A 72089-nucleotide genomic window follows, 5' to 3' on the forward strand; every position below is an offset into this window, starting at 1 on the left:
TTACCTAAGTACTTTGTTAATTTCACTAGTATGGGATGTCTTCTTGTCTGAAGTGATCACCATATCGTGATCTCAGTGAATTTCTAGCTATTTGCATACTTTCCACAGACAACATAGTCATGAGGAGCTGATCCACTCTACAATAAAAGGGTTATGCCCAAACCTGTTCCTGAAGCTGCTGAGATAGAGTATGCTTATGCCTCTAAGAGCAATGTGATACTTATTGTCATTTTTCTTCAAATCTTCCATCTGAAGAAACTCAACTGTCTAACATAGCTGTAAATGCTTCTGTTTTTATTCCTGATGTTGCATCTTCAAGTGAGATCTTCTATATGTTGTATGGTATATAAATAATTATGCATAAAGCCAACAAGGACACTGAAGTGTTACATTTTCATTATGCATTTTTCTTCATTTCTAGACACAGCCTTAAAATCTGTTACACCACATGCTGAGTTTCTGAAGTATTTTGCCTGGGCAGCACTCAAAACTTCATAAATGTCTGTAAATGTGCTAGAAATTGAATCTCAGATCTGATTGATCTAGACACATTTGCATTGTCTTTGAAGAAATGGGTTCCCGTAGATAAGTAATGATATTCTGAAAAATAAAATTAGCCATTCAGTTTTACAGCTGTGAAGATGAGAGTTCAACAGTACACACAAGCACACAAGATGACAGGGAAACCTACCGAGTCTATTCAGCAGCAGCAAGCAAGCAGAGTTAAAAAGTAAAGGAGTGGCAAATTATTATATTCATATTAAAACCACGATAAGGCACTAACGTTTCCCTCACAATTTGTTCTAGAAGATTATTAACCTGCTTTAATAAGAATGCACTTTACGAATTCAATTAGTAATACTGTGGGAGTTCATGTACACATAATAGAGGCTTTTTAATGATATAGTGGATGTGAGAATTGTTCCCGCTAGGCCAAAATTTAGATTATCCAGTCGTAGGTCTCCATCTTGGACTAGCGTTACATGATTGAGTGGATATAATTTCATTCCTACCAAAAGAGAGAGGTTCATCCCCCTTTCCACTCCAACTGTCTATTCCTTTCCTAACTGTACAGTGACCTCCTGCCTCCCATGTCTGTGCTTGCGTATGCATTTCATCCTGTGATGCATCAGTTTAATTCACAATCTAACAAAAAATGAACTAGAATAAAGATCAAAGTGTTTTGCTGGGCGAATGAGTTTGATCTGTCTGTGAAGGTCTGATGAATACCAAAGTGGTCAGGAGCGAGAGGAGGAAGATAACAACACCCTTTTCTTCCTCCTCCTCACCAAATAGATTTGTTAGTTGCTTTTTGATAGCACAACATCCCACAACAGGTGCTTCGTCTAAGAATGGTCTGAAGTGTTTCAGAGAATGCTAATTAGATGTCTGGGTTCTTTACACAGCCAATACAGAGAGATGCAGCATGTGTACACAGTCGGGGGGTGGTCTGGACCAGACTTCTGACCTGTGCAGTATTGGCACAAGTGTTTTCTGCCCAGCATAGCAATACAGATTCAGCTTCTCTATGTTCTAACTGCAAAGGCAATTAAAAAAAAATCCAATGCAGATAGAATGTAATTTGTCTGTGTGTGATAAATGCTGTTAGGCTACTTCTGCAAATTCCAAGTACTTCGCCAGACTGTTGAGTCCTGAAGGTTGGTGATTGTGTAACAAGGAAAAGACAGATATGCACGACTAGAAAAAGTTATCCCTGAAAACAGAAGGAAAAGGCTGTAGAAAGAAGTTTAAGAATTGCAATTCAGTCCTTTCTGTTGTTTTTTAATGATCATGGTAAACTCATGATTTAGTGTTACCAGCACTTTTTATATGACTATATGGCCATATATCTGTGCGCCATGTGTTGGCTAATTTTCAGCTACCTGCCAACAGTAAATTTTGTAAAACCCTTAAGAGACTGTCGATATTTTTGCAATTATTTAGTTGTTCATAATAGTTTTCATAGAGAGAACTGAACATTTCTAAGGCTGAAAGCAAAATTCCATGTTTGTTTTTTCAGTGGCAGTGCAGGTTTAAGCAATTTCTGCTCTCAGCCCTTCCTGCCTGTCTCCACACCACCACATCCATGGTGCCAACACTGCTGTTTGTGCAGTCTGTGGTGAAAATGGGAACCATCTGACAAATTCTGGGGTGGCAGAGAGGAATCAAAATCAAAAGGAAACTTATAACAATGTGTGAATTAAGATGTATAAGAGACTGATCTTGCACTGGGATATCTACAAGGTCTATGGCAGCTTTCTTAAGCTGACCTCAGCGGGCCTGAGGTCTAGGGAAGATTTTACAGTTTCTTATGAAATTTCAAAATGTGTCTCAAGAACTCTCTTATTTCTCTAAATCAAAAGCTCTTTCTTTATCTAGTGAACTTACTTTTAGCCATTTGCTGCTTGTAAGACTTTTTATGGAATAATCTTAAACTCATCTGAAAATCAATGTTCTTGAGGAGTATAGACAGATCCTTAAGTGCCAACTCTCCATCCCTCTTTTGCTTTTCCCTCAGGAAGCCAGTTGAATTGTAGCTAGATCATGTTTATATATATGCATATATATATGTACAGGTTTAGGCAAGGTGTACATATGTTGCTTACAACATTTTCGGAAGACATTATTTTTTATTCAGGTAAGGTTATGTCTTTTATGTTTTATGCTTCCCAGGGAGAGCAGAACATTAATAACAACATCCATGTTATTAAACACTTTTTTTATTCAAAGTATTTTATACTTGGACTGAGCTGAACACCCAATTTCCATAAAGACCCAAAGACACTGATGTCTCATCTGTCTGATTTGGCAGTTTGTCCAGTGCCTCAGTTTCTCCTTTTTTGAGAACAAGGGGTTCTGTCACAGTTAAGTCCCACACCAAATGCTGCCCATTTATAGATCTATAATTTTGGAACCCTTCACTGTCCAGATGCACTGCCTATGGGAGGCTGGGTATCTCGTTTCCATTCATGGGACCAGGCAGTAAAATGCATACCATTTAGGTGCTTTGAGTTTATGGCTAATTTCAAGTCTGCAAGTAATCACTGGGACTATTCATATCCTTGACGCTAGGCAAATGCTCAGGAGATATACTACAATGTTATATCACAGGAACACAGCAGCCTGCAACTTGGAGCTTTTAGTCCAAAACTCCTTCTTCTTCACCTCGTATCCTCATACACTGAGTTTTCTGTGCTTTTAAGTAATTATTTTTCTCCTTAAAGCTTAAATTCATGGCACAATTTACCTGCTATTTTGCCCTGATAGTTTTGTCTTCAAATCAGACAGCTAAAATAAAATAATTTTGGAAGGCTGTATTACATTAACATCTTTCCCCAGAACATCTCAAAGTGCTTTATGAAAATAACCAAGCTTTTCAGTATGTCAAAGGCACTTGAGTACTTAAAGGGAAATTGATTTTGACACAGCCCAAGTCTTTCTTCCCAGCCCAGCATTCTCTTGTCCTGATTCATTCCTCCTCTCTCCCTCTCGTCATATGCTAACAAAACTTCAACCATCCTTGGCTTCATACCTCTTTTTAACAGCTCTATCTAATTGTAGACTATTTCTTCTACAGGTTTGATTACACCATACTTCACACAGCCATCAAAACCAGTTTTCTTCCTTAAGTCCTTTTCTTTTTGCATACCTCTTTTTCTTTCCAGTCACCTACTACCTATTCAATTTACACTTTGTCATTAAGTGAGACTTATTTCCTCAGTATCTTTTTCCTTCTTTTAATGAGCTCCAATTCAGTTCCACCTCCTTTCAACACTCTTTTAAATTTTTTCTTAATTTCTTATTCTTTGAATTGCAAACCTGACTCCTCCTTTGCATGTATTTCCTTTTTTCTTGAATCAAATACCTGAAAACCAACTAGACTTGCTTTGAAGAAAATCTTTTTTTAGGAGAGTATCTCTTATCCTGAACTTCTAGGGATGGAAAACATACTCTTCTTTTTCCACCAGTTGACTTTGGATTGGACATGAGACATCCAGAGGACATCTCAAAAGCAGAAAAGATAAGGGACTGAATAAAAAGGGAGAATGTCTACATCTGTTTTTTTACAGCATGGGAGCTCTCATTGCCATTCTGTGTACTTTGTTGGGAAGATATCAACAACAGACACATATTGATGCTGATTTGAGACAAGAGTGACTTAGGTAATATTTTCCACTCATTTAGTACTAAGTAATGATGAATATAGTACAGATGAAAGACATGATGGTTCTGCCAGAGCTAGTGAGAAATGCTGTACACCCTTTTAACCAAAAGGGTTAAACAGCTACCCGAGGCATGTTTTAGTAGCCGTACTACCTTTAAAACACTGCTAGATATCAAAGTACTTGCTTTCCTCAGAAGAAAAGTGGCAGGCTTGTCACTCCTTCAGCTGCTGTCCCTTCTCTGTGCTCCTTGCTGCTCCTTCAGCTCTCATCTACCTCATTGGCAACTTTCAGCATTTACTGACGATAGTAGTGAGAAGCACTGAAGTCCTTAATAGTGTTATTAATTTTAGTAGTAATACTGTAGTCTGAGATTCTCTGATTCTACTAATTAATTTGCCAACTAATTAATTCACTGATTTAAGGAATGAGACTAGCAAATAAGAGGATATTTGAAAAAAGGCATGTTAGGAAATCAATGGTTTCAAAATATTCAATCAAGAAGCTGCTGCTTGCTCTCAAGACCCAAAAGTGTACTACTTGGCACTGGGATACTGACAGCGTGTTGTTGCTTTTAGAAGCATTAAGGATTTGTTGCATCTCTCTTGGATATAAAACGCCCACATTCTATTAAAGCAGCTGAAGATACAGAAAACTGGTAATGTTCTGAGTCTTGGTGAGACCATGATCATTCTGAAGAGCTCTTTGTCTTGGTAGAGAGTAAAAATACTGCATTCTCCCTGTTTAAAAGCTCCTGAACATGACGTTTTACCAACACACATGAGATATGAGCACCATCCAGTGGCAAAGGAAGTAAATCACATTTTGCATTTCCAATTTTTTCCTCTTTTTTTTTCTCAAACTACAGAATCTCACTAGGCACTTCAATGTTTATATTAAATTTCCTGCATTTCTTAAAACTGGCATAACTCATTTCTGCTAATTTCTCAAAGATGTTGTAGCAGTAGGAAGATTTTTTTTGCATACACTGACTGCATCTCAGCTGAACAGCGTGTGTTATTCTTTCATGGTGGTCAACACAGTTCAGCATTTTCAGGGTATCTAAAACTCACTTGCAAATACATCCTTCTTTTCTCTGCTGCTATCACAGATATAACAGATTCCTCCCTAGTGTGATAAGATCACTGTTCACCCTACACCAGCATGAGGATTCATCAACTAACATGTATCTGCTGCGCTTTTTTTTTTTTATTCTCTTTCATTCTTGTATCTTTTCTTCCTCTGTTCTCCTTTTTTCTTCTCTTTATGACAATGTACAGTATTGATCAAATTTTGAGACATCAGAAAAGACTAAAAACAGGCATCAAGACTGTATAATCTCTGCCCTGCACTTCACTGAACCTCCATTGAATACGGAGGTAATGACATGGCCTTTGTGCCATACCGATGCTGACTGATCCTGTTATCTTTCTTTGGGAAAATCAGATCTCACAAAGCATATTGGTTTCAGAAACCTTAGGCCTTCTGCAATAAATTATATTGGAAATCTATTTTCACTTTCCACACAGATGATTTTGTTCTTAGGCTATTTCTGATTGTGTAAGACACAAATGGGATTTTCTTTAATTTTAAGCATGACTGCCTTTTGCAATGATCTTTTCCTTAAAAAAAATATGCAAATTAATTGTGGTTATGACTGACATGACGCATATTCTGGCTTTTAAGTAGATAAATAATATGAAACCTCTCTCTCCTGCCCTCTTCTCTTCTTTTACTTCTTTTTATCCATAAGGACAGCAAGTAGCAACTTGCTCCCAATGTTCAAGTATGAAAGCAGCGTGAATTCCCATGGGTTTAACAACTGTACATAAAATGTCATACTTTGTTTCAGCAGTTCCTTCATTAATATCCAACGACTTGGATTTCACTCTTTATAGTAATTAGTGTTTTTAAAACTCACATCTAGCTATTTTTTCTGGACCAGTCCCACTTCTTTAGGCAGGACAAGCAGTGCTTTCATTTTTAGTCCATCTGACTAAACCAGGTTAAAGAAACTTCTGCACTTCAGGGTGTTCGATCATGGTTAAGATCAAATTATGAAGTAAACATCTAGCAGTACACAGGACATACATTCTGGGCTTTCTCCAGCCTGAAAAATTTCATGAAGCTGAGGTGAGACATACTAATCGGCGTTATTAGGATGCAACTGATTGAGCAGCAGTGGTTTAAATGAGTGGAAAATCTAAGTAATAGAAGTGTTCAAGGAGAGGCAAAAGGGCAGAAACAAGACATGTTCCCCAGCAGAACAATCTTCAGCAGCCTGTTTAAATAACATTAGACAGAAGTAGCTATTTCATTTCAACAGTAAGATCTTGCTCACATTCTTTTTTGCACATCTTGTATAGACACTTGGCCATCACTTCACATCTAAAACTAGGGTCTATATAACTAAAAGCATGTGTCACTACAGAGAAGTAGCCTGTAACAACAGATTTCTGAACTCTGAACTGGGCACAGAAAGGATACACTTTAGAAGCCCAATGCGATACAGTGGTGGAATTCCGCTACTGTTCTGCCCCAGCAAGAATATTTTGTACATGCTTGCTGTGCCTCCAATGGCAATCCACTGTACACATACTAATATCGCCAATTGAGCAGTTATGAGTGAGCTACCTGCTTAAATTATGCCAGCTCTCTCCCATACGTTGTAATACATACATTTTAGAAAGCTACTATTTTAAGTGCACACTTTAACAAATGTAAGACAAGCCTCATAATTAAATACAGCTTCTTCTCAGCTAATGCTACTTGTTCAACTTTCTCATAATGGGAAGTTACTTCAAAAGCTCCCAGGTTAGAAATGGAAGATTAACTTGGGTTCTTGTCTAAAGACAAAAGAGTTATTCCTAAGGAATTTTATCAAATTTAATTTATCAAATTAAACTTTATAAAGCAAAGTTTACCTTTGCTAAGGTATTTTGATTTAAGATTCTATTATTTTTCATTTGTTTGCCATAGTACAGTTCTGAGTATGTCAGTGTGGAAAAGCTCTTTAAGCACAGCTTCCAAGACTTTCATTTACCTCAAATGAATTAATCTGGTTCTTTGTCTGATGCTGGGACAATGTAACTAGGTTCTACCCTTCGTTTATTAGAGGTAGTGAAGTCAGAATTTACACCTAACTTTAAAGCTCTTCAAGGTAAGGAATACATCATGTACTAGCTTCCAGAGCATCATGCCACATTACTGTGCTACATCAACTAATTTATTCACCAAAAAAGTCCTTGTCCAACAGTTTATTAAGATGACTGATTTAGTATTTTTGGGGTTTAGGTACTTTTAGCATCTCCATTCAACCGGTAAATGTTAGTGTTTCAGATAGTCCAGCTGAGGGAAAAGCAGGCTGTGTTATAATAAGTGTATTCAGAAATCACATACATAACTTACCAATCTCTTTATTCATAGGTTAAAATGTAATGCCATACAGTTCTTAACAATTACTGACTGAAAAAAATCATCTGCATAAAACAGAAGCAAAACTGAAGGAGACTAATGAAAAAAGCCATCTTGCTTCAACTTTTGAAATGATTACATACAGAATAATATACATATTTACATTACAAGTATATTATATAAATATAATATATATGTAATCTGGTAACCACAATAAATATCAAGAAGGTCTTTTTTAGGCACACAGCATAGAAAAAAATGCAGAATCTGCACAATCCTTAAGATTCTTGGAGTGACTCACTCTAACATTGTTTTCACACTGAAAAAGCAAATATTTTACATAAAATATACAGCCACAGTTTATGCAGTCCCCAGTGAACAGGGAATCTTTCCTCACCTTCCTGTAAGTCTACACCTTGATTTTCTAATACTATTGCTCTATACAGCTATTACATAAGAAAATAGTTTGCAGGTTTGTTTTTCACTCGGCTAATAGCCTAAGTAATTATCGGTGCTAACAAAATAGGTACAGCATATCTACATAAGGTATATACAAGTGTTTACACAAACACGGGTTTGGTGAACTACCTCTGAGCTCACTTTTAATACTAGGGAGTTAACCTGAAAGCAGAAAAAAAAAAAAAAAAAAGGAAGATTTTCAGTAATATTACATCAGAAATATTTTATCGCTTGAACGAGATCTGGGCTTCAGAGATAGAAAGCTTTAAATTTAGAAATCAATTAAAAAAATTCAGATTCTTGGCTATACTGGCAGATGTAGGCTGCCACTGATTTTCAGTATGTTCCCTTCAGTGCAAACGAAAATCCAGAGAATTAATCCAAAGGGAGTTTTCTCAACCTGTACGTACAATCACAACATTTTAAAGACTGCTGCTATGGAGCACCTGAGATCACACCCTCATAAGTGAAGCTGACCACTTCTCGTAGGAGAGCCATGATCAGTGAGAGAGGAGAAACAAACAGCATTTTTTTTTTCTGCAGTTACAAATCAGATTCTGGCATATCAGGCATATCTGCCATGAGATACCCAATACCATAACGTCCATTTGGAGCAGTGTCCAGAGTTGGTGATCCAGACTGTTTTCGATATATGTTTTTGCCAAAATTTGGAGATGGCACTTCACTTGGACTCTTCCCATGAATCAGACTTGTATTATCTCCCTCCATATTAACAGGTTCCTTTATTATCCGGCCTCTTTTGTACGATACAGATGCCAAACTACCAGAGCTGTCATCGATAAGATTACAACGGCGCACCATGAAGACTATTGGGACTGGCAGTACAGCCAACACCATCAGAGATATACAGACAATCATTCCCCACGTTGGATAGCTGTGGAACTCTTCCATAGCCTGAGCAACCCAAGAGAAAAAAGAAACACTATTAATACATGTTTACTTAAAAAAGAGTGAAGCTGCAGTCCACGCCAAGGCCAGCAGTTTTCAAACACATACTCATCTTTTGGCACCTTGCACCTACAACGCAGGCACCGCTACAGATCTCAAATTTGAAGTGTCATGAAGATGTAGGACTGCTATCTTACCACCACTGAGTAGGACCAAAACACTGTCCCACTGTTTCCAAGATGCTCAGAGCACTCTAGCGGAACACAAATCAAGATTTTCACATTAGGCTTTCTGCTACATTTGTCTATAGTTGTTTCCTGATCCTTTAAAGCAGGGGTCCTCAAACTTCTTAAACAGGGAGCCAGCGCGCGGATGCAGTGGCAGGCAGTCATCTGCGGCTGCTTGGTTTCCCCCCCAATCCCCGGCGGGGGGTGGGGTGGTTCTCTAAATACCGGGGGCCGGATTGAGGACCCTGGGGGGCCGTATCTGGCCTGCGGGCCATAGTTTGAGGACCCCTGGTTTAAAGGATGTTCAGAACAGGCAAATATGCAGTGGTATCTGTAACTGTGCCTGGAAGTAAGTCCTTGTTCTGTTGGCTAATAGCTGGTCTAGACAGGGACTGTCTCAGATCACCCTGTGGAATTGTTCCACTTTGTATAAACTTCATGTAAGCTACTAACACATTTACTGGGGCAGCGATTGCACCCCGCACCCCACACCTCTACTGCATCCATGAATCACTGGCCAACAGACTCAGTTTGCCTGATTTTATACATGGAAAGGAATGGTATGTTTGGCATTCCAAGGTATTTCTCTTTCTAATTTTTGAGGGCAAGAATCAAACATAATGAGCATTTTTCTGAGAATCTGGAGAAAGTAGTAGTGGTTGTCTGGTCAGAGGCGGAATCTACCTATAGTAAAGACAGCCTCTTGTATTTACACTTCACCTGTCTTTGCTGCGATTTCCCCCCACTGCTTAATTCAGACAACTGTCCATTCAGAAGGATCGCCGAGATCCATTTCTCTGACATTTTACTCTCCCTATATTTTGTATGACAAGCCTGTAGAAACAGCTGAGGGCTGATGAGCCTACAAGCTAGCAGAACTCTTATAAGCTACCTTGACTGAATCTCTTTTTGGAGCTAACACGCAGCACTCACTCTGCTGTTCACACAGACAAGTTTTTTTACAAATCAAAACATTATTACCAGAGACAGGTTTTAATGCAGCTGTTACCTACAATGTGATATGTGTTCCTAAAGGGAAAATTTATGACATGGCTAAATATCAATATTTAATTCCACATAACACTGATGTGATATCTGAAATTATTTATTCAGTGTTATCACCCAACCATGTTCTACAGTAAAATAAGATTAAATGAAAGGTAACATCTCCCAACCTTAAGAACTTCTTCAACATACATCAACAAAGTTACAGAAAGCCTGAAGGTTTGTGTTAAGCAGTTACATTTTAAAGCTGAAATACTCTAAAATTAAAAAATGGTTGGGTTTACATTAGTGTTACTTGAGATAAAACCACCGTGTCATTCTTTATGCTGATTTTGAATTTCTAATTGCAATTTTTTTCTTTTCACGTATTTCTGAAATACTTCAGATATGATCATTATGATAGTGATGGCATCTGTTATATACATACCGTATCTTCAATCCAAGCATTGTAGCCAGGAGGACTTAATCCCATTTGGACAATGCTAGCTACAAGCAAGCATAACAATACTAAAGGTGAAACATACTTCCACATGTAGTAATAATACTGGCTTGGAGAAAAACCAAGCATATCCTTCAGATCCTCCATAAATCTGTGAAGGGAGTAAAAAATTATTGTTAGTGCATACATTGATATTTCAAGTACTGTAATTGATACATAGCACCTAATTTGAGGGAGCAGACACTGAAAAAATGCATGTATAGAAATGGAGTTTAGATTATTTGATGGGATGATAAACAGATTGTATTACTAGTTCAGAACAGATGAACAGAAGGAATCGCTACACAGCATGGTGACTTTGTAAACTGCTTGCTGGACTGTGCTGGAAAGATATTTAATCTTGCCTTTCTTTTGTAAGATTCTTTTTTATATTGTCTTATATTGTCTATTGGGTTGTTTACTAAGGCATGTGTCATTGCTTTTGAGGACACATACAACCAGCACATCTTACAGATTCTGCAAAATTAACTTGAACCCACATGTGTGCTGCAGTTTAAAAAAACAACTTAGTGCATAAGCTGTGGTGTGCATCATGTAAGTTACTGAAATAAAACTTTGTGAAGTTTTAGATGTGCCTCCTTGTGCCTCAAAATTGCAAGTTACAATATGAACAAAACTCCTATTATTGTGCTCTTGACAGATGAGTATATGGTTCCAGAGCCAGTAGAAAAAGAGAGAATATTTTTAGAACTAATTCTTTTGGAGCATGCACAAGCACTGATTCTGTTTTAACTCTATTCTGTTCCAACTCCCATTTGAATATGCAACTCAAAAAAGCTCTTCATAGCAATAAATATGTTTTCAAAGCAGTTACACATGTGAAGCTACTGTCATATAAACACTCAAATATTTTTTTGAACTGCATAGTTTGGGTGTTCTATCTCTTGTTTACACTGCAGTGAAAAGACATTGTTAAAAAGAGCTGAATTTACAAATGGATTGTGCCCTCTACAGATAGCTTTTTCTTCCTGGGTTCTCCATTTATTTATCCAATTAAAATGAAGATAACAGATTTATGTTCAAAGTCTTTCATCATCTTCATCCCACTTATCCTCTTTTAAAAACTACCAAGCTCTTTAGTACTGCCTGCAGCATAGCAAATTTTACTCCTTGGCTACAGGGCTACAGATATCTTTTTTTCTATCCTTTGGCTGTAATCTCTTTGGATGCAATGTTTTTTTGTTTCTGGTCAAAGACAATGTGGCTAGGAAGACATATATATGTATCTTCATCTATGAGGAGGACCCCTTGGTGCTATTGCAGCCAATGACAATCTGAAGTTGTTGATTCTGGTAGTTTCTGCGAATAAGAACGCTAGGCTCCTGAAGAAGGGGGTATTCTGGACAAATATACATTAGAGGAAATACTAGGAATACTCCAGAGGGAGGTTCAGGTGGCCATTATGAATGAGAAATCTGGCAGCTAACTTTTCACTATACCCTGTCAGAAGCCCTTCTGAAAACATGGATCGACTGCACTCTGATTCAGAAGTGAATTATTACTACATTTTAGCTACATCTAAACACCAACTTCTTCACACACATGCCAAAAGTCAGCAACTTACCTATCTCACTTCACACTGGGAACTCTAGCTGACAGAACATTACCAACCTGATAACCAGATCATCTCCTTTATCTTTTGTTTACATGTGTAAAAACATCTACAGCATGTTTTCATGTCTGTGATCAATTATAGGATTACACATGTGGCCGGCCCAAGTGGGAATTCCCCCTTAATGAACAAGTAGACCAGAACTACTTGCATAGACCAGAAACAATGTCTGGAAACAGTAAAATTAAGTTTTCTTATTACAGTTTTATTTCGTTATGGTGAGGGACTGGCTGATCAATCAGATCGAACAAGTGAAAAGTCAAATGAAAACCCACCCACTCTATGTCACCCTTTGTACATGAAAAGGGATCACAGATGTTTAAATTACTTCAATATGATAATATAGCATACTCTGTTTTATCTGTGGATAGCTTGAGTTATTTTTTATACAAACTCTTCTATTCCTTAAGTGTGGCACACATTGATGATCTTGCTTAGTGAACATATTCTGGTTATTTCAGTCAGAAGCAAACAAAAAAAAAATTAGAGGGACTTGATGGCCTTTTCTCTTCAGCCATCACAGACAGAAGGTCACTTAACATCACTGTCAGCTGTGCTGGCCCTGGTCTTTGCTATAATTTCCTCTATTTCCTCTCTCACAACTAATGCAAATGACAATTCATTGTTAAAACACCCTCAACTAAATCGAATGCATAAACTGAGATTTTCTTACTGTTACTGCCATTAGAGTTTGCTTTGTTCCTTTCTCAGGCTGCCTGGAATACTGCAGAACTGTTCAGAATACTCATTCTCATCTGCTGCTTAGACCATGGTTATTATTTCTTGAAATCTTTCTACTGCTGTCTTATTTCTAACTCTCTTAATTTTGTCTCTTTTACTGTGTTCTCTCTTTGGATGTGTTGCAATCGCTCCTTGGGTTTCACTGCACTCTCCTGCTACAGTATATCTTGCTCCAAACCTGTTCTTATAAACAGACTGGATTCACATCCAGATTGACCCACTTCCTACTTATTTGCATTTATGTGTATATCACAAATACTTCACACAATATAATTAAAATAGTAGTAATTATTGTAATGAATACTGTTGTTATGGACAGAGAGATCATTTCTTTCACTTACTTGTCTATTCCATAAATTCGGGTGACTGCGATATTCTCCAAAATGACCACAATAAGCAGGGGCAGAGTAGCTGAGTAATCATCAAACATTGTCACAAAATAATTTCCAGACCGCTGCACAAAGATCAAGCCAATAAAAAATGCTACCAAACAGCAGATGACTGGAATAAAGGACAAAAGTAACAGCTATAGTTACAACCATATCCTACAGACAAATAGGAAATAGAGAGTTCAAACCAGCACAGATATACTTTGAACACATTATTTCATATAATCAAAGTTGGTAACATTTTACTTTTTAGGGGGTCCCAATTTTAAGAGTATTAGGAAACCTAACTATTCTCTGCATAACAGAAAAGTTATGTAATTAAAATTACTGGAATTGCCGTATTACAGCAGTCCTGATTAAGCAGCAGAGATTAATCAAGTGACTATTTCTTATTAAACATTTAACTTAATGTGAATATAAGGCTAAAATAAATACAACTTCTAAATTGAACATCATACAACATGTTACTTGGTCATTAGATCACTTTTTGGACTTTAAGAGTTAAAAGAACCCAAGTTTCAGACTATGATTGTAAAAAATACAAAGGCTGAACAGACTTCCCCTAAAAGAACATTCATGGCATAAAGTTCCACTAGAAGCTATCTAAATGTATTTGTCCACTAAGCAACAACATTTCTTCCCCTTCTTTTGTTTAGGGACAACTTGAAACAGATTTCTTGAATACCTGATCCCACATAATGAATCTCAATGTAATTTTTTCCCTACTAAATTCATCAAGAATAGGACTGAAAGCCTAAGTAGACATAAAATAAGTCAAAATTTCAATAAATTGTGAAATTTGCTGGAGGTTGGACACCAGTAAGACTGATTCTCCCAGCTAAAGTGCCCTTTCCCCCCACCCTGCCCCACTGGGAACTTAGGCCAAAATATAAAATATCCACACAGAATATACCCATTGCATAAATCCCAGAAAATCAATTAGTATTGATTATAGTAGTGGAAAATAAACAATGACACTTTTTTAAATACTGTGGTAGAAAACCAATCATTTTCTTCAACCTTGTAGGAACTATGACTTTCAGAGAATAGAAACTCATATAATTAGAGATCTAATCACTACAAAATAATGCAAACTCCTAACACAAGACAGAAAGACATAGATAAAACCTCCTTGAACCAAGTCTCATTTTTCACACTGAATTTTATTACTGACCCTGAGAAAAGAATCAGACCACCAGAATCATGTGTAAGCAAATTTAGAAATCCTTGCTATTCTTATATTTTCCCATTGTGTCTCACATTACACCCCAAAAATATGCATCTTTAGTTGTAAATTAAGGCTCTGGTAGGTATACACATCATAACTCAGAACATACACAGGTTGGAAAAGACAGATTGGAAACACTTGAATACAAAATTTAAGCATATGAGTTTGTTTCCCTGAACTTGAGATGGACTGAACTGGAACAATAGTGCAAAAAGTTGCAAATGCACTCACATTTCAAGATTTGTGGGTTTTAAGCACAAATTCTAGTGCAGACATAACTGTTGTTAAGTCCCACTGATACTGCATGAAGTATAACCCAGGGATTTCAGTTTTATAATTTATAAAAACACCACATCAAGTTGTAACCCTTTAAATACAACTGAGCTTAGCAAAAAGCATGCACGTATACCACTCAAAAAAATTACAAGAGAAAGGTAGTTCTTGAATATTCCTTTATCTTAAGCAGTGGTTTTTGTCAAACACAGTGTGCTGGTTTCAGCTGGGATGGAGTTAATTATCTTCTTAGGAGCTAGCATGGTGCTGTGTTGTGAGACTTTTCAGCTCCTCAGGCCCTGCCAGTGAGAGGGCTGGAGGGGCACAAGGGACTGGGAGGGGGCACAGCCAGGAGAGCTGACCCAAACTAGCCAGAGATATTCCACACCATGGGACACCATGGTTGGTATATACACCTGGGGGTTGGCCAGGGCAGGCAGACTGTTGCTTGGGGACTGGCTGGGCATCGGTCAGCGGGTGACGAGCAGCTGCATTGTGCACCACGTGTTTCTTCCTCTACCTCTGGCTTTTATTCTTTCCCTCCCCATTTTCATTATAACTGTTACTGTGATCATTGTTATTATTGCTCTTTCATTTTTATGCTATTTCAATTATTAAATTGTTCTTATCTCAACCCTCAAGGGTTACATTCCTTTCCAACTCTCCTCCCCATCCCTCTGGGTGAGGGGGGAGTGAGCAAGCGGCTGTGTGGTACTTCATTACCAGCCAAGGTTAAACCACAACATGCAGTAACAAGGAATTACCGTTAAATGCTCTATTATTTCACAGTATCTACTATATAACATAGTATTTACATATATCCTTAGAAAGAACAGCTAATTTTTATGCATCACACTAAGGATTTAAAAGCGGATAGAAAAAACCAACAACACACCACCAAACAAGTTCTCAATAGGTTAGGACTTCTGAAAAATCAGTTGATTTATCTTTATGAAGAATTTTATCCTTGCATTTGCAAAGCAAAAATGTTTTCTGTTAAATACTAGTAAGAAAAGCAGTCAGGAATGCAGCAGAGAAGTGCTGTGTCAAGGGTTAACTCTTATAAAACATACTATTATTTCCTTCATAGAGTTATGTAAGGATAAAGCAGATTATTATATTTTGTTTTCTATCCCTCTTGTCACAGGTATTGATACAAAATCTGTATTTGTGCATACACTTCAAGTCCCTTGCTGCTGTCCTGAAGATTTTCAGAAACTCAACTTCCACATTTTATGTTGACGTTCTATCTCAAAAAGATAAATTGCTACAGTATCATCAGAGCTACACGAACAGGCTACACCTCATAACTTTGGACATTTAAATAATAACAAAAAAACCAACCCAACAACTAGACTTATAATAACAAAAAAAAAAACCAAAAAAACAACAACTAGACTTATAAGACCCTTTCCACATTCAACAGGGGAAAAATATGTTCTGCTAGAGAATAACTGTACTGATTTTTAACATAATAAACACTTTCTCATAAATTAAGATTTCACTTGGCCTACTCGGGAATAATTTGTAGTAATTTGCAATGTATTTTCATTCTTTCCTTTTCCTTCGTTTCCCTGATGTGTGATACAGAAATGGCAAGTATTCTGGAAGAGCTCAGGACACACAGAAACTTGTGACAGAAATCCTCCATTAAAATATAAGTTCTAGGGTGTTCCTCCTCTTCTAACATTCAGGAAAAGGTTTTATTTGCAGGTATTAATTTGCCTGCGCATGGAAGGACAGAATAGAGTGATCTACTGCTTTGTAAAATGTCAGCACTGAGAACTTCCTTGTCAAAGAACAAGACTTCATACTTTTGGGGAAGAAAAAAAATTAGCTTACTGTTCTAGTGAGAAAAGAAAGTTTGTGCAACTCACCAGTAAGAATTTCTTTCCTGACTTTGAAGGTATCAACAATCGGTGTAATGATGCCTTCAATGGTTCCAAACATACTTCCAAGGCCCAAATTTACTAACATGAGGAAGAACATGACTGACCAGAAGGGAGAAGCAGGGAAGTGGGTCATTGCTTCTGTAAAGGCAATAAAAGCTAAACCAGTTCCTTGAACTGCCTGTCAGGGAGAAAAAAAATCCACACTATTATTCATGGACAGTATTTTTTATTTTATTTTTTTTAGTAGTGTGACAGTCTGACTTTGTGTTCATTTAGTGACATTGATTAAATCTTGAAGGCAGAATGGGGAGCTGCTACCTTCCAAACCTGCAAACTTAACACTATTTGCTGAAACACTGGATTTGGCCAAGAACCTCTTAAGCTGATTGATATTAACAAAACACTTCTTGAACAGAATCATAGAATACCAGGTTGGAAGGGACGTCAAGGACCATCTGACCCAACCTTTCCCGGCAATAGCACAGTCTAGATAAGATGGCCCAGTATCTTGTCCAGCCAGCTCTTAAAAGTGTGCAAAGCTGGGGAATCCACCACTTCCCTGGGGAAGATTATTCCAAAGGCTGATTGTTCTCATTGTAAAAAATTTTCTTCTTGTGTCGAATCAAAACTTCTTTCTCTCTTTCTTTGATAATTTTGCATGAGAGCTATTATACAGGACTGCTACAAAATACACTCTCTTTTCTCCAGTAAGGATATAAAGGACTTCATTTTCATACTATTTGTTTCAAATTTAAATGGCAGGAATACAATAGGAATTTTTAATGTATAAGTCACTGATTTGACATTTTAGCTTCAGATGCTGCTGCAACTATACAGATATCAGCATTTAAAACTGGAAGTCCCTCTGAAAAAGCTAGAAAAATATCTTCTTTTACAGATATGGCTTACTGTAAAAATTGCAAAACAGGATTATATTCATTAAACAATTATCTAATAAGGAAAAAATAACTTTTTTACTTTCTAGTAAAGTAGTATTTATATTTAATAATTGTATCTTAACACTGGAAGACATCATCGTTTGAGACATTGAATAGGTACACCTCTGTTTAGTCTTTGGAAAAAATCCTCACGCTCAACTTTTCTAAAAAGACCAGAACTTTAAAAACTTATCACCTCCTAAGGACAGCGATATAATGATCAAATTACAGATCAGTGAAAACTATATTAAGCCATCAGACCCAAAAGTCCTCAGGTCTCATGTAAACTTGAATGCAACCCTGCTCAGAACCACATTTTCACAAGGATCTACAGATGGGCTGCTCATAGGTACACTGTAGTGATGCTCTGCCTAAGTACACTTCACAGTTTATATCAGGTTGAAAATTATGGATCTGTTCATAATCTCTGTATTTAGGACTTATTACACTCACCTTGTTAAGTTCATCTTCAATTTGACAAGATTTCAGACCAAGAGAATCAAACTCTTCTTCTTTAACTTTCTGAATAATGTCATAAACTAAATTGTAATCTTCTGCTGTAATGCTTGAGAAATTGATATGATGTGGGATCATATCCTGGCTCAGATTGCCTATTTTCAAAAGTTTCAAAATCTTCTCTGAATTTCTGTAAAACACAATAAAACAGAGAAATCAAACTCAATGATCTGTTAATTCATAAATGAAATATACAATAAAAATAATAAAAAAAAGAAATGGATATTCATACTGGATAACACATTTTTCATTTATGATATTGGCTTTGAAGCCCAGAACTGCAAACACCACCAAAGTTGCCAGCACAGAAGTGAAAAAATTGATGAAGGACACCAGTACAGCATCAAAATGGCAGTTGTTGTCTCTCTTGTTGTAGCTTGAAAAGGCAATGACTCCACCAAATCCAAGCCCTAAGGCAAAGAACACCTGAGTAGCAGCTTCTCTCCAGACCTTGGGCTCCAGCATTATTTCAAGCTGTTTGAAATTAGACATAATATATGTCAGCTACAAAATGCATTTCTATTATATGTAAAGACAACAGAAAAAAAATAACAGGAAGACAACCTACATTAAAAAATGCTACTACTCCATTACAAATTCATTTTATCTTCATGAAAATACAAGCTGAATGTGACACCTAAAGTTGAGCAAACTTATGGGCAAGAATTTCTTCTTATTTTAGATGATATAATCCTTAAAGATAAACATGCTATACAGTCTGCTCCCAACAATGAGACACCATTGGAGCTATACGATAATTGAGATAGCAGCTAGTTATACAGGGAAATAAAAAGTAACATCCATCTTTCGCTTCCCCCCCCCGATATTTACTGTATTTTTTTTTTGAGTGCAGAATTAAGATGTATTTTAGGACAATCAACCCTCTTACAAATGCAATAAGTATGTTTAAAGTTGGTTTGTTGTTACTTTTAAAATAGCGAACATAAATACATATGTTTATACAGAATTCCTTTACGTGCAAACATGTAAAGCAAAGTGCAACCTATGAAATAAACGCTGGCCACCACAGTCTGTACAGCCCATGAGTCAAATCTCCCTTAAGCCAGATGCCTTGAAATTTACCCAAATTAAATGGGCCATGTATTTGAGGGACAACTAAGCCTTTTATCAAAAAAATCAAACTCTATTGCTCATTCAGACGACCATACTTCAAAAAATATCTTTTTGTAACAAAGTTATGAGTCATAATTTGTCCATCTCAGATCTAGACAATCAATCATAAAAACCAAGTACATGTGAAATTTAAACATCAGGTTTTCCCAGGTTGATTCTGGGCCTCCATTCATTTAACAGTGAAAAAGACCTTACATTTGTGCATGCAGTTTTAAAACTTATTTTTTCTAAACCCTAGGCTTATCGAAAACAGTAAAACTAAAAAGCATCAGCATAGATACCAGCATCATTAGACTGATTGTCTTAGTTTGAGGAAAAAAGTCTGCTATAGTTACAATAAAGTTATGAAAAATTTTCCAGTTTCCCATAAAGGTGTAATATCTATTATAGACAGGTACCAGATACATTCTTTGTTCCTTTATATGTAGCTAAAAGCCAACATTTTTTTTAAAAAGTGTTTATGAGAAAACACTTGTTCCTGACTTGTACCTATAATAAAAATTCTAATGCACGAATAAGCTACTGCACATAGCTCGAGATGTTCGCATCACAGCCATGCCACATCTTTTCCACTAGAGGGAGCTCGAGAATTAGTCTTAATTTTAGCAAAGCTGTAAGTGGTGCAAGTACCAGAACACTTCTCACTTTCTGCAATACGTTATTTGTTATCATCGGAGTTGGTACGTTCTCAGATACACACTGCCTAGCATTTCAAAATAAACTTATAAATTTTGGGGACTCTGTGTTTAATCTTCACACAGTCCTACAGTTTCATTGCAATAGTTGACTTCAGTGGGCTTTTCATATACCTTCAGGTTTTTCATTAAGGTTATTGATTAGAATTTCTGCTTTGTTCATCAGCCACACCAAACACAGAAATATGCCCCTTCTTCATTAGCCATGTGCTCCTGTAGCAGCACCAATGTGTGCCATTCCTCTGCTGTGCTGACACAACTCTTCGCTGGGAATGTGTGATCATCGGTGGTCAGAATGTGGTCATTTTCTCAACTAATCAAGGCTGAGAAGATGTCTCCCCATCCCCTCTCATGACTATCTACCTGGATCATTTTCAGCCTAGATCAGTTTAGCAATCCCTTTTACAGTCTGCCTGCCCAAATAAACTGTTTCCATTCACTCCACTGTGTTAACAACAGGTGGGGGAGTCTGAATTCCTTCAGGTAGTTTCACACAAACCTACAGGCCAAATTAGTGCTCAAGTACATTAACAACCAGAGATTATAATGAAAATATTTTTGCAGGTTTATATTCACATATACTGTCTCTGACATACAGGCTTCCTAACTTCAAATTTAAAGCACAACTTAAACTTCAAAACGCAGAACTGGAAACCAGCAGAAGAAATTAAAAACCATTTTTCTTTCAAGATAGCTTATCTGAACACTTGAAACAATTGTATAATTAAGTTAATGTAACTACAAAGTAAGCATCAGCTGCAACTTATTTTAGGTCTAACTCAAGAAAAATGAAATAGTGAAGAGCGAAAAGGCATTTGTATTCAAGGGGAGTTTTGGCATTTACTTCCCCTCGGTATCTCATGGTACTTTCCTAGTTAAAGAAAGCATTAACACTGTGGTTGAGAAACCAAATTATAACTTCAAGGGGATCCCATCTCTGCCATAGAGTTTCTCTTCATCAGTAAGCATTACATTGCTCTGTTCCTCAGATTTCCCAAATCTGCTGCATGCAAGTTCCTGCAGAACCACAGCTCTCTAAAGGGGTGGAAATGAGTGAAGTGGAGCATAACTGCGTATCACAATGCAAGAAGTAACAATGTGATAGCTAACAAAGGTCATTTTTATAAGACGACAGTTCTCCACAGAATCAAAACACCTGGAATCAAAACAATTGACAACACCCTGTCATCTGGCATTAGCCACTATGTGCACTGATTTTGATCACCTTATTGGCTTTCATTTTTGAAACATCAGTCCTGTTCTGCTCAACTGTATTTTGAAATGGACTTGTTGGGAAGTCCATTTCATAATATAATATAAAACCCAGCATTACACATTCCCGAGTATGGCTCTCAGACATGCCGGTCCTGTACAGTTACAAGCATTTCAGATGGGTGGAGGCAGAATTTAGATCTCCAGGCTAAACAATCATAGAATAGAACAATGGTTCATAATATCCCTCCTCACCTCCGTAGTTATAAAATCTAAAGTTCTGTTAAGACACTCCCTGTAACGAAGTTGACAGTAATAAAAATTGTATTTTTTTTAATTAAAAAATACATTTTTATTAAAAAAAAAAATCTGGGCACGACAACCATAAGAAACAGGATAAGGAAAGCTGAGTGGGGAGTACTTACAGTACTTCAGTATTAAAGACAGGTCTCCTGTACTTCAGGCTGCTATGCAAACATCACCGATTTATTTCTAAGGAGGAACAAATCTGTCCTCTTCCAAAAAGGATGAGTTAATTATGTAAAGCCATGACAACATTCCAGGTAAGGCATTTCACTGTGACATGCCAGAATGCATTTCAATCCTAAAGTATGGCAAGATTTAAGATTCACTTCTCTTTTCAGTATTTGGAGCTCTCTAAACATCCCAAATCTTGTAAACAGCACCTTCAGTTACTTAGCTTTATAAAGGCATCTAACCCTGGGAACCTTTCACCTAAGGGAGGTAACTACACAGACCCCCGGAACACTTAAGAGATTTTAGACCCTGGGGCTTGATATCATGCCACCAAGGTCAATAATAATTTTGCAACTTAACCAAACAGAAATATGGCCAAATGTTCTACGAAAACAATAAGCTTAAATGACAGCATTCATAAATGGTCAAATTGCCACTGAAACTTCAACACACTGCAAACAGAATTAAGCACATACCTTAGGTGTGAACATGTGACGAATGCCATCCACTGACCCATTAAGGAGCAGTCCTCTGATCAGAAAGCATAGAAGTACCACATAAGGAAAAAGGGAACTAAAATACATGATCTGAAAAACATTAATAAGAAATTTCACATAATATTCATGGACTTATAGTTTCAATAGTTTCATTCACTACTCAGTACCTTTTGGATATATGACTGAATTGAAAATCACATGCTCTAAGGAATATGCTGAACACTTCCCATTCCCCATGTCTCTGCAGAAGAAAGCACAATCACATGACTGTAAAATAAATCGAGTACTGTATTAAAACAATACAGTTGTCCTTGTTTTGACTAACTGATAACAAACTGCTGGGCTTCCAGGGAAATTCAAATGAGTTCAATGAGATGACAACGAGGACAGCAGTAGACTGTTTTAGAAATGCTTCACTTTACAAATGCCCTTTAATTCAAGTACATAGTATAGTAAAGATACGCAGCATGAATATAAACTCATCTTACATTCTCCATCACTGAAAAACAAATCTATTCTGTACTTCAAAGTTTAGTAAAATTATTCTCACTAAACTTGCTAGTTGTTTCTTTACCTTAAATACCCTGAGGAAGTCACAGAAATTTCCACCCCAGTGCCAAACTTGTTAATAGCAAAGAATTTTGCTATTAGAACAGATTATTTTTCATCTGAAAATCCCACTGAGATCAACAGAGCTGGCAAATCATTCACTAACCAATCCAGCTGGCTGCATGGAAAGGAACAAGACAAGGTGACTGTACTCAGATGTAAAGAGTTGGTTAGTCATTAGTCAAAAGAAACAATTCCAAATCCTGAAAAGCAGCTGTGTTAATGACAGAAGCATGCATATCAATGAAAGTGGAAATTTGAGGACCTGGGTGCACCACTATCATACTGTGAGTATGCATGGAAACCTAATTCTTTAGACATTCAGAAACACACAGACGTATGCAGTACAGTAAAGATGAGGTGCAGTTACTTCAACAGTTATGTTGATGAGAACAGAAATGATTCTTCAGCTCTCAATTCCTGTAAATTACTACAGTTCACACTAAAATTACTACAGTTTTAAAGCTTAACTACTAACATTCCTCTACTTGAGATTATACAAATACTAGGGCGAGTCACAGCTGCTAACCTGCTCCTACAGACTTCATGAGAGTAAACAGAGGGTGTGATGCACAAAAATGTCATAAAATGTTTCAAAGTAAACACCGTCATTTAGGTAAACAGTATACTCACTTTGCCTGAAGACTGAATGCCTTTGATCATGGCTAGGCATACCATGACCCAGGCAGCCAGCAAGCAGATAGTCATCTTCCAATTTAAACCCCCACTCTCTGACAAAGAGCTGGAAATATTCAGCGCTTCTCTGTACCAGTAATAAGTGGTTGCAGAACTTTTTTCACACTCTGGCTCCACAACTGTCAAGAGATGTTAGCAAGTAAAGAATGGGTTCAGGACTTAAGTATTTTCCCAACATTTTGTAACAATGTTCTACCAATTCTCAGTGTTTCAATTGTGCCATCATCATTTCCTGAGAAATTAAAGTGGCAGAGTCTTAAGACATTGTCTAACAGAAAAAGTAACGTTTCAGTGAAAGATTCTGGGTATGTCTTTTTAAAAAAACCTTTTGCAACAACGTATCCCTCTGCATACCGCCAATCCGAGTACCAAGCAGAATCTATTTTTCACTGAAGTACTACATAGTAGGCAGGCCTAGATGAAGACATGCATTGCATTTATTACACATCAGATTAGATTACCTACATATGGTACTGTGACTTACATACTATAAAAAGTATTTCTCTGAAAATGAACACAATTTTGAAAAAATACGGAAAACAAATTCTCAGTTATGTCTGCTTTGATATTACACTCAAATCAACAGGCACATAACTACTATTATAAATATAAATGATAAAATAACAACATGATGATACCAAAGTGATGAGAAAGCTGTGTAGGAACCATTCTATGTTAAATAAAAATTGCTGTGTATTCCAGAAGTGATTTTTTGATACCATAATTCTGCTTTACTTATAATACCAAAGATTTTAAGAAATTGTGTCTCTAGACATATAGCACATAGAAAAAAAATCTTCAAAGAAAATATTTACTTAACATTTGAATAAATTACTTATATCTGACAATCAATCACATCTCTAGACTAGGTCCTGAGTCAGAGTTATTAAGGAAAAATATACTGATTTTAAGAAACTTAACACAGGTGTCGGGTCTTCACTGAAATAAACTGTCAAAAACGATAGGATGTTATCAGTTACAACACTTTTCCTTGTTTCAGCTTAGTTCAGATGACCTCTGCTGAAGTTAAGCTGACATATTATATCTTAATATTTAGACAGGATAAGAGTATGTAAACAACCACTGTGGCTCAATTAATGGACAATAGCTTGTGGAATACAGTCGATTTGACTGTGCGCCAACATTCACAAATACTGGTTATTTCAAACAACTGAAGCAAGCAACTCCGGCATAGACAATATAAAAACTTCGTAAAACTTTTCAAACATCCTTGGTTATGTTGTTTATTAAAGGGGTAAAAAACCACCACAAAAGGTACTTAAAGAAAATTTAGGATCTGAAATAAAAAGAAATTAAAAGAAATATTTCATATTTCAATAGCAAGGATAATGCAAAGTGTATAACTATTATGAGAGAACCAAAGCCAAAGGATAAGGGAACTTTTAATGCTGTTGTATAATATGTCCAGGTAAAGACCACCTCATTATAGCAACAAACCACTGACCGATTATCTTATTTCTATCGGTTTACAAAGCAAACAATGCTTTTATCGCATGCATTTTATTGATGTTTAGTTTTCCATTTTCTGCTTTGTTAATAATGCAATGCATTTCACATTCACCAAGAAGTATCCTACTAATTGAAGTGTAGAAATATCCTTCTTCCACCTTTGTTTTTCACCAAGAAAGCATAAAGAGCAGTACCAAACATCAGAGAAAAAAGTTAACAGATTTTTTTTCTGCAACACACTCTTTAAAATGCTGTTCACAGTGATGTTCGTTTCCAAGTACATTTATTTTAGATTAGGTTTCTTTGTTGTATTTATTCCAAATATTATGAACTATAATGTGATGGAAAGATAGAAATATAAAAGATGGAAAAACAGCTTTGCATACAACACTTTTTCTCACAAACATGTCTTTGAATTGTATTTTGTTACCCTTTTTTGAAAATCTTGATTTTATATGATTTTTAAGGACATTAATATAGACTTACAGGTATGAGATGTATTTTTAACTAAAGGACACTGATCCCACGGTAATGGATGCTGAAAAGACTGGGAAAAGTAGAACAGACTCCATCCAATAATGACATTGTAGTACAGGGCCACAAAGAAACATACCTATTAGGAAAAAAAAGACAGACCAAAAAGTTATATTAACTACATTTGTAAATTAAAAAGGAAAAGAAAGCCTACTGAACTTCTGCATATTTCTGCATATCAGCCACTGAACATAATTTTAATGAAAATAAACTGGAATTAGAACTGAATGGCTTGCCCCATTAAAGTACCTGACATTTTCTAAATTTTCACTTTTCTCTGCATTTATCATGTAACAACTACACTTATACATGCATTTTTTCTACTGAAGACTACTCTGTTCCCTACTTCCTAATTTCAAAAGAATCACAAAATATGAGTTGGCTAGTTTTATAGACACATCAGTATCAACATTTTTTAACGTACTAATTTAAGTTTTAAGATCTTCCAAAGCATTGTAAACTGACTTTAATGCCCACCTACGAATCAGTGGCCTTCCCCTGCAGCAGAACAGAAAGTCTAAATCATACAGACTGAAAGCAAACCCCACAATTAATGTTAAAAACTTACTACACAGCTTGCAAATCCAATTCCTCCAAGTTTGGGGCTGATGTAATTCCACACACCAATACTCCCCCGGCGAATCCTCTGCCCCACAGCAAGCTCCAAGAAAAAGAGTGGAATCCCTATTATCAGTAGCAAGATTAAGTATGGCACAAGATAGGCACCTATGAAAGGAACAAAACATAAATCAGAGTGAGTGGAAGAAGACTTAAGAATGCAACACAAAAAATGTGAAAACTTGTAATAGCTTCAAGTTTCAATTAGTGTCATTCACTGCAAAGCTTTTTTCATCACATGCAATGAATAATTTCACCTGAATCTTGGCCATACATAAGATGAAAAACCCAGACACACTGAATTTCTAAAGCACTGTGGCATTTTGAGGCAATCCTTACCGAAGCAAGTGATTATGTAAACTATTTGTTTGCTTGTGTGAAATTTTGGGCATTTCATTGCGCTTATTGGAAATATAGTGAGGTAATCAGGAGATGAATCAACATTTCTTATAAAACTCTATACCTTGACTTATAACAGAGCAGGAAGGCTGAATTTATAAAGGAAATATAAGAAAACACCAGGCATAAAACATTCTGATTTCCATCCAGTCTTAAATAGTTTAAGGAGATTGTCTGTTGATTTCTCCATGTACACCTCAGATACTCAAGAAAGGGGATTTCACAGTTTACAGAATAACGATTCTACCCAGCTAAGCAAGAAAACGGTATCAGTCCATTTCTACCAGGCTACAGACACAGACTAGACACATGAGATGGAAATGAAATGGAGTATTATAGATCCAGATCTTGCAGTACTCACAAGCTTTCCTTAAAGACATATTGGAAAATGTAACTGTTGCTTCACTTTTATACATATATATATATATACATGTAAAAAACAATTCCTTTTTTCAAGGTCTTATTCCCAGGAAGCGGTCATACAGAATTCTAACTTCAGGATATATCTCCATTTATTTCACTAAAACTAATCGTCAGCAAATACAACCATATGCTAAGCACACTGACAAGTTCAGAGTCTTAACTTCCTCAGTATGGCGGAGTACTTAGTACTAGAACAAAACATGCAGACATCAGCAATTAGCAATGTGACGTGATTTTCAAATGTGTGGGTCTTATGCTGCAGTATAGAGTCCTGTGCTGGCCAACTAACTCAAAGGGCTTAGGACTTTTGATTTGCAACCATTTTAAGGCTAAAGAAAAGCACTTCAGAGATGCAGCCTGTGGCATGTTGAAACAAGCTACAGAACAAAGATTTAAAGACCTCAGAAGCTTACGCTCAGAGCTATTAATTTGTATAATCAAGTCTATTCAACCCCATGAAGAGGAAGAAGCCAAGCAAAGTTCAGAAACCAATCTGGGATTTATCCTCCACTCCAGCTAAGTTCTACTTTAAGTTTCTTCATCCAGCATCAACTTTCTAGGGCTTTTTTAGGAGTCTATCAAAATACACTGTCATTTGCATAAGTAGACAGCTTACCTCATGGAATGCAGTTTATTTTAGTAAAGTTAAACTTTCCTAACCTGTGCAGAAGGCCTCAGATTTTCTCGTACCACCCACTCCTATTCAGGTCCACTTGCTATTTTGCTCTTCATGAAATACACACAACTTGGACACTACCTTCTATTACAAAGATCTTAGAAAGATCCTAAGCATGGAGTTAAGTACAGTCTTGAGTCTAAGAACAGCGGGAAAAACGACAGAGGACGTAAAATCTGAAAAAAACTACTGGTGCACCAGACAAAGAATATTGATCTTATTTACCTCACAGTCTATAGGCTATTCTTGGCAACTAAATAGCTCCTTGTGTTTTATTTTCATACGGTAATATCATACGCGATGATACTGTTTGAGTAGCATTTGGTCAAAACCAATGCCAGGCTCTGAACAATATACTGGGTTTGAGTTTACAATACTCCCTTCCCAGAGCCAAACATCATGGTCTGTCTCCCCATTTCAGCACACTATAGTGTCAACTTAAGTATTATTTCTACTGAGGTAGCAGCTACATTCCCATTCAGTACTTTGGTGTCTCCTGTGGTTCACATTGTACATGCACATAACAGAAAAAATGCAAAGGACTTACTTTCTACCATGAAAAGAGAGACAACAGACAGAAAGGAATAAATGTGAGGAAAACTGAGGAACAGAGTAACCACCACATTCCAAAATGAGGGGTACTACCTGTCTTAAGAATATATAAGACAAAATAATACCATTAAATATCCCCGATTTATCATGAACATTCTCTCAAAATTCCTGTGAGACAGAAGTATGCTGTTAATTCACATTGCAAATTAGAACCTTTGGCATCACTGTCTTTAGAAATTTGGTCATACAATTAATTGAAAGCCAACAGTACATAGTTTTTTAAATCTTGTAACACTACTGTAAATGATACCTGAGGTCTTCATGAGACAGGTGTTGTGTAACTGAGCAGAGAGAAGCCTAAACAGCTCAAAAAAATTGGGGCCTAAATGACTTACCCTGTATCCCACTGGATGACTGTACTAGAGCAGGAACTGAACCCAGCTCTTCAGTGTCCCAGTCCACAACCTTAATCACAAGGCTGCAAAGTTAAGCACATGTTTAAAGACTGGGCTGACGTGCGTGTTTTATGGTGCAGTATCAATGTAAATTGCAAGATTTATCAGTTAGATTCAACTACATGAGTTACATAAATGTGGTGTTAAATCCACATTACATTATACATGACACAACCCTGTAATTCAGCGTGAGTAGTCAGCAGAGTTCACCTCTATACTGCAGGGCTTGTGCAGAGCACCTGAAGTGCTGATCTTCTGATCATTCAAACCTGCTGAGCTCCCTTCTGATCTGTGGCCCTCCCCAAAAGAAGGGCATAATGGAAAACAGTGCATGTATGAGTTTCAGTGTGATGCAGTTTGGACATAGCTGGATTATACAACTGTGTATCACAGCTGCAAAGAGCTTCTGTGCCCTGTAGTCAACACAAAACCACAGCATCTCCGGAAAAGTATTTTGTTTCAGCCTTCCCTTGAAGCTAGACATACTTCAAAGTACCATTAAGACATCTTCACTTCATCATCAAAAAGAATCACTATGGAATCAGCTCAGCCTGTCTCTTACTTGCCAGTGTATGTAAACATGGTCCTTGGAGTTACAATATTGGAGAATGGTAACTTTTATTTGAATTAGAACAATAAACTACATGCTGGCCTTGAACAGCATTCTACAATTAGTTATATTGTCCGTTACATCTACAAGCTAAACAGACCTCTGAATATTACAATTCCATGCAGTTCAGGACACACAGGTCTCCCTTCTAGATTTTCAAAACTGTTCTAGCGTCAAGTCATTTTTTTTGCATATTTCAGCCTTCAACACTGACTTGCATATTAAAAAAAAAATCACCTCAACTTCATAAGGAAAAAATAAATCTAAAAAAATAGCTCATCCTTTATCATTAGAACAAAAGAAAAAGATACAAAAGATTTCATAAACTGGTGAATGTTAATACTGTGCACAGCACTGTGCTGATTTCTTAATTTTATTTAACAAAGCACCATAATGGGATAACTGGTAAATTGTCTCTCTCGAGATTACAATATATACTGCATTTGGCAATATTATTGAGGGAAGTAGAATATTAACACTGATTTTGATTTAAGTTCTTATAAATACTTGGGACGGGGGGGGGGGGGGTGTGTGCACGGAATAACACAAAATTACATGATTCACAGTGATTAAAGAGTTGGAAAATAACTTCAGAAGCAGTAATGCAAGACAATATAATCATTACCATCTTGATACTACAGAAGAACTTTTCTTCTCCTACCCATTTTCAATGTAACCTGAAAAATGTAACAGCTTTCCAAATGTATCAACTGCTGTTGTGCTATTTTTTAATTAAGTTTCTGCTGTCGGATTCAATTCTTAACCAATGAAGGTGAGCTTTAACACTGTCTTGAAGAGACATCCCAATTTTTGCAGCTTACTGGAAACTTACTAACAGAAAGCTAGCAAGAAGCTGATGTTCAGGTGAAGATAAGCTTATTTTCTATGTCAAATGCTAAAATTTCAACAGGTACAACAAGCAGGCAACAAAACAGTATAGGCTTACAGTCTACAAAGCTTCTGTAAGTGAAATTATTTACCACTACAGGATACAAACTGCTTTTATCAGGAAAACCCTGACAGAAGGCTTTATGTTTTATCTGTAGGTTTGTAATCTATCCTACTGACAGGATAGTTTTCCCATCACTAGCGTTTCACAGTTTAAATATGTTCAGGTGGGCCTATTTACAAAACTATGCTTAAAAGATGAAAATCCCCTTAGCCAATAAACTTTAAGGAAGAATTACACTTGCAAAATAAAAATAGGACATTTTCAGCACACTGAAGTACAACTAAATTCTGAGACTGATAATACAGTTTAAAGTGCTGATAATAAGTTACTGACAAAAAGCTAAATAATGAAGCCACTGAGTACATACTCAACACTGGAATACGAGGGAATACTTGCTTTGTTCCCATTCCACTTGTATTAGACAATGAGACTGTAGCTTCTAATGACTACTCAGTCTTTAACAGTTCACCTATTTCCTCAGCAGTTCTTATCAATAGTTGCTGTGCTTTTTATATGACTACAGAACTTCACTGTTCAATCGTCTTGTATTTAAGTAGAAAATCCAGACTACTTAACCATAAAAACTCATGATATGACTCTACCCATGCCAATCTTTTAAAAACAAAATGGCAAGATAATCTACTACAGATTTCCCTACATTGCTCACAGCTTTTATCTGCTTGTTATTGTTTACTAGCTCTTTGGACTTTTTACGTCACAGAAATATTAAAAAGACCGACCTTAAAAAAAAAAAAAAACAACACCAAAAAACAGGAAATTTGAGTTAATTCTCATGAAAATGCAACACAAAAATCTGTGTGCAGTATTTTGTAGACTCCCAGTAACACCTGCAACACTAGAAGGACCTGATGTTTATTTGTCTTCATAATAATGCTCACTCAAATATCACTTATTTTAGCAGAACAGCCAATTTAGTTCGGTTTTGTTACTTCCAATATGTGAAAGTACCATTTTATTTCTGCTAATCCCACAGAAAAATGACAACCAAACAGAATGAACTTTAAATTTTGTTGAAAAAAGTGAAGATGTGCAAGCTATTCACCAGACGATAGCAATAGGCAGCAGGAAAATAGAGGTCTATTGGCACTATTTGTTAGCCTCACAGCAAGACTGGGTAGATCTGAGCGGTTTATTTTTAAGGCTCATCAACAATCATAGGAAGCAGAGGCAGCTCTGAACAATACTACATACTAACAAGTTATGAAACTGTTATATAGGAACTATGCCTATCTGAACAGGCACACCTATTTGCCTTCATATAGTGAAATGATAAATATAACAAAACTCTAAAGCTAAGTCAGAGTTTACCCAGCACCATTGTAAATCACCTTTGTGAGGCATCAAGGAAGAAACAGCTTTTTTATCTGTTAGGCTGCAAAGAGTGGGAGAGGTGCCTTAAATGCCAGGTGGGGACTGGGCATTGCCTACCAGAGGTAAGGAGGACCTGTGGTGAGGACGGAGGTGAAGGAGGCAGATATCCAGTTAGTTCCTAAAAACTTTACTGACCACCTTCAGCCCCTCATTCACAGAGCCTGAAACTCCTCTGGGCCCTCCCTCTCTTCCAAAGTCAAGAAAACGAGCACTCTGGAGTGCTCTCAGTCTCCTCCCAACATCTTTTTTTCCCCTTTTGGTACTTCCTGCATTACAGCTACATCCCCACTGTGGATCAGAGTTTGTCCCAGCTGCACACTAGCCTCTTCTCTCACCTCTCAGAACAAACTTTTTTTCTTGGAAAGAGCCAAGTGTAGAAGCCAGCAAAGAGCTATCCAGTCTAGCTGTAACTTAGTTGAACATTAAAAAAAAGCCAAATAGTACTCTAAATATTTATGAGTTTATATGAATTAAAGCAAGAGGAAAAACTGTTAAAGAATCACAAGAAATAAAATCGAAGGGAGTTGTTTTGGTGGTACAGACCAGACCCAGAAACAGAGACTGGAAAGGTATCGACAGACATCCAAGTATCAATGCAGTGTAGCAGGAACTGAAGCCTCATATAAAAATGTGTAGATTTTTTTCCCATGCATTTGAATCTGTCCCTCCCTCCCTCCCTCTCCCTATTCTTTTACACACTTGTGAGAATTATCTGTCCATCTGTGCATATATATACAAGCACCAATTTACTTTACACATTTCCATGTTTAGTGTCACCTTCTCCATCTTGCATTCTCATTAACTTGAAAACCAAGAAAGTTTTAGCTCTAATGATCAGTTGCTTTTCTCTGTTGTTCCAAAGGTTGCAATTCACTAAAATGGTGCCAAATTATTGTTAAAAGACAAATACATCCTTGTCTCAGCCATGCGCAGAAAATACTATGTCTCCACAGATCATGTTACACATCCAAGTTCCTGCAATCACAGCACAAGGGAAAACATTTGATTTCAACCAGAAATTACTCCATATTTATTTTTTCAAGTTTGATTAATCAAAGTGCCATAATTCCTGAAGGTTGGTTCTGTTTTTTTCTAAATTGTGAAATTACGAATTTAAAACATTTATATTTGATGTGAATTAAATTTACACTCAGTGGCAGAGTAACTAAATTTACATTCAGTGGCAGAGTAACTTCAAAAGTCCCTGACTATGAAACCAACAGCCTAAGGAGCATACCAATGGATCTTTTTTGTTGGTTCAAAGGAGAATCCAATGGGTTTGCAAAATTAGTAACTAAATGCAAACTAATTGTTTAACAGTAAACACGGACTTTCAAAAGGGACACAACTACACAAAACAAACCACTGTAATGTGGTATCCTTGACACTACACAGAATATAAACACTGTAATAGTTTAAAAAACCTTTAACAATATATCAGTTTGGTTTAAAAATTGTTAATTAAAAAATATATTATTTTTTCCACTAGTAATGAGAAGTGATCAATTCTTTACTGTCTAGTAGACTACATAAGACTGCCATCCACTGAAAAGCTACATACAGTTCTTGAGAAATGACATGTAATGTGTTTTCTGTTAATATCAGTCACAGATTAAGAAAACTTTAGATTCCACACAAATCACTAAATCAATCATTTAATGACTTTCTCTCCGAAATAGTGGAGATAAAAAGGAAGTTAAATGAGAGTGAAAAAAATCTTGCAATAACTAGATATGAAAGAATTTAGACTTTATCCTGAAGATGGAATATTTTGAAGTATAAACTTCATTTTTACTTCTTGAACTGACTGAGAGAAAACAAAGTCCAGAATTATACTCTGGGCATATTCTAGGCTCATTTTTATACTCCTCAATTACATCAGTCGTCATTCAACTTCTACAATCCAGCATGAATAAAATGTTCTTTATTTTCTATTCTGTAGTACAGATTCACTTTTTGTATCACAAAGTGACGTTTGTTTTGATTTCAGCGATTAGCTACAATAGAATGTACATTAATGTAGTACAGTAGAGAACAGTATAACATAAAAAACATTAATCCTGCAATTAGAAGAAGGAAGGTCTCCAGCCTCATACTTCAGTTATTCTGGTTTCAGCTGGGACAGAGTTAATTTTCTTCCTAGCAGCCGGCACAGTGCTGTGTTATTTAGTATGAGAATAATGCTGATAACACAATTGATCGTTTTAGTTGTTGCCAAGTAGTGCTTATTCTAAATCAAATACATTTCGAGTTTCCATGCTCGGCCAGTGAGCAGGTACACAAGGAGTCGGGAGGGAGCAACAACTGACCTGAACTAACCAAAGGGATACTCCATACCACAGAGCATCATGCTGAACATACATCAGCTGGGAGGAGTTGGCCAGGGTCTGCCGATTGCTGCTCAGGGACTTGGCTGGGCATCAGTCAGCAGTTGGTGAACAACTGTATTGTGCATCACTTGTGGGTTTTTTTTTATTTTTCCCTTGGGTTTTATTCTTCTCTCTCCCTCTCTCCTTCATTACAATTATTGTTGTTGTTGTTGTTATTATTATTTTTGCTTTATTTCAATTATTAAACTCTTCTTGTGAAACCCATGGGCTGAGATTGTTCTGATTCCCCATCCCACTAGAAGCATGGTGGCAGTGAGCAAGCAAGCAGCTGCGTGGTGCTTCGCTGCTGGCTGGGGTTAAGCCACAATACTACTACATTCAAGACCATAGACAGACAGCTAACAAACTGCTTAACATTATTGTTCAAAGTGAAAGACAACTTGTTATTTAGGAAAACAGTTAACTATGCAAGAGCACAAAACAAATGTATTCCCTTAATGTAATGATTTAAAATACTCATTATCAGTAAAAAAAAATAAATTCCTTTCCACTCCTACAGTATTTTGTTGTTCTCATAAAAGCAAATTGTGATCAAATGGCCTAGGAGCTAAAAGCAATTAAAAAGTAGAGATATGAAGCTTAGTACTGCTAAATACTCAAGACTGAACACTGCTTTGATCTTTAAAATGGATGCAGATTTAATGCCTTGATTTGTTGTCCAAGTACAACAAAAAACACTTTAGCACAATAGCACTGTCCTAAATAATGCAACCCCTTCATAAATATGTGTTTTGCTTAGCCACTAGTTTGACCACTTGTTAAGGTCATATCAAGAACTTTCTCCCCTCAAATGGAATCTTAGAAGAATCTTCTACTTAAACAGATGTGTCTCTCTATTTAGAGAGAATATGGGGCTTTCCTCATAGGCTCTGGCAGAAGTTAAAAGAAAAACCTGATACGATGGAGCAAGTTTTACTGTGGATATCTCTGCTAACCTTGAGACCTGAAAGGTTAGCTTCATCATTTAGCTATGACTAGCTATCACAAGACTTACCTCCACCATTTTTCTGACACAGATATGGGAATCGCCACACATTCCCCAATCCCACAGAAAATCCAACTTGTGCCAGAATATACTGGAGTTTGCTGTTCCAAGCAGGTCTTTCATCTTCTACATCTGAGCCTTCTTCAACATCTACATCTTTTTCTTCCTGATCATCAACCATAAGTTCACTCTTCTTAAAGGCATCATCTGAAGAGTCTTCATTAGAGAGAAGGTCCTTAACTGACTCAATGACCTCATCATCTAGTTCTCTTTTCACTACCTTGCTGTTCTTAGGCATTTGTAATACGAGAAAAATAGTAAGATCAAGTTCAGCTGAGACAGATGGACAAGCGCTGAAGAAAGCTCTCCCCCTGTTCCACTAAAAATATTGAAGAAACAGACTGAAGATAGTGCCTGATGAGTCCTTGATAGTAGGCAACCAAGAGTAAAGACTTCTGCTTCTCAACACTTGTTCTACTGAAAGTATCTGTGGGAAGAAAAAAAAAAAAAAAAAAAAAAAAAGAAGAAGAACATTACACTATTATGCAGAACAAACATAATTTAGAAGACATGCTTTGGTTTACCAATTTCTGCTGATCTCAATGACTTGACAAGAGGAGAAAGAGATAAAAAAGGAATGTTAAACCATTTCCAAATTGTAGGAATTAAACCCACTGTTTGGTCTTAAATATTTATGTTGAATACATTTCATTCACTTGCTAAGGGTTTTTTGGGGGGTTGATTTTTGTTTCCTAAATCGCTCATATTCTGACAACATAACAAGATTTTCTTATCAGGCATAATGGCATATGAACTTTACATAAAATTTAGGACCCCAATTCTATTACTTTTTGACTTAGCAGCTGTACTTGATTTTATTAAAAATATTTTAAGAGAAGCAGATCTAAGTTTTTCAGACCATTTCAGGAAGTCATACAGCAATTAAATATTTGATATACAGGATGCACCTAGTGCTTTCAAAAGCAAGGGTGACTTATTTTCCTATATTCTTCATCAAGGAATTTATAATCACAATCATATTTTCAAAGGAGAGATGCTCATCTCTTATGAGCTTTGATGCTTTAGATAGTTGCTTAGAAATAGGAAATAAATAAGCATATCTGAAACATCTGAAAAGCTGTAACCAAACCCATTTAAAAAGCCTGCTGTTTCAAACATGCACGTACAGACACAAAAATGCTTGCACTTGAATATGTGTTTTTCTTTAACACAATGAATCACTTAAAAAGACAGACTTGCTTGCAGCTGCCATGCTGAAGGTAAGTGTAAGATTTTGGGGAGGAATGTTTTTTGAGAAATTCTTCACTAATCACATGGGATAAAACTAGTATGTGCAAAGCCATCTGCACAATTAAGAGCCTTAAAAGGGATTTAGATTATGTGTAAAGCTTTACAAAAACCCTAAAGAGGGAATACACAAGCAGTCTAATCAAGAGCTGCTAACTGATGAGAATCAGAAATTACTCTGGGATACATGAGACCTTTCAGCTTTTGCTTATGGACTTGCTGAAACATTTGGTCCATAGGATGAAGGCTGTATCACATTCTGATGAACTCCCACGTAGCTGGGAACTGCAAGGTATTATTTCTGGACTGTTAGCACAATAATTGAGAGACCAAGCATCTCACGGCTGCCTCAGTGACGGATCAGAAGGAAAGATGTTAAGCCACTAGAACCCAGCCCACAGCTTATGAAGATGAGACTTCCCAACAACAGAACTAAAACCTCTGCCACCAAAAGGACTATCAGCAGCCTCCTGACCAACAGGACAATTACCTTTTTCAATAGTTCCCAAGGATTTGGAAGTGGAACTTCACTCCAGTTGCCTACTGAACTCCATTGTTACCTCTCTTCATTCATTCCATGGACTCCTGTCACTGCCTTTTCACTTTCCCTCTCCTGTTGCTGAGAAGAGACAGTAACTCCAACTCTGGCAGACAGCCCAAATTTTTTAAGCACTGTAAAGCCTACTGGTTTGTGATCTGCTTCATGCTCATTATTGTTGCAGAAGGGTTCAGGGTCCTATAAACCTTCCTTCTAATACGTGGTGAAACTAGTATCAGGCTTTGTTGTGACTGATACCAGTTCTTAAAAAAAAAAAAAATTAAGTGCATGAGCTATACACAGAACAGTATAATAGGGAAAGAGAGCTGTTAAGACAATAGAGAAATCCTAGTACTGTATCCTGTACATCTGGGCTAAAGTAACGTATCTTCAGGCCTCTTTTCATCTGTTTAATATTTTGGGGTGTAAACTCAAAGGACTACACCCTCTTCTATTCCATGTATGGTTCAGTAGCTCTTAGCTCTGACTTGAGACATCTAGGTAGAACCAGAACGCAGTAATACCTTGAGCTGAAGCACTTAAGCAGTCCTAAAGGAGTTTTGGGACTATACGCCACAGCAACTGGTACTTCAACCACTACTTTTAGTCACATTGCAAACTTCTCTTTTCCTTCTGTTCCACTGATGTAAATTAGAGCACAGCTTCTCAGTTCCAGTAATTAATAATAAGTTTAGGGTATACATTAAAACAAAACAATCTTCTCTCTGTATTTAATATAACAGCTGCACAAGTGAAACTACATCAGTATTTGCCTGTAGATCTGAAATCCTTCTCTAACTGTAATAAGCAAAATATATTTTCAGTTGAAAAGGCACAAAACATCTATCAGTATTTATTAAAATGTTTTAAAAGGTCAGATCTGTATTAATTATTTTAGATAGTAGTAACTTTCATGGCAGCAGTATGATTTATCTGGAGCTCTCAGATGAGTCAATTCAAACTGAAATTGCATCATTCTGTCCTGTCATGCGTTAAACATTGCATTACTACACTTCAGAATAAACTGGGCTTGATACTTTTATTCCTAGCACAGTATCATATTAATTTCCCTTTCGTTAACCTTCCATTAAGCAGGATGTTATCCATAGCACTCATCACTGTACAAGACCTGCAATAGTTGCAGAGCTTGAGAAAAATGTGGGAGAAATGCTCAGCAGACTGGTGCTTGGTTCTAACAGTACTGGTCTTCTAACTGAATACGTATTCTTGGTCAAACTGAATCAATAATGCAGGAGAGTCCTTCAGGATACATCATAAATCCATAAGTGGTCTCTCACTGTCAGATTTAACAACTTGTTCTCTGTACTAAAGGAGTCAGTACCAAACTAAACAAGGAGTCCTACCTCACCAGACACTACCATCAGCTACGAATGTTCAAAGCATGGTCCCAGCTGGTTTGTGCAGGGTCTGCCATTGTGTGCTCAGCACTCCCAGAACACACTCCAAAACATGCACAGAAGCCTCCTCTTCAACCCAAAACAAATGTGCACAGAAGGCAGATACCAAACTACTCAGCCCGAGTTAGGCCTAGATATGAGTGCTCCCTAGTGAAAACTGCATAGATACCTAGTAAAGTTCACCAGCACAGTCTCGCTAAACACAAACCACTGAACAAGCTTTTTTTTTTTTTTACATCACCGTATTGAACTTCAGCACTTTGACTTGTAAAATGCTATTTTAGACTCCCACATCACATGGATCTAGTCCAGTATTGAAGTTCTTTGTTAGCATCAAATAGTAATTAGGAAATATCATGCCAAATTCTGTTAAACTGCTCTTTAGTTAGTTCCCCTACTAGCTAACCTTCTACACAGTCCTGTGCAGTAATACATTATTATGTGATAGGACTGTTTGTGCTAAGTATCATTAAAAATCTACATAAGCCACCGTATTTACTAGTGAAGTACAGAATTTGGTATAATAGACTCGGTCATTACTGAGACCATTTTAAACTCCAAGTTCTAAACAGTGTCATATTTTAAAATATTACTATACTATACTGTTACCAGCACCTTGGAATAAAAGCAAAATGTCTGAAGTATAACTTAGCCTTATCGAACCTGTTTGTTTGGGGGTTGCTTTGGTTTTGGGTGGGGTTTTTTTCCCATATATTAGATGTAGATCATGGAATTTGATCGACTGATTTAATTCTGGTTTCCAGGCAGTTTCACTCATCCTTTTCATAACTCAAATGATGTCACATGTCAGGTGAAAACACTGAAGGGAAATTTCTATTATCACATTTACTGGAAAATATTAATATTTCTCTGAATATTTCCACTACTAAAATGAAAAAATAAAGATGCTATCTCTTTTCTTATGTAAAATAACTTTAAAAAAAATCAAAAATTTATCTTAAAACTGACCTGACAGGTCTGTGTACTGTTCGAGGGAATTTAACAGAATGGTAATTGCTGAACAGTACATGGTTCAGTCTGAAGAACATTCAGAAAATTATTGTGTCACTGAATTACCAGTAATAACTGATCTGAGTTACAAACTTTTGGAAACAACTTACTAAATCAAACAAATCAGCTGGATTTTTATGATGTCTTACTAGCACTGTCCTCAATATGTTACAGTCTCTATTTCTTTTTTATACTGAAAGATAAAACAGTGAGTCTTTTCTGACACATCATGCAGACTGCAGACCCAAACTTCCTTTCTCAGAACACAGTGGGAATTTTGTTATTTTCTTCTACAGAAGAAGCAGCAAGCCTTAATACATCAGCATGCAGAAGTAAAGTAACCTGATTAGACTCCCACATTATTAGCAGATTAAGCAATAATAATCCCTTGCGACAGAGAATTCAGATCCAAATTAGCTCCCTGGGAGATCTGAGCTTGCTATGGAACTTTTACTTCAGCTTCAGGCCCACATTCAGACACACTGGCACAGGGAGATAAGACCTGCAAAGCCTCCGCTGACTAAACTGCAAGCGTTTGCAGGAAGACTCAAAGGAACTTCATTAGTCAAAGGACCGAGACACACTGAAAAATGTTGCTGCATGCCCTTTTCTCCCCATCTTTCTTATACATAATACAAAGTAAGGGAGTTGTACTAGCTCTGTCCAATGCTGCCTGCTCCTCTTTACCATTAAGCTAGTAATGGATCTTATGTCAGGCTCCCTCTTGACACAGGTCTAGAGAGCTCTTCTTGCCAATATACGGGCAGTAGTAGATGAACATCATTACTTCTAGTTCTCTCAACTGTGTAGTACCAGTAAACAATTAAAAGTTATGAGGCTGGAGATTTTCACAATGCATGCAGAAAACACAAACACCAAAAAAAAAAATATCTCACTTGCTTACAAATTTGGAAGTATAATGAGTACAACTGCCCCATGTTCTTGCAATTACAGCACAAGTCTCTACAAAAAAAGCTATTTGTAAAGCAACTTCATGTTTAAAATATTCCACAACACTATTGCAACAACTGATAGAACTAAATAATAAAGAACTTTTAACAATGTTTTTCTGACATAAATTAGGACATGATTTTTTTTACATTGTGTTCCTTTTTAAAACCTGCCCTCCTTGCCAAAAAGGAAAGTCCAATAAAACCTCCATTCTTTTCTAACACAGTGAACTTTATTTTTTCTTCATTATTTTATTTTTATATCTGAGGAAAACACAACAATTTAGCAAAATTATTTACATTCAAATTTCAACACATTACAAATAATCCTCAAATCTTCTTTGATCAAAAATAGCTTCAACCTTCAATGTGAGTTGGGGGGGGTGGGGTATTAAAATAGCATGTTCATACCTCATAAAAGACTATCAAGAAAGTCCAGACAAAAAGCAACTTTCTACAAGGCTACTGTAGATCATCAAAAACCAGATAAAAGAAAGGATACCTTTTTAAGTTAAATGTTTGCCATTAAAGGGAGAAAAAGATTAACATTCTGTTCTTCAGACCTCTGTGTTCTTCTCCAGTGAAGCAGCTAACATATCAACATGCTGCTGGGGGGGGGGGGGGGACACGACCAAAATGCAATATAAAGCTGCAGCCAGTTCACATTACTATAATATCTGCTTTCAAGGTAGATTATGATAGTACAGTATACCAGTCCAGTCCTACAAGCTTATGATCTTACATTCCCATTCTACAAAATCTCCACCTTGACTCCCAGTGAAGAAACTAGTATGATTCAGCAGAGGATACAGAACTAAAAGTCAGGATTCTCACCACAGCAGATGTTCATTACAGATCCTGATGGATATATTCATGCCAAACATTTCAGTCTGTATGAAATCACTGGATGAGAACTGTATGCAAAAGTGAAGAAGATGAGCTTTTTCAACTTGAAGGAAACCTGTAAAATGCATCTCTAATACCAGTCTACGAGCCAGGCAGAAGAAAGCATGATGGGAACAACCAATACAGGAAAAGGCAAACCAAAAGTTTTAGGAACAAAGGACTACTGTGAGTCTGCAAAAAAGGAACTGGGCCACTGGTGCAGACAGGATGGTGCTAGGGCAGGGGGGGAATAGCTAATGACCGTCACATCTGAATGAGAAAGAGAGAAGGAAGACTGCAGGAGCAAACCAGGTGTCCTGGGAGTATTGTGATTGTGAAGAATGGCTATCGCTGGGGGTATCTGTGTATAGATAATTATTTCGGCAACAGTTACACTGAGTTACAGTACTCACTGCACAGACTGAATTACTGCTGCAATGCAGCATCATATTCTTTGGCAGAAATAAGAATACGCACCATAGCCTTTTTGCCTAGTCAAGCCCATTTTTATCTACCTACTGAAGCAGCCATTATGCTGCTCTTCAGCCTGAACTACATGATCGAGCATTTTTCCCTAGCTAGTTTTAATAAGCTTGTCAGTAACACATACAGATTCAGTAAGTACTGAACTCGATCATAATGAAACATAGTTATATTGTATACAATGAAACTTCAATTTCTCTGCATTCTTCCCTGATGCTATCTGAGACATGCTAATGCATGTTACACATACTACATTACGTTGTAATAAAGTAAGAGCTCTTTGGGCTACAGGAGACTTGAAAGCATTAGAAAGACTAAATGTTTTTGATTCTGGTGTCTCTATACAATTAAACCATTCAGACTGTAGCTGAACTATTTAAAAGATGCAAGACTAAATTCACACCTGCTGCAAATACGGGTAGTTATAGCGACTTCAGTGACACTGCATCTGCTGGAAAATTTGTTCTCAGTTCCCACAAAATGTTCTTCCTGGCTTTATCTTACATCAAGACCCTGCATCTGTCTCAAATGCAGGCAGCTTCTCTCCCAGGCCAGTCTCCTTAAATTTTAGTTACAGAAGAATACTTTCTACTATTATTATAACAATAAACACAATGAGTTGACAAATACAGTAAGATTTCTTTCTCAAAATTGTTCAGTCAATAGATGTGATCTTCTTGTATGTACAACTTCTTCCAAATCACTGCCCAATAGAAATACCTATGAACAGAAATACCTGTCTAAGAGAGAATGTTACAACCTAAAGCTCTTGAATGTCTTTTTTTTTCCTCCCCTTTTTATTGCATATAATCTCTGAAGACTTTATTGGCCTTACTGTATTTTCTCACCTGCTTTCACAGATTTCTCCGTATTTCTTCTCACAAATCAACTTCACTGAAATACTTCACAGACTTACATTATGTGCTAACTGTAATTCCCTATTCAGATGAAGAAAACACGTCACTTATTCTGCAGTCTTTTCTTATATGTACTTTACTGAAGGAACAAATTCAATAGTTACCACTCCTCCAGCTGAAGCTGAGGGAAGTAATCTCAGCAATTCTGACAATACTCCACCCTTGACCGGTGAAGCTCAAAAGGCTTAACTGCTGGCAGCTTGAAACAAAGTCTCTGTTTTCTAAGTTCACCTTATAAGCTGCAAGAGGAACACAACTTTATAAAATCTTGTAACGCTTCTGAGAAGTAACAGGATATAAAAGTATATGAAATATTTCACTAAAGTATGGAAGTTATTTAAGTTGCAAAATCAAGTACTCAAAGTTAGACACTACCAGATATATAGCTGCCCTGAGACCTTAATTCTCTGCCTTCTGTGCTTCGGGATGGGTCAATAAATAAATCACATTGTCCTTGGGAAGAATTTATGTGATTACTACTTTGTCTGGTTTTTATACACAAGCAAAGAAGCTGAATTGTTCTTAGGTTAGCAGAAATCTTGCTTCTCCTCAAATCTGATTGTTTAATTCCATTATATAAATCATGTTTTAAATTTATGTTACAGTAAAACCCCACATCTTTAAAAAGAAAATCATTAATACCAATTCCACTATAGAAAAATCAAACACTGTAGGCTTTCCCATCCTTTCTCCATTTTGGCTTAGAGCATGCTGAATCATTAGCACTGCAGTACACATTTCCAACACTTGAAATGCAAAAATAATACCATTTGCCAGCAGCAAAAATTTTTTTCCCCCAAAGTGGGAAATACACTACTGGCATGTGAGTTAGATTCAAGGCATTGTACACAGTGTTACATCTTTTTCTTTTCCTTCTCCCATACAGAAAATAAGGAACCCCCAGTCTTAAGAGTGAAGGGTAAGAATGAAGCACTCCATTTCAGTGTAGGCTTCTGGGAAGCTCAGCCCAGTTACTGCCATTGCCTAAAGCAACCGTTCTGGCAGTTACCATTGCTCTTTCACACACGTTGTACAGATGGGCTTGTATGGTTTGGTGCATCTGCTCTTCAGCAGAGTAGTGCTCAGTTATCATTTGTCGATGATACTTTCATTCCTCAATTATTCAAGAACATTCCCTGAGTAATGGCAAGATTTACTTTGAATCAAATTTCAAGGAAGAAGGGAGTTGCTTAAGTTTCGAGATGCCACCTGCTGATATATCAATGTCATTCTGCAATCAACTGAGAATTCAGAGATATTTACAGTCACATGGAAAAGCTGCTACTGGTATTATCATTTTTTACAATCTATTGCCATGTTGATCTATAAACTTTATGAGCAAAGGGCTCAGAACTGTTCTACTGATATTTTGCCTTTTGAGCAAGAACATTATTCCTTGGTATGAGTGAAACAGAGCAATGGAATGTAGCTAAGAGAGGTGACATGGACTGATGAATGTGTCCTCAATGTTGTACACACTTCTGGTTGTACACTAGAGAATTTCGGGGAAAAAAAATAAAAATCTGCCTTCCCAAAAAGATTCCTACCACAAATACTTCCCAAGTGATGTAATTCCATACCACTGAGCAGCAACTACTCCAGTATATCTAACAATGCAATTTATGCCAAAATGAATTGCTGTAATTAGTAGATTGTGATTCTAAATAACCTGTGGGGTTTTTTTTCTTTTCTGATAAATTCAGCATTTTAGAAGTTCTGTGCATAAAGTATTTTGCAATATACAGCAGGGAAGAGAGTTGACAGAGTTGTTCCATCTATATGGTTCTCATCTGCACTACTATTTTTTTTTTAAAAAAAAAAACATCATAAGAATAACAAGACACTAAAGGTCAACAGAAATCATTTTATGCTGCAAAACTAGTTTCAAGATGCCTTAGCAGTTTCACTTACTCAGTTTCACTATTAGTGACACATCTGAACAACTATGAAATGGTTTGGGTTTTGACACAGAGATCAAAACCAATGGAATTTTTGTTCTTGAATCTGAAGTGCAGAGTTGAGCCCAAACGGAGTGTCTGATATGCACTGAATGCAGGCCGTAATTCTATATTTATCTTAATATGGTCTACGTGTAAACCAAGATCTTTTACATTAACCAAGACAAAAACCAAGCAATCTTTCCTTATTTTTTTAAATTTCTTATTTGATGAGCTGTTGATGGGAAACACGCTACTAAATAGAAAAATAAGGCTTCAGCATGTTGTCATAGTTTTTTATCAAATGGAGTACGCTGTCTACATAACACACCCAGTGCACACGTAGATGACATCAAATAACAAAATCTTTACTTCATTTATACTTTTATTTGGAGAGGGAAACAGAGATTTGTAACCCTGTCTTATAAGCAGTATGTCACAGTGACATATTGATGGTGACGTACTACTAAGAAATAGTTAAGCTTCTCTTAGGAAACAATACTACAGCAGAGAGCTTGTTATGAAGCAATACCACACAGAAAATAAAATGGCTGATGAGGATGAGGTCTTGACTACACCTTTTACAAATAAAGTGCAATTTACTTAAGTGGAACGAATCCCATTGCACCTCTCATGTGGCAGGTCAGTGTGTCTGTGCGGACATATTTCAGTCATCTCCTTTACTTCCACAACAAAAGCAAAGCCTTGCAAAGAAATTCCACTTTGCTCTAATACTAGCAAAATCGGCACAAGACCTGCCAAAACGGGCATGGGAAATGAGAAGAATCAATAAGAGAACTGAAGAGAAAGAAAAAAAAAATTAGATCAGTGGTAGAAAACCCTAGGTATGAACCAGCCCCAGCACACAGAGCACCGCAACCATTCAAATCCTGTATGGAAAACAAATGCAGGACGCACAAAGGTTGAGCAGCGGTCCTCGCCGCCATTCCCACCCAAACATGGCTGACGCCAGGGCGCACCGGCCCAGCCCCGGGGCCGCTCCCGCCGGCGCGGGGCGCGGGGGGCGCGGGGCTGCTGGTGCCCGCCCGGCGACGCCCACGCGCCGCGGCAGCAATGCAGCGCGCGGGCGCCCCCCACCCACCGCCCGCGCCGCCGCCCCGCGCCCCGCACGCTGCCGCCGGCACAAGGCGGGGACCGGCGTCCGCGCGCCGCCCCCAGCGATGCTCCCGCTCCCTCATCAGCCGGAGCGGCGAGGCCGGTCCCGCTGCCGGCCGTCCCGGGGCGCGGCCCGCACGGACCTGCCCGACGGAGGCAGCCCTCGTCCCGCTCTCCCTGAAACGCGCGACGCACGCACCGAAGGTGTCCCGCGCACCAGGCGGGCGGTGAATGAGACGCCTGCCACTCGTGGTAGGGAACGGGCGCAGGCTCCCCGCCCCAAAGCGGCAACAGCCCCGAGCATCCTAACCTACCGCCGAGTTAAACCACATGGGCGGCTTCCAGCGGGCGCTCGCTATTGTCTGCCGGCGGGCCGGCGCCCTCCCTGCCCGCGGGAAGCTGCCGCCGGGGCGAAGGCAAGCCTCCCCGGGGGGGGCTGGAGGAACCCGCAGCAAAGCGGACCCCGGGCGGAAAGGGCCCCCCCCCGCCCCCCCACCGGCACACACGCGGCGCCCCCCCCCCGCGGCCCCAGCCGCACAGCAGAGCAGGGAGAGCGCGGGGGCGGCTGCCGCCTCACCTCGCCTTACCTCCGCCCGCGGGGTTCACTGGGCGTCGGCTGCGGGAAGGAGGGGGTGGGGGGCTGGGTGCCCCCACGGGCTTGGAGCGGCGAGCGGGGCCGTGCGGGCGCGGGGCTCAGCGGCGGGCAGGCTGCGGTAGGCACATGTGCCCAGTCCTCGCTGCGACGGCGTTTAAAGACAGACATAAAAGCGGCGGGGGGAGAGGAAGGGGGAGGGCAACGCCGGGCAGGGGGAGCCGCACCTCCTGACGCAGGGAGGAGCTCCCCCCGCCTGCAGCAGCTTCTGCTTCGCTGGAGGCGGGCGGGGCGGTGGCGGGAGCGGGAGGAGGAGGCGGAGGCGGCGGCGGGAGAGGAAGAGGGAGAGGGAGAGGTCCGCCGGCATCGCTGCCGCGCAAAGCGCCCTGCGGCCGCGCCCCGGCACTGCGGTGGCCCGTCCCCTGCCGCCTTCTGCCTGGTCGCGGGACCGTCACGCTGTCCCCGGCCTGCGAGGGGCCGGTGGCGCTGCCCTGGGCCCACGTTGGCGGGGCGGTGGCCTCTGGGGTGGCCTGGAGGCGGGCGGCAGGCACACGGGTGTGGGCTTCCCTGCAGAGCGCGGAGGCTCCCCGGAAAAGGAGTTGCGTGGAGCGGGGGGTACACCTGCGTGCGGGAGGCCGGGGGGCGCCGCGGGGCGAGGGATGGCGGCTGAGGGGATGGAGGGTGGAAGGCACCAGGCAGGACCCGTGAGTGGTGGTGGTGCGCAGCTCTTGTAGCCCAAGCGGCTGCTGGGGCTGCCACAACTGCCTGAAGATGATTTTTCACTTTTAACTAACACACACACACACCTGTCATTAATTTTGTCCACTGCCCTGCAACCAGGTTTTTTCTTTGCTTGATTTTTCCTTTAAAAAAAAATAAATAAAAATCGTTCCTGGCTGGAGAGTAAGGCTTGTAGCGCAGGTGAGAAGGCACACTGTTCCAAGGCCTGCCGGTCAGCAGAGGCACGCTGGCTTTGGTGAGGACAGGCACGATGGAATGGAGAGTCAACTGTTTCACTCTTCACTCAGTGAATAATTATTGCAAGAGCTTCAAACTCAACACACGCTGAATAAAAATATGTGACTAATTTACACCACATGAACAAAGATCTTTTTCTTCAAAGAGTTATAAAGTCGCTATGACTAGCTGCTTTGTGTTTCCTTCATATTTTACTTAGAAAGCTGTGAGGCAATCTTATTTTTGTATTTCTGCTTCATTATCGAAAGCAATTTGTCATAGTACTATGCATTTCTCATTATTTTTGCTAGTACACGTAAATAACAATTTCCACAATGTATTTCAGTTATATGTAAAAACGGTCCTGTAAACAGTAGATTTTGCACCTATGATTGAATATTATTTGGTACTCAATAAAATTGAACTTACCTTGGGTAAGTTTCTGGTTGTGAACTAAACTTCTTTCATACTAAGTACTAATGAGAGGAAGAATTTACTCTTTTTATTGCCAGGTCATGAGTGATAATTTTATTTAGTAAATTAACATGATAATAATGTTATCATATGACTGCATAGTTTATTATCACAGGAAATGGTCATTTGTGGATCCCTTTGAATTCTATGTACAGTTAATGATGAACTTAGGTCTGTAATCATAGTCTCAATTATTTGATGTCTCTTAATTTTACCATAGGAAAAGTATTATTCAGCTTTTATGTTCACCAAACATATCATCAGATATTTACAGCTTATTGCAGTTCCTTGAGAAATATTCAATTCTTCAAATACCATGTAAAATACCACATTTGTAGCCATTCAGTAGCAATCTTTTCCTCAGACTTTCCGCAGACTAGCAATCTACATTCGGAATATATGGACTAGGGTATTTTTGCTGCAGCTCTTGTAAATGGGATATTTTTTACTCCAGTGCTTGTAAACATCTTTGTAATCTTTTTTATTAGGTTTATTGGAACTTAACTATTTTTAAAATTCACATTGGTTTAGTCTTCAAAGTGCAGATATTTCCAGCCTCAAAACTTCAGTAGCAATTTCACTTCCAGTGTAGGTGGTTTTCCACTTTTGCATCTGGGTGCAAATGACAAAAATATCATACAAAACCAATTTACTAATTTTTGGCCTTTTTTTAAAAAAAACAGAGGAAGCCACTGGTGGACACAGGGTTTGCAATTTAGCCATTACGAGATGGAGCTAGATCGGAGGGGAGTTTATCATTCTCTAAGCTGAGTTACGGGCTTACACACACAGAGAAAGTCTCATTCCCTGGTCAGACTCTCAGTGTATTGGTGCTTGTGGCTCAGGAGGTTTGAGGGCAGAGAAAAACTTGGATTAAGTGGAAACATTGTCCTAAAGCAAGGCTGAGTTGCTGATGTACAAGACCTCTACCTTATCAAAGCTTTAGACAAAAAAAAATGCATAAGCAGAGAAAATAAGTGTACGCTGTTTGAAAGAAAATGTTTTAGGTAGCAGTTATGCCAATTTATTTTTTTTTGCTAGTTTTTACTATCTTATCATTTGCATACAATTTTGTTGGAAGTAAACATGTATGAAAAAATCCACTTAAAATATTTTTACACCTCTTCTAACTATTGAATAACTACAATCTTAATTAATAATTTATTGAGTTGTTTAAAAATCTCTTCTGCCCTGAACTATTTGTGTTCCTTAGTTTGATGGTGTGCCATCAGTAACAGGTGAAAGTTAGGAATAACGTCGTTGTAACTAGAATGAAATAGACAAGCAAATACCAAAGTAGGAATAAATACGAGTCAGTGACTTTGTTATAAATCATACCTTGGGTTCATAGTCTGGGGCTTGAACTTGCAGGACAGAATTGTTTCGTGTTTTGGCCTTCTCTAAAAAATCTGTTGCAGAGTGCTTCAGTAAAAATCAACAGTTTCTTGTTAAATGGGCCTTTTGTGTACAAGTATCAATAATATTCTCAGTGCATATAAATGACACTTTTTCACATGCTGGCTAAATGTGAAATCAGATAATATTGCACCTTACACCTTTTGAATCTTTCACTATTGTTTAATACTCTTTCTTTGTCTCAGTATAAGCTCAGCACTGAATTTTACCTTAAGCCATTGCAATTGAGTGTTGTGGACTGTAAACTGGGTTGCATCAGTAATTATCAACTTACTATTTGACCAGTCTGCTACAGCTGCACCACAATGACCTAAGTCTCTGGAAGACTGCTTTACACCAATACTTTATTTTTTACAGATTTTAAACTATGATTTGAAGCACAGTAAGCATGCAGATGCTACACGCAAACCCCCTCAAAATGTCACGTATGTTGTCAACAGCAAGTCCAGAGTTTTGTGCTTACACATCAAGATGGTTGTTCTAAGGATCATGTTTAGCCTGAATTTTGATCCTGTGTTAGTTTCAAACTCCGTTAGAAGCTGAACAAGAAAATATGCTTGACTTTGTTAATATAACTTGTTAATGCCTATTGTCAATGCCAAGCTCAGATTTAGACAGCATCACTTGATAGGGTACTGTCAAAATAGAAAATTTTTGGATTTTCTACCTTAGGTTGCCATTTATATTTTTCATTTCAGCATTTAGCTTAGTGCAAATTAACCCCCAGCGTAAGTTTTTAGCACTCCTCCACTCACTCTTCAAACCGGCTTATTATTTTGTCTGTCTCCATGTGCACTTAAGGTTTGCAATAATCATCAGACAGAAACTCCGAACTAGTTTTGAAACTCCAGTTCTGGACAAGGGAATAGTTTTTCAGCTTATTAAAATATGTCCAAACAATTGCAATCATATTTCTGATTGCATTAATGGGAACTGCTGCATAGAAGAGAGAGAATAGTCTTGGATTTTTATCTAACTTGCCCTTCAAAAATGAGAAAATTCAAGGCAGGATGACATTACAGTCTCACCCTACAATGCTTCTTACTGTAGAACAACCTGATGACACAAGCAGACTTCCTTAGACAACCAAACGAGCAAAGTAGTTTTATTCCTAAGTGTTCTTACCAAATCTACAAATAAATATTGTAGACTTTGATGTTTTTCTTTCATGCATGATGATCTACACACAACATGTCAGCATATCTTGGATCAGGTGAGAAGCTACTGTAATTTAAGAAATACCAGGCAATGGTTGTACAGCAAATGATCTGTTGAGATATTGCCAACTACTGTGAGCAGCTGTAAGCCAAAGTAGTTGCTCCTATGTGTTGCCGTTATGATGGAGTCCTTAAAGTCTGACTTTGCTTCTTCAGTTTTTTACATTTTTATCTCTAAGCATTTTCTAAACTATTAACAGGTATAAGAGATTTGCTACTTTTTGCTGGCTTTTTGAAATTACACATCTGTTTCCATGTTGTGAAAAATGTGGATTGTCTGTTGCTCTAACATCACATTTTTATTTTTTAAGTTTTTGCAATTGCACACAGAAATTCCTAACAACTGGGTGACATAAGATGAAAGATGAAAAATCAGTTGAAAACTCCTGAGTAAAGCAGTGGCACATTCAACTATAGTGGCAGAACAAGGAGGTATCTAGCATTAGCTACTAAACTTGTATTATTCTTTGGATGGAAGGTGCACAGGATTTCTGTAACTCTGCAAGGGCAATGCAGGAAGAAGTGGTCACAGCAGTTGTCTGTTGCTTAGAATTACAGTATGTTAATAATCTGTCAGCTGTGGTCTTGTGCGGCCTTGCCACATGAGTATAAGAGAGCAAGACAGTGATTCCTGCCATCATTGCTGTGTGTATCGTGCTGAGAGAAGAATGTCCTAAAAGCTAAATCTTGCCTTCAGGCTTTGTCTCAGAAATATATTTATTTAGGCAACCCTGGCAGCTAATTTATCACAGATAAATCACAGATGCTCAGAGCACCACATGGTTCATTACAGGTAAAACATATATTAAGTTAGCATCCAAACCAAGCAGAACAGAAGACTCATATATCGTTATATTTCAGCAGTTAATATCTAGCATAGATGATTACACTACTTGTGAAATGTGGAAATGAAGATATAATTTCGATAATGGAGCCATTCTCTGTATCTGTGACAATCTAGAAATCACCAGAATTAGGTTGATGACAGCAATGTAGAAAGCTAGCAGCCACCCAGCTACATCTTCTTTTCTTGAATATAAAAAAAACCCAGATTTAATAACTGCAGGAATTTATGCCTATAGAAATCAAATTTTAAGACACAAAACTTTTAAAAATAATATGGCTGAGTGGGTTGAGAATGAAGCTAAGGCTAAGGAGCTATGAAATCCCCCAGCCAATGTGCAGCAACTAGAAAAATAAAGTAGGCTATGCAAACATTAGCCCCAACTGCAAAACACCGAAAGAGACCCTGGACAAAGCCAAAATGTGAACTCTGACATACTGTATATTGAAGTCTTAACTACACTTTTCAAGAAGGTTCCTTTTTTTGCCATATTTTTCAAACAGCACCTCATGATCCAGTAATTCTAAATCACATATGACCATTTTCAACTTAATTTTTTTTATTTTAAATGTAGCCTGTTTGGTTAAACACTTTAGTGATCTATTCATGGAATGAAAAATATGGTTTGTCTCCAACAGTAGCAGGATTACAGAAAAAAAAAAAAGTTAACATGTTTTGTGTATGTTGCCTAATTTCACTGATTTTGAATAATGAACATGTTGAGGAACTTCAACTGAGTGGCACAGAACCATGGACAAGTCACCAGACTTATTGCAGCAGCAGGCTGGCTGCTCTTAGTTCTATAGGAGATGGCACCTGGTTAGGATTCTGAAGGAGATTTTTCCTTATCTCTTGGGACATGAATTATCCGTTTGGACATAGTGAGCATGTATTTGCTGACTGCACACCTGGTTTTGTGTTTTGGAGATATTAAGGCAGGCACCATATTCTCCCCAGTCTGCGGCAAATCAGAGTGCATTGCAAGACTTGAGCACATATAGAGATTGAAATATTCCATTCCAGGGACATTATGAGTTGAGGGTTTGGCTAGTTGCATTTTGAAATGTGTATTTAAAAATTAATTTTCACTAAATTGAAGTTTTTGGTATAATTAATGGAATGGTACATTGGTCGTCATTTTTTCAGTGAAGTAAATAAGTACCTTATTTTATTCAGAGAAGAAAGAAACATAATTGAAATTATTGTTCAAATATATACCAATTATTACATAAAGTGTATGTGTAGCAATAAACATATTAATTTTGTTTTAAAAAATAATACAAAATTTACTGCTTGCTAAAGGAATGATTCCATGTGTTGCGTTCATCTATATAAGGCATGAGAATCTCAGAAATTATATTCTCCATTTAAATCCAGAAGACCAATATGCTTACCACAAAATTGTATCAATAAAATCATAGCCAGGGGAAATACTTTCTAAGTCCCAAAATTCACTGTGACTAGAAGTAAAAAAACTAGCAGCACAAAACTGTGCATGGGTTAAAAATTGATTCCTCTCATGATGTGTTGATGACACATTTTCCAGAAAGTTGTTGGGGATGTACTTTTTAACTAAATTAATAATTTTATGATAGAATGCAACATGTAGGGACTATCATTTCAGTAACTGCAATACAGAATACTGTGTAGATAACTGAATGTAATATCCAGATCTCAGACCACCACAGGCTTCTGGGCTGAAAAAATCCAAACACATTTCTTAATCTTAGGACTGCCAAGGGCAAATGTAAGGCTTCACACATGTCTGTAATCCTGCTGCTCGTCGCTGCCCTCAGAAGCTATCATTCTCTACTTCCAGTTTAATAACTGAGTTATTTCATAATAATATGAAACCCATGTTAGATTTTGCCCTTGTCCTACACATGCCGTTTCATAATTAGTTATTGATGAGCAAGGGTGGAAATAACTCCTGCATGGAATTTTCTTCAAAATCAGTGTTATAAAGGACTGGTGTGTTCCATATGCCTCAAGCTGAATACCTTATGAATCAAACACCACTTGATATTCCAGTCAAAAGACACAAGCAATTAATCTCAAATAATTTCATTTTAATACATTACAATCATAAAGCAAATCTGAGGAAATGTAAGTTTATAGGATATCCATAGAATTAGAATTTAGTTGTTGGCTGTCAGTTAAGGTCAAGGAGTGAGGACCAAGATGTGTGTTTCATTCACAGGAGTAAGAGACGGGAGGAGACAACTTGCATTAGCAAATCCAGTTCTGTGATACAGATTTCACTACTGCATCTTGTTGAAAAGTTTCTCCAGAAGTTTTATCCTGTGATGGTTAGAGACCTTCTTCAAAATCCAGTCACGGCCTATTCATCATCACTTGTTCTTGTGCCAAAAAGTTCTTAAAACTTTTCTGTCTTCTTTGTATTTTATGTATCATCATGTATTTATGGAGAGAAACGCTATCCTTTCCTCACTCTGCTTTGACAGTGTATAAAACTGAGGTATTTTAGAGCAATGAAAGATAATATAAAACTATCCTCATGCATATTAATCATGCACATCATGAAGAGATATTAGCTTGAGTCTTAAAAGGAACAGGCATGTGATAGTTTACTACAATATTGTAATAGCGAGGTGTTATCTCTGAGGTAATTTATTGCATGTCTGTGAAAGACTAAGTAGCTCATGCACAATGCAACACTGATGTAGCATATATTGCATGCAGTTATATACAGAAAAAGGTCCACCTGAACAGTGCCTGTCTCCAGCAGTGGTGAGTGGTAACATTTACAGAGGAGCATTAAGAACAATGCATGTATGATTTCCCATATTATATCAAATGCTTAATAAATTTCAGACAAAATTTCCTATAGTTCAAAGAAAATACTAGGCTATCAAAGAAAAATGTGAAGCTGATATACATGAATCCTTAGTAAATCCATACAGAACTTACCGATTTTTATTTCTTTCTTTGACTACCTTTTCTTTGAAATTTGATTGAAAAAACTGTAATATGATTGAAATCAAATGAGTAATGTCACTGTTTATCCTTAAATATATTAATTTCCAGACATATTTGCAGTCCTTGACTTTAATTTATTAGTTTTTTGTAAAATTGCTAAGAAATTTGTAAGATTGTAAAATTGCTAAGAAAATTGGTAAAAACATCTATTAAAACATATCATGCATAATACTTTTGGTATTCTGGGAAGTAAATAATGTGGCTTTTTCCTCCCTCAACTGTCTCCAGCTGCACAGAAATGGCAGTTTTATTGTTGAAGTTTGCTCCATTTTAATCATTCTCATCATCAAAGCTCCCTTTGCCACCAAGAGTTACACCACCACTTTTGCTGAAGACAAGCAAGTTCACATAATTTTTGTATATTTTACTTAAGGAGATTCTGTACTTCCTCATTGTGTAAGTCTGCAGACTTCCCTAGTAAGTTTCCTAACTTCTTACTATCAGCTCCTCTATCAGTCAACTCTGGTTTTTTCCCTGATGACTTCACTGTTCGCAAAAAGAAGTTTTCATATTAACCTATTTGTGCTTTGTTAAGTATTTGTAAAAAAAAATCTATCATATGTCCTGCTCAGGAATAGTTGCTCTTGATAGCAGTATTTCCTCTCCAAGCTGTCTATAGTTTCTGTCTCTATGACACAGGCCTCAGTAGTATTTATCTTGTCAGTAACATTATTTTCTCCATGTTAGTGTCCTATTCTGAAGGTTTATAGTTGACATGTCATTATTGCAAAACAAACAAAAAAACCCCAACAACGTCCACTACCACCCCAAAAAATTATTTTAACTGAGATGGTTTTTATTCATGCTCAATTCTGATTTGATTAGAGCTTTCAGCAGCAGTTTCCAGAACAGTAGACATCATCTTTAACTTTGTCTCTCTTCCGTATCTCTACACCAACAGTTCTAAGTCTTCCATTTTACTTTCAGAGGTCTTTGCATTAATGTAAAGATATACGAGTTATTTTTTCTTGAGTTCATCCAATTTCCTAGCCAAATCAGGCAATCTTCCAGTCTTGTATCCCTGACTTCTGCTCTTGTCACTTTCATCACTGTTTGTATTTTCTTTCTCCTAGAATACTATTCTTCATTTTCTGTCTCCTTTACACTCCATTTCTCAATTTTTCTCTTCTTTATTAAATGTAAGTAGACTGATAATCTGAGACTCTCAGATTTAAAAAAGAAAAAAAGGAAGCTGAGGACCATGCTTAGAATTGACTCCTTCTGTTGAGAAGAGTCTTTTCCCTGCAAAAACCTCCCAGAAGTTGGACATATCCCTTAAATCTTCTGTTCAGTCTCATTATCTAGATCTGGATTTCTAATAAAATGCTGCCAGCAGGCTCCACTTCTGAAGGGTTTATAACCCCAAATACCAATTCAAATAATCAAAGTGAGCCTCTGCTGTCTCGATCAAAAATCCTTAAACTCCATTTGTAGTCAGGTTCCTGCTATGAGAACTGCTGGACTACAGCACGCATGTGTTTCCTGACTTTCCACTTTTATGATTTTTTCCCATGTCTGCTAATTATTCATGCTTTTCACTGCAAATCAGGAAGTTGTTTGGCCAGACATGAAGAGCAGTCAGTGATTTTTCTGTATTTCAATCCTTCTCAGTCCACAGTCGGTATCTTACATCTTTATTGTGCCTGAATGCTTAGTGGGTAGGCCACTTCATTCTTAATTTCTAACCACAAAGACCTGACTCTTGGATGTCATAGGGAATATTAAACTCTCTCCTATCTGTTCTATTCCTGTCTAAGGATCATTATGTCTTGTAGACATTCTTGTTTCCTATGTATCATCCTGTCTTTGCTTTTCATCTGGTTCCTGATCGTCTCTCCACTACCTTCCCTCTATATGTTCCACCCTCTCTTATTTTGGTAGAAATGAGGACACATTGCTGCTACTGATCTGTGAAGCTACTTTGCAATTTCCAGCAAATTCCTGGTCCTTTTAACTTCCTGAACGGTGCTACTTAAAAAAAACCATTTTTTTTTTTTTTCACCCGTTCTGTATTACTATTGACATAATCACTTTTCTGTACATCTTTTGAATAAACATTTTAACTTTTTTGTCTTTCAGTTTCCCTGTGTTTCACATCATGTTAATCAGACTGGCTGTTTTAAAACCACCACTAATAAAATAGTGACTCACATTATATTAATTAATCAAAGGTTTGGGCGTAAATAATACCAAAACCAGTTTATTTATCCAAAAGTTGGGTTTATTCATTTTACTTCTATTTCATTATTTTGTTGGCCCACAAGAACAACACTGAAAATAAAATTTTGATTCAGACAACACTTTTTTTTCTTCTAAACTACTGGAAAACTTCAAGTAGAGTTAAATACATACATAAAGGACCAGAATTTTGCATTTTATCTGTTTGTTTTAACTGTTTGTTTTGTTAGCAAGAAGTTACTCTCTAAAGACTACTAAGTAGTAACACTGATTAATTTAGAAGTGGGTTTCAGTGGAGAAAGCCATAAAGCTACTCAATCACTCATTTTTCCATGAAGAAAAGTAGTTGCTACAGCTACACACAAGCTAAGGTTGCCTACATGTAGTTTTAAAGGTCTGTTTTATGCTTTACCACTTTATTCCTTTATGGGATAGTTTTTTATTTCTTTAACAAAAAAGTTAACATTATGGCATCACAAGGGAAAACAGAATTGGTAACATATTGGAAAATTATTTTTCATAGTAAATAGATGCACTTGTTTTAACTACTAATATGCGAGTACAAGTTATAACATTGGAAAATAGGTTGTACTTTAAAAAACCTACTGATTTTGTAGTTATTTTTTCAGTTTTGTGAATTACAGTGAATCATATCCAGTATTTTTTTTAAATTATGTATCTTGCATTATGTTCATTATAGTTTGTGATTTTTAAACCAAATTCTAGTTTGCAATGATGCCTTAAGATCTAGTTTAGACTAGAAAAATCAATAATTGTTTAAAACACCAAAGACTAGCTCACTCTTGAAAGTCAGATGCTTTCTTCAGGTCTTTTGGTTTTGTTTTCTTTGGTGTTTGTTTGGGTTTGGTTTTGGTTTGGTTTTTTTTTTTTGTTATAAGAAATGAATCATATATAGGTGTATCATCATTACTTCAAAGGTAGGATTTCTCTAACACAGTGTCAGCCATCTCAACATTACTGTTACTTAAATTCCTCTGGTGGGATGGGATGAGTTGCTCTGTGGATACATGTTCTGTCCAGCAGCTGAAAAGAAGACATAAGCTTAGCTTAATTAAATCCAGATACCTAACTTTGAGGTAGCTGAAGAAATTCCATCCCTCACCCACACACCTCACATAGGTATAGCCTTGAGATCCCAAAGCCTTAGATTAGTCTCATTATGACAGAAATATTTTGACATAAATTTGAGATTCAAACTAACTAGTTGGACACTAACTAAATCCATATTGTGAGAAGTTATGAAGAGCAAGGATTAAAAAAATGTAAGGTTAGAATGACACCATTTACTGCTAGTTTATGTAAAAAAACTGGTTTAAAAATAACAGGCTGTAGAAAAATTGGCTGTGTAGACTATTTTGGATTCTACATATTATTTTGCATTCTATGACTATATTAATATGAATATTATATAAAGACTGCTATGATTCAATTTGGTCCTAAAACATCCTCAAATTACATTTTTCTGAATACATGTTTACAAATGCTAGAAATCATTAACTAGTGTTTGCGTGAAAATACAATAAATACTACTTTATACAGAAATCAAACTATGCAGTATTTACACTAGTATTCTTGTAGGAAGATTTCTTTATAGACACTCTAATCTGGTTCCCTTTTACTGCTAGGGAAATGATACATCAAGGAATTTTTATTACTTTGGTGAGACTTTTCTGTGAAATTAGACCTAGACTCTGAAGAGTCATTCTAACAATGCAGTTTAAATGAGAGACTTTCAGCTATACAGGGCTTGTGACTCAAAAGCAAATCTTAAATGCAATTTGCAGAAGTCCTAGTGCAATTTGTAGGTGCTGCTATGCAAGATTAGGTTTTGGAGTTTGGGGAGGTGTTGTTCCATTGGTTCTTTTTCCTAGAGCTGTTAATTTAGCCTGGACACTACTGCATACCTGAGAGCAGGATGGGGTGTTACACTATGGAACTGAAATCACTTACTGCTGAGTAGACTGTGAGTTTAATTCTCTGCAAATGTGCTTTCCTTTTCATATTGCCTGTCTTACACAGTTCAGGGCTATGACAACAGGGATTGATCCTGTGTTTAGCAAAGTCAATGACAAAATTCCCATTGTATGTAACAATTAAAGTCTCCCTATCCTTGACAGTGTGTAAGTACCTGTGAATAAAAACTTTGCTCTGCTGCAGGTATGAACTAGCAAGAAATAACTACCCAGAGTAAGAGAAGTAGGCAGGAATGTGCACCGCAGAGATGTGCGCCTCCAGGCACACAGTCATGGTACCTGTAAGCACTGCTGATTTGTGCATCAGGCTTGCTTTAAGCTAAAATCTCTAAGGATGTCAGTACACAGAGCCAACATTTCAAGCTGCAATTACAGGTTGGGAAATTTTGGCAAGCTCGATATCTTTGTTCAGGTGAAGTATGTGATTAAACACACAGAAAGCTTCTTTACAGATACATGTTTTGTTCACAAAAATAGTATGTCCGAAGTAATTAATCTATTGTGAATATGTACAAAGAGACAATTAATGCTGGATTCACATAAAAGCACCAGTTAGAAAGCTGATTTTCCTGGTCTCTTATCTTTAAAATGCAATGGTCTTACATGGACATGACAAATGGGGACCACAAGACCCTGCAAAATAAGCGTTGTCTACTTTGCAGTGCTGATATCATTGTTTAATCAATGAAAAGGATGGATTTTGTGATAAAAAATTAAAATATATTATTGATTTCCTATCCCAGTAAAAAGCATGCAAATAATATTATTCTCTTTTACCTGTAAGAGTAAACAGATTACACACAATCAAACTCTAGTCTTTAATTATGGGAAATGCTTTTTCAGATCATGGACAGAGACTTACAGCCATGTTTATCCAATGGAACTGATAAATGCTACTAAATTAAACTGAGTATTCTTCCAGCTGTTTTATAGTGAATCATGTATTTCAAAAGCTTTTCATAAATTTGTCAAATGGTGGAAAAAAGTGAATAAAGAACAGAGCTTCTTGCTAAACAAATAAGCTCATTAATATGCCAGAGGGTGGGAGGGTGAGGCTTGCTACATAGTTCTTGATGGCAACTTCAGTATGGTGTCATTTTGGCAGCTAGATTCATATATGCATAATATATGAGTATAGCACTCACTGGAGGATCAGGACAAATGATAGTATGGAGAAGCAGTAGCACTCTGGGCTCAGTTCAGCATTTAGTGGAAGAGCCAAGAGCAGGCTATGCTGAAGAAGATGATTTAGTTTAGCAAGTCTAGTTCATTAAATATACATGCGTGTGTATTCAAACTCTCATGTAAGTGTAATGTGTCATGATCAGTTTTTATTCATCAATAGAAATTATGTGCTTATTTGGGACTTTCACCAACTGAGAGAATCTTCCAGTCATTGGAATTTCTCTGATTATTTTCCTTATCTCAGGCTATGTTGACAAGTACTTTAAGCAACAAGATTACAGACATTTTATACATAAAAAAGACAATTGTTGAAGACAAAATTTTAAAGACAAAGCTTTAAAAACCTTATATGATTTCAGCCTCTCTCATTGTTTTAGCTTAATTACTTTATGTACCAGTAGAATATTTATGTCTTTGAGAATTTAACCTTGTATTTAAAAGAGCAAATTATCTGTTGTATAAATTCACTAGGCCAGCTCCTGAGTTCAAGCAGTTTGAATTTGGCTAAAGTTACATACAGTACATACCTGAGGGCTTGGACTTTTCAGTTAAAAACTAAAAGGTTAGAGGAGGGAAAGGTGGTTTCAGCCATTTTAGCTTTGCTTATTTAGAAATTTTATAAAAAAAACTCAAACCCAGATGTTCTTATTTTCTCTTTACAGTAGTTCAGCAGATTTTATGTTTGGTTTCTGTTTTAGAATTTTCTTTCTCATATCTAAGCTAAAGCTTTAATCTTTTCTATGTCATATCCTTTGATATGAGCAAAAGAAGGATTATAAATCACAGAATTCCTGCAAACAGAATCTGTTAAGTCCCTTGGAAAAACTGTGCAAGTGAATTTTGATGCACCACTGTGAAAGCCAAACTTAAACAGCTTGTATTCTAGGCAGAAAGAAAAAAAAAAAGAGATCTTACTACTTCACACCAGTCAAAAGATGATAGCTATTATGTGCAGAATGCCTGATGTGAAAGACTTAGCTATAGTTTTTACACAGATTAGCAGGTAAAGGGAAAAATAAAAGGAAACTTAATATATCTGAATTTGTAATGTGAGACGCTGGTAAAAAAATCTTGAGAGTACATATAAAATAAAGGTTATCATTCCAAAAGTACATTTAAAAATTTAATCTCTTTGAAAAATCTGAACTGTATGTGTTGAAATTTAATCTTTGAATAAATAAATATTTTTATGAAATCCTTCTGTATAAAATACACCACCTGTGGCTCTAAATGCAAGTTCATTGAAAACAAATGAGTTAGTAATCTAGCACGTAGTGTTTTAATTTAGCAAACAGGCTTTTTTTTGTTTTATGATGGGTAAAATAAATAGTATGACTGTAAATCTGGGATACTTAAACGGAGAGTGATTATATTACTCATCATCTTACCACTTGCTTCTAATTGTTAATTGCAAGTCTGGCAGTGATCAGATCAATTATCCTAGAAACGATGGGCTAACATGAAAACAGCTTCAAAAGTTAACTCTTGTTGGTTGGCAGGTGTTCTTATCAGATAATACTTATAAAATCATATATATTTTTTCTGGAGCTGAAATATTATCTTTATGTAAAAATAAATACATAAACTGTTCTTACATATGTACACCTGTATATATATATATATTTGCATATATATACATGGATAGCTCTCTCTGTGTGTGCACACCTATAGATAAATCATATATCGCAGACAGGGAGGGAGGGAGAGACAGATGCATATCCATCTGTCAGGTCGACCAACACTGACAACGCTGAATCGCTTGTCTGTGAAGACTAGGACTGACAAGGTGCTGTCACTAAGCTCAGTACGGAATGGTGACATCTGATGGTCAGGAGATCAGTCAGGGCTAATACCATGGTCAATGGGGAGAGTTAGTAGTCCAAGGATGGCACTGAATTTGGAACTCTGTGTCTTCCTCTGGATGAACATCTTTCTATTCATAACTACAGGGATCCTGGAGAGACTGCGTATCCTAAAAAGGGCATCAGAATAAAGTAGTGCCTCGCTCATTCTGCATGGCAGAAATGCTGTATGCTTTCAGTGTCTGTGTGAGTGCATTCTTGTACAACTTGAGAACAGGTAGAGTGATGGTAAAGCAGAATGAGGAAAATCTTCTTAACTGATATGTTTGTTTCTTTTATTTGCCTGGCTTAATTGAGCAGCTAATGCCAGTTTCTAGGGCATATATTGACAACATTATGTCTGTTGTATATAATCAGGGGAATTATTTCCTGCCAGCTTTCCAGTTATAAGCCATAAATGTTGCCCTCAGGCTCCACAAAATTCAAATTTAAAATGTTGTCATAACTTGCAAATATGCAGAAATTGCTTACTTTCTGCAACTTGTTAGACTAAGTATAAACTGTACCATTTATTGTTTCATTATTAATTTATTTCTTTTCCTGTGAGGTAGAAGAAAGTCCTCCTGAAAGCTCTTGAGGATGAGGATCAGTGCCAAATTAAATCTGAAATAAAACTGTCTGAAACAAACAGCAAAGTTGTACATTCTTCTGGCATGTTTTGGTATATAGATATAATCATTCCCCTTAGGATATAATCCTATTCTCCTGACAATAGGTATTTACTTTTGGCTATGCTTTCTAAAAGCATGCAAGTTACTTCAAAGCATGATTTTTATCAGTTTGAAATGGAGCTGTGCCTCTGAATTATGGAGATACTTTAAAATTGCTTTCCTTTCACCTTAGTAAACTCAGATTCTCTAAGATATGAACACAGATTACTTTTTATCTTTGAACCATTTCTATATATGAGAATTTGTATCTTGTTTTTTGATACTATACATTCCTTGCTTTATTATCTAAAAAAAAAAAATGGCTGATATTTCATTTTAGGATGATGGCATAGCGAGTACTCCCACTCTTATCCCATAGGGGAAAATATGCTTTTTGTGACATCTCAGAACAGTGATGACAGTAAAATGAAAATATTATTCAACCACTTGTTTAAAATACTGAATTGTCCAATTAGCTAAAAGTAGATGCATATATTATTTAAAACAAGGACACGTTTCTGACCACAGAAACATATGAAATTGCTTTTATTATGAAGATCAATGTCAATGAAAAATTCAGCATTCAGGGTGTGGGGAGTAGGACACATTTTATATGTCAACTTAAATATACAATATTTTCCTAATACATAATTCAGTCATTTTTTCTTCTCTTATTTGTAAGTCGACCATTGAGTTATGAAGTGGAAAAGCTTACTGCCACTACTGTCTATGCTGAAGAAACGGACCATGAGACACTGTCTCAAGGATACAACTATGTGGGATGGAGCAAGGCAGTCCACAACAGGATGGGCAGACCTTGGAAGCATGGACACTGGACAAAGGATATTGTCTCCTGATGATTCCGCATTTACTCTCCAATGAACCATGCACTATTCAGAGCCTACTCTTAGTCTCTTTTATGAGTGACAATATTGGAGGAGCACCAACAAACTGGTCCTCTTCCTGGTGCGAAGGAAGGTAATAATCTTCCTCACCTAGGCTCATAACAGTAAGCAGTTTAGGATGGGCAAGTTCACAAGTGCTTTGGTCATAGACTAGATAAGTAAATAATTCCTGTGCTTCTGTAAAGTTCACATCTTTGGCATGTCAAAATCATTAACAGGCTGACAGCTATTCAGGATCCTCCTTTCTTTTGCCTTCTTTTCCAAAAATAGTCTGGTACTTCTGCTCTGGATATGGCTATAAGCCCACTTAAAAGCAAAAGAGGTAAAATGGTATCTAAAAAAATATATTTATATTAGTCTTTAGTGAAAATCAACTTACCATTTAACAAACTCTTGAATTCTGCAGTTCTTTTATTGCTGTAAATCATAAGGCATATACAGATGTGTGTGAATGTTGTAATACATTTAAGTATTGAGTCTAAAAATCAATCACTCATCCCTCATTCAATTTTTCAGACTGCAAATCAATTGGGACAAGGGCACCTATTTGCTTATGGAATGTGGAACACAAAGGACCTTCTGTACTTCTGCTCCCAACTCATCTAAACAAGACACAATGACTTAAAATATAACACAACTTAAATATAACCTAGCTTTAGATTTATGCTCTTACTTTGTAAAAGATGGGAAATACATTTGAATACTGGGACTTTTTTTCTTATTAAGAGTTCAGAAAATTTGAGTTGTGCTAATTCAGAAAAACCACAAAGTTTAAAACCTCGAAAGTTACTGTGAAAAAGACTTTCTGTGCACTCCAGAAAGGAACGGATTCTTGGCTTAGGTGATTTCAAACATACAGCTGTACTTTCTCATGACAAGGACACCTAAGGTCAAAAGATGCTCACTAAAACACAGGTTTGAAAATTCTAGCTACTCAGAAATTTTCACAAAGCAATGTTTCTTCAAAAAATATCAATCCACAAGCAGAAAAGTGAAATCCATCTATTTCAAAGTGCACTGTAGAATCAGGGAAGCTTACACTTTATTAGCAATTACAAATTATATTGTATAAGGCCTATTTAAGCCTGCAAACAGAATAAAAAACATTAATCAGAAAGAGTTTGTTGGACAAAAGGTAGTAAAAATTTATATCAGTGTGTGGGTTTTTTTCCCTCCAGAATCCACTGATACTCAAACATATGCAGAGGCAGAGAAAAGCCCCTATGTCATGCCTGTGCATGCAAATGATAACAACAATGAGAAGTGGAGATAATTGAATCCATTACAAACAATCACTGTTATAATGGAGGTGGCAAAATAGAAGGCATTTTTAGATATTAATGAGCATGGAGAGAAAGGGTGTCTTCTAAAGAGGGAGGAGAAGAACCATCACCAAAGATAAAAGCAGTAATGTGGACTCAGTACTTACGCACTGAAATTTGTCAGCTAAAACATGTATTTCATTAAAGCTATAATTTATTTAAATACTTCATGTAAAGTCCAGCAATTTTATACTTTGATGGAAAATCTCAGAGTGCATCTAAATTAATATTTCATTTAGCTTTAGAATTTTTTTTTCAGCTGTAATATCTTGTTAGGAATATTGCATTGTGTTCAAAGTTCAGGGCAACATCACATGTTGCTCTGCATGTCTTAGCCTGGTTGAAAGAGCTTTTTGTCTTTACATTTTTTTTCCTTCCCATCTGATTAATTGAATTTAGCCATTTGCTCCTCCTTTCCATAACTGAAGGTTTGTTTGTGTTTGGCTGATGCTGTGCATATTGGTAGTAAGAGTAAACTAATACAGCTCTGTTAGTACCAGCAGAAAACCGGATGGACGCTTACTCTTCCTATCTCATCCTCCTCTCTTTCATTGTCTTTTCTCTGCTTATTACATAATTTGTTTTTTTCAAAGACTTATCCTGACATTCAACTTCTTTTCTAATTTGGTCTGTGAAATTTAGTAGAAGATTAAATCAAAATGATTACTTACAGCATTTTCTAACTGCAGGATACTAAATTGAGAAACAATGCCCAAAATGTTACTAGAATTAAATTCAGAGGTTTAAGGGGCTTAAAGAGAGGGATAGATCCGAGGTCTAGACAAAACACACCATGTCATCCTGAAGTTTTGAAACAGTACAGAAATTCTGCTTTTTAGCTTTCCCTAACCAGCTATACAGTTACTACATACACATAGATATAGGGTACTACAAAATTTTCCATTACAAACAGAACTTTGGAATCAAGAAATGTCTTCTTTAGATACCTACTTCAAACTATTTCAAGCACTAAAACGCAATCAAAAGTGAATTATGAATACAGTATCCTCATTACTGTTGCTGCTACTTAGTAGAATTTCATTAATTTTAAAGGTCTTCACTGGAGGGAAAAGTGCAAAATTGTGCAAAAATACAGGTAAAACTTATAACCTAACTGCTTACCTTTTACATATACAAAGCATGCATCCTTGGATTGGAAAAGCAGCATGCTCATGACTTTATGCTGATTTGCATATTGCACCATGATTCATGGCAGTGCAGCAGTCTGTGTAAACATAAGCATGCCCGCAGTTACCCACGGCATGATACCTGGGAGTGGAGAAATTGTTGTGACTCATCTGCCTCCAGCAATGAGTCTGATGTTGTGGTCTGTTCCTCTGTTTATACACGGGTTCATACACACACACATGCATGCACCCCTTTTCTTATTCGGGGAAGTTTCCCTACCAAGATGATGAGAGTAAATATGAAAACCAAACATCAATATACAACCTAATGTGTGCCACTTCTAGCCCATTTACAGCATGCCAGTACTCACTCGAGTAGTTTTGCTTAGCAGTAAAGGAAAACAATTGACAAGAAGCCTCAAAGGATAAGTAAGAAGTCACAGGTTTTTTCTTTAGTTTTCCTTGACGTATTTTCTTTACAAGTCTCCATTCAACTTTAATTAACTTTTGCTTTGAGCTCCTGAACCTGGAACAGTGGAATTTTTTTTCCTCATAATATAAACTTTACCTTGCAGATAAAAAAACAAAGAAGTCACAGAGCTATAATCAGCAGATCATAGAATGAAAGGATTATGAGTTTTATACTGGCTAGAAAAAATCTTTGAGTTCATTATCTTTTTATGAGTTTCATGTACATGTGAAATATCAAATTAATAGGGCCTTATTCCACCCATATTTGGTGTTAGAGGAGTCTTAAGTGAGCAAATGTAACTCATGCTCAATTTAAGAGCTCTTCAAAATAGCAAGATGTTGCAAAGTGATTGAGGACTAGGCCCAGCAACCTCCACCAGCTTTAACAGTTTAAATTAATATAAGCCATAGGTTTGGGGGGTTTAACATATACCTGAATAAGATGAATAAAATTCCACATCACATAAAATACCCTTTTACACTGAAATATATTGTCTTAAAATTAATTTTATATATCTCCGATATGAACACTGTCATTCCCAATCTTTCCTTTCAGTGTAGGAATACAAAGTCTATACTATTGCTTATTATACACCTCTGTGTGACAGATGCAGCAGAAACAAGTGAAGTAATCAAAGGCAGAAGCAGTTACAGCTCTGAAAGATCAAAGAAAAGATTAAGTAATAAGGGACACAATTTCTCGTATATTAAACAGGTAAATCATTCTCATCTATGCTATATAAATGCTTGTCAAGCATTGTAAAGAAAATTTAGATAATCATTAAACATGTCGTTAAGCATTTCTAAGAGTTTTATGTTGTTAAGTCACAAAAATATTCAGAACTTCTTATTTCATCATTCCCACAAAGCAAGTGTGAGTTGCCAACAATCACAGAGCAATTCAGTCTAGGAATGAGAGGTTTCATTGTCCAAAGCATAACCTATTCTACATACCTCTGCTGAAAATGTAAATAAGGGAATATTTCACTGTACATGGTCAGAAACTTGAACTGATTTTATAGTTTCTGTATTCCAGGTATTCCAGATGGCTTTGCCATGTAATTTCTAAACATTTAATGTCCCAATAGCATCCTATTACTAAAACAAAGAAACACGAACAGGTACTCAGCATGCCAGAAAATACAAAACCAAACTACTAAACAGTTACTTGAAGGGGTGCAGAGATGTGTAAGTCAACACTGATTTCAGAGAACAGCCTGGCACATTCCAAAGAATCTATTTTTCATTTCTGCAGCTGAGACTTATACTATGTGCCCTAATAACTACAGTAAGAAAACCTGAGGAAAATACTAATTTGAGATCAACTCATTTTTGGAACTGTGCTCTGAAAGGTAAAAATCGGTAAGAGAAAGGAATGAAGGCAACCCAAACTTGTGTTTATAGACAGTATTAACACTTCAATATAATTTTGAGTTCAGGCTAGAAAACCTGCATCTGAGACACCAGTTTTGTCAGAAGCAATGACACTAAATAAATTTCATGCCCTTGCAGTCTGTTGTTCATGAGCTTAGCTTCGTCCTCTACCATGAAGATTTTTTTTCATTGCAGTGGCTTGCTACAGCTTCGTGTTTAAGAGGAAGGTATTGACGCACTGTCTTAAAATAACTTCTTAATTTGAACCAGGGCTTGTGGAAAAACATAAGGAGTTGGGGAAAAATGGCAAGTTCACAGGAGCTGAGGAATCCTTTAATACAGCAGTGTTTTATCTGATCAGCTAGATAGAGATTTCAGAATCTTGCTGACAGGTTAAAGAGCCCTATTTTAATATGCATATATAACTACAGGCTATTTTTTGAACTGTTAAAACTATTTTGTAGTTGAATTCAGCTGACTATTCAGCTATCACTATTTAATATTTTTTTTCCTCTGTGAAGTTCAATAATTATGCTGTTGCTATCGCTAACAGTTAAAGTCATCCTTCTCTTCATTCACTCCTCCCATCTCCTTCAGCTTCCTCATGTGACTGTCAAAACTTGCTCTGACCTGAACTTTAGAATAAGCTTAGAGTAGCCCACATTTTGAGTCAGGAAAGACTATTGTTTTGATCAGTACAAGACAATTACACCTTTATTTACTTTTCCTCAGTTTGTGTTTTGTTATTTGAGTATTTTATTTTTTAAAGAAAATTTAGAATCCACAGTTTTCAGACTTTGTTAAAAGATATTTGCCTTCTAATGACAATCTGTGGACACATTAGACTGAAGGAAAAATAATCCACTCTCCATTGATAGGACTAACCCCCTGGTTAGCATAACTCTTTTTACAAGGTAATTTCCATTCCAAATAACAAAAGCCAGAAACAAGTCTTGCCACATTATGTCAACAAGTAAATCCCAAGCGAACATCAGGATGTGATAAATCAGTACTTTTTAATGTAGTTTTCTTCATTGTAGTCCATACCCCTTGACTTTCCTCATTACTAAAGCAAGTGCGATATGCTGTTTTGCTTGGTAAGGGGACCATGTGCAGTTGGGAAGCCATCAACATACCTCCAAATACCAGTTTTAAAACTGGTGGAGTCTTATTCCATAAAGTAGCAACACAGCCATGTATTTGAAAATTGCCTGATATAAAACAGATTCCTTTTTGGCTCCTTTGTAAGTGCAAATGCTAGAAGAAAATACAGGTATGTAAGAACGGAACCTCATTTCGCTCTGGCTCAAAGCAGTTTATTTAAGTAATCTGTAAGTAATCTTACAGATACCTAATTTTTAAAAGGCTCTAGAAAAATTATCACTTGCTTATTATCGCAAATCAATATTCCAGAATTATGTGTTGATTAGCAATGGGGGGCTGGGGGATATGAGAAAGACTGGAAAGTAAAACAACTGAGCTCATGGTGTTCATATACCTGATCAATAGCAGGATGTAAGACCCTAGACTTGAACAGAAAGAAACTTTCTTTTAAATAGTTCACAATATACTGAGAGGGAGTCTCAGTCACTGTAAGAAGGCACTAGGTTTGAAGAGATCTGGTTTTGCTCTTAGCTCACACACTGTCCTACCACATGGGCTTCATCAAAATATCCATTTTTCACTGACTCCCCTCCCATCATTTGCAAATTCTGATTGCTTAAATTGAAAGACCTCGGGAAAAAAAGCAAAACCAAATAAACAGTTTCTTATTCTTGTATTCACTATATTCCAAACTAAATTTATAGTAGCTAAAATAATGCAGATAATAATAATGTTATATTTAAATTTCTATTGATCATGTGACTGAAGTGTTGTGTATAATGCATTCATACAGAGGAACTGAGCTATGATTGTCTGAGAAACAAACCTTTTTATAGAGAGCTAGAGCAAAAAGAGACATGTGAGAGGTATAGTGACTCTGAAAGCTTCTGTGTTGAACTTTTCTTTCATGTTTTCCATTTATCAGACATACCAGAACTGCAGGGGTTAGGTTTGTTTTGAGGCTACACTGGCACAGAGGTTTTCCAGGTTGCACAGACATAGGTGGTCTTGGCTTCTCATTAAGAGCAAAAAGAAATAGATTTGTGCTGCACTTCTTATGCATGAGTATCACCTTCTGACCCTCCAAAGTTAGATTTTAGTTCACAGAAATCCACTAGGAGTTCACTAGCTACATAATCTTCAATTCCTAATTCAGGGTTTCCTGATTTACAGAATGCCCCTCTGTTTTTAACAGTAATTTGCAAATACAATTAACAGCATCACACAGACAGCATGGGGAAGTACTTTTTCAGCCCACTTAGCTCTTCTCCTTCCCATCCACAGGAAAACCATGCCTGGTACCTGTGTCAGATAACTATATCAAATTAATTCTGAAATTCTGAGAACACCTTGCTTTCTCACCTTCTATATCTGAGAAAGAAAAGGCATAGACTGAAATTTGCTAAAGCTGTGTTGTAAGAAAAGAGAATGGCTATATTTATTTCATGTGCATAATCTATTTAGCCATCCTTACCACTTAGCTCAGTCTATTTTTCCAGCTCCTCCCTCTCTGCCTGGCTCTGTTTTCACCTGAAGAGCTCCTTGGTCAAAAGCACTGATTCTTGCAAATTCCAGGCCCATATCCATATCGGCATCTGAGGAAGGCCAAGCTCTATTTGCCCTTCTTCATTCATAGCCATTGCTTCAAAGGGCAAACGACACAATCCACACATTTGCTCAGTAACCCTGCTATTCTCTTACTAAAATGCTTTTCAGTTCACAGCTTCCTCTCAAACACGCTGCAGAGGTGGTGTGCATGTAAAGTGGGAATGGAAATTCGGAGACGTGTGGTGATGAAAGGACTGTGGTAAAGCAGTGTGCTCTTCCACAAAACAGCACAATCACAAACCATAGGACATTTTATAAAATGGCAGTGGATGTTTATCTTGACTAGACAGACATAAGGGGTTTTCTTTCCCTTAGCTATACAAAATTAATACTAATCATCAGAATGTGACATCAAACAGTCAAATTAATAGGACTTTCTACATGGATATGAAGAACAGACACTGTCTTTTAAAATGTATGTTCAAGCAAAAAGAAGATGGGTTATTTTACTAACATTCTCATGCAGGTTCTTGTCCTTTTAAAATATTTTTATTATTACTAATTTCTTATGTTCTAAGTAAAGGGGAAAACAATGGATTCTCTGTTCATTCTTAGACCATTTCACACTGCCAGAGTATACACGAGCAAGCTTGTATTTCTTCAGCCAAGCAAGTACAAGCCAGAGTCTTGACGATATTTAAGGTGCAAGAGTGCAGATTTGACCAGTTCTACACAGTTTTGAAGGTTCTGACTAAGAAATTTGTCCTACAACATTTGACCTCTCATTATTTATACATTTCACATAGTCCTAGTAACAGATTCATATTCTTCGATATATTTTCCAGTAGACTAATAAAGCTTGATTTAAAGGTGCTTAGATTTCTCCCAGGAGATCTACAAACTTTTTAGATCAAAATTTCATTTGGCTAAAGTGAGAGTGGAAATTCTATTCTGAAACTAGACATGCATCTTTGAAATAGAGAAAATTGAAATTAGGGAAGAAAAAGCTACAAGGTTTGTACATCCCTCTCCTTGTGCCAGCTGTGTTCTTGAAGGCTGGTCCTTGCTCTCAGTCCCTCAGTGACTTTCTGTGGAATGCAAGCTCTGCTTTGGTCCCTGCAAAGCACTTTCTGGTAAGGCTGATGTCTGTCTGTTCCTTGCTGCTCACTGCAGTCTTTTTAGTCTCTGTGTGAGACTAAGCTGCTCTTGCTGTTGCCTTTTCCTCACGTAGTTCCCACAGTAAAGACACCACCTTCCTCCAGACAGCCCACCTGTTCAGATCTTGTTAAGTTCAAGTAAACCCTCTCCAAACCGAGACAGAGCAGCAAATACTCTGCCTTAAAGCAGGTCAAGAGTTTCCATCACTTCTTTTGGAGGCAGGTGACAGTGATCTCTGTTCAAACAGGCAGTTTGTGAGCCAGATCCCCAGCTATGTGGCTTCCATGTCAGTGCAGGCTTGCACCTGGCTCACTTGGAGTCAGGCAATGCTCATTCATGTCGGTCTGCAAAAGATCATGGAGATACACTCAAAAATAAACACTGGGCATGTCAGCAGAGAGCTTTCTCAAGTTTCACTTGTATGCATGCGTGCATGTTAGGACAGCCTTTAGTCGCTACTGCTAAATTATTACCTGTATTTACCACTTATTTTTATTATTTTGTTACTACTTAGAAATAAGTCTAGGTCTCATTGTGCCAGACACTGCATGAACATAATTGATGAGAAAGTCTGTGTCCCTAAAAGCTTTTAGTCTGAAGGATAAGACATAAATGCTACATGAAAAAATAAAATCAACTGGATGAACTTGGGGGAAAACACGTTCAAAAAACCAAATCCACAGTTTAATATATTCTGCATCACAGTCACATTTTTTTTCATCTGTTTCTGACTTATAACAGCCCAAGAGGTACCGCTTCCCTGATACTGCTTTATTTAGTAAAATGTTATGTTAAAAAAAAATTATGTTGCCTCTCTGTGGGGCACTAGTGGAATGAGTATGAGTGAATACAGTTCTTTAGAGGTTTTGGTCTTCTAATTACTTCCAAAGGGAGATAAATGCAGTAAGCATCAAAGTGATTGTTCGCTGTCCCGTATTGTCAATAAAATTGGTTGTTCTAACAGGCAAGTCAAAGAAACCAAGTACATCTCAGTGCCACACCCTTTCTGTGTGTAATCCCACCAAAGTCAAGAGTTGTGCAGGACTGGATTTAGCCATAAGAGGTTGCAAATCGAAATTTTCACTCAGGAAAAAGATGTAAATAAAC

General features: G+C 37.1%; 1 protein-coding gene across 5 annotated transcripts; it reads right to left on the reverse strand.

Annotated features, from left to right (window-relative positions):
* Window positions 1-7562: 7562 nt before the first annotated feature.
* Window positions 7563-46519, reverse strand: SLC6A15 (solute carrier family 6 member 15). Of its 5 annotated transcripts, XM_080394200.1 has the most exons (13): window positions 35051-35189; window positions 32366-32641; window positions 28653-28735; window positions 26158-26315; window positions 25542-25668; window positions 23523-23704; window positions 22260-22370; window positions 18498-18739; window positions 18203-18395; window positions 16797-16989; window positions 13371-13530; window positions 10605-10767; window positions 7563-8951 (listed from the first exon to the last, which is right to left on the reverse strand). In XM_080394200.1, exons 2-13 carry the CDS (start codon window positions 32392-32394, stop codon window positions 8580-8582), a joined length of 2013 nt encoding a protein of 670 aa, XP_080250326.1. In that variant the 5' UTR covers window positions 32395-32641; window positions 35051-35189; the 3' UTR covers window positions 7563-8579. The 5 variants fall into 5 exon arrangements, with proteins under 5 accessions (XP_080250326.1, XP_080250322.1, XP_080250323.1 ...); XM_080394196.1 differs by lacking the exons at window positions 28653-28735; window positions 32366-32641 and adding an exon at window positions 46192-46519 and having other exon boundaries at window positions 35051-35528; XM_080394197.1 differs by lacking the exons at window positions 28653-28735; window positions 32366-32641 and adding an exon at window positions 46182-46519 and having other exon boundaries at window positions 35051-35528.
* Between the last annotated feature and the right edge of the window lie 25570 nt (window positions 46520-72089).

This window comes from Falco punctatus, assembly GCF_963210335.1.
Source record: "Falco punctatus genome assembly, chromosome: 6".
Taxonomy (NCBI): domain Eukaryota; kingdom Metazoa; phylum Chordata; class Aves; order Falconiformes; family Falconidae; genus Falco; species Falco punctatus.

Bases quoted from the DNA above. Each gene is read 5' to 3' on its own strand.
- SLC6A15 (XM_080394196.1), bottom strand. From the start codon at position 35,339: ATGCCTAAGAACAGCAAGGTAGTGAAAAGAGAACTAGATGATGAGGTC. The intron at 26,316-35,050 runs GTAAGTCTTGTG...TTCCTTTCATAG, and splicing joins GTGTCAGAAAAATGGTGGAG to GTGCCTATCTTGTGCCATAC. The intron at 18,396-18,497 runs GTATGAATATCC...TGTGTTTTACAG, and splicing joins AATGAAAAATGTGTTATCCA to AAATTCAGAGAAGATTTTGA.